We start from the raw sequence: 72,089 nt of genomic DNA, 5'->3' as shown, positions 1-72,089 counted from the left end.
TTGTTTGTTTGCATATTTGGCTTCCTCTTCTCCGGCGGCATCCGGCGGCTTCTCCATCCAGGGGGTCAGATGAATTACTGCTTCCAGCGCTGCAGCAGCAGAAGCGTTAACTCAGTTAAAAATATTAATCGCTGATATTGTCTTATGGCGTTAACGCGTTAACTTGCCCAGCACTAATGTATATATATAGATATTATATATATATATATATATATATATATATAATAAGAATTTACTTACCGATAATTCTATTTCTCGTAGTCCGTAGTGGATGCTGGGGACTCCGTAAGGACCATGGGGATTAGCGGCTCCGCAGGAGACTGGGCACAAAAGTAAAGCTTTAGAACTACCTGGTGTGCACTGGCTCCTCCCCCTATGACCCTCCTCCAAGCCTCAGTTAGGATTAGAGATGAGCGGGTTCGGTTTCTCTGAATCCGAACCCGCCCGAACTTCATGGTTTTTTTCACGGGTCCGAGCAGACTCGGATCCTCCCGCCTTGCTCGGTTAACCCGAGCGCGCCCGAACGTCATCATGACGCTGTCGGATTCTCGCGAGACTCGGATTCTATATAAGGAGCCGCGCGTCGCCGCCATTTTCACACGTGCATTGAGATTGATAGGGAGAGGACGTGGCTGGCGTCCTCTCCATTTAGATTATAAGAGAGAGAGATTTACTGGAGCTTAGGACTAGGAGGAGTACTGTAGAAGTGTAGAGAGTGCAGAGAGTTTACTAGTGAGTGACCACCAGACAGTGCAGTTTATTTAATATATCCGTTCTCTGCCTGAAAAAAGCGATACACACAGTGACTCAGTCACATACCATATCTGTGTGCACTGCTCAGGCTCAGCCCAGTGTGCTGCATCATCTATATATATTATATATCTGTCTGACTGCTCAGCTCACACAGCTTATAATTGTGGGGGAGACTGGGGAGCACTGCAGTGCCAGTTATAGGTTATAGCAGGAGCCAGGAGTACATAATATTATATAGTGAGTGACCACCAGACAGTGCAGTTTATTTAATATATCCGTTCTCTGCCTGAAAAAAGCGATACACACAGTGACTCAGTCACATACCATATCTGTGTGCACTGCTCAGGCTCAGCCCAGTGTGCTGCATCATCTATATATATTATATATCTGTCTGACTGCTCAGCTCACACAGCTTATAATTGTGGGGGAGACTGGGGAGCACTGCAGTGCCAGTTATAGGTTATAGCAGGAGCCAGGAGTACATAATATTATATTAAAATTAAACAGTGCACACTTTTGCTGCAGGAGTGCCACTGCCAGTGTGACTGACCAGTGACCTGACCACACTGACCACCAGTATAGTTAGTAGTATACTTATATTGTGATTGCCTGAAAAAGTTAAACACTCGTCGTGTGACTTCACTTGTGTGTTGTTGTTTTTTTTATTCTATAAAAATAAAACTCATTCTGCTGACAGACAGTGTCCAGCAGGTCCGTCATTATATAATATATAATATATACCTGTCCGGCTGCAGTAGTGATAAATATATATTTTTTATATCATTTATCATCCAGTCGCAGCAGACACAGTACGGTAGTTCACGGCTGTGGCTACCTCTGTGTCTGCACTCGGCAGGCAGTCCGTCCATAATTGTATACCACCTAACCGTGGTTTTTTTTTCTTCTTTATACATACATACTACTACGACATCTCTTTATCAACCAGTCTATATTAGCAGCAGACACAGTACAGTACGGTAGTTCACGGCTGTGGCTACCTCTGTGTCTGCACTCGGCAGGCAGTCCGTCCATAATTGTATACCACCTAACCGTGGTTTTTTTTTCTTTCTTCTTTATACATACATAGTTACATAGACATCTCTTTATCAACCAGTCTATATTAGCAGCAGACACAGTACAGTACGGTAGTTCACGGCTGTGGCTACCTCTGTGTCTGCACTCGGCAGGCAGTCCGTCCATAATTGTATACCACCTAACCGTGGTTTTTTTTTCTTTCTTCTTTATACATACATAGTTACATAGACATCTCTTTATCAACCAGTCTATATTAGCAGCAGACACAGTACAGTACGGTAGTTCACGGCTGTGGCTACCTCTGTGTCTGCACTCGGCAGGCAGTCCGTCCATAATTGTATACCACCTAACCGTGGTTTTTTTTTCTTTCTTCTTTATACATACATAGTTACATAGACATCTCTTTATCAACCAGTCTATATTAGCAGCAGACACAGTACAGTACGGTAGTTCACGGCTGTGGCTACCTCTGTGTCTGCACTCGGCAGGCAGTCCGTCCATAATTGTATACCACCTAACCGTGGTTTTTTTTTCTTTCTTCTTTATACATACATAGTTACATAGACATCTCTTTATCAACCAGTCTATATTAGCAGCAGACACAGTACAGTACGGTAGTTCACGGCTGTGGCTACCTCTGTGTCTGCACTCGGCAGGCAGTCCGTCCATAATTGTATACCACCTAACCGTGGTTTTTTTTTTCTTTCTTCTTTATACATACATACTACTACGACATCTCTTTATCAACCAGTCTATATTATTAGCAGCAGACACAGTACAGTACGGTAGTTCACGGCTGTGGCTACCTCTGTGTCTGCACTCGGCAGGCAGTCCGTCCATAATTGTATACCACCTAACCGTGGTTTTTTTTTCTTCTTTATACATACATAGTTACATAGACATCTCTTTATCAACCAGTCTATATTAGCAGCAGACACAGTACAGTACGGTAGTTCACGGCTGTGGCTACCTCTGTGTCTGCACTCGGCAGGCAGTCCATAATTGTATACTAGTATCCATCTCCATTGTTTACCTGAGGTGCCTTTTAGTTGTGCCTATTAAAATATGGAGAACAAAAATGTTGAGGTTCCAAAATTAGGGAAAGATCAAGATCCACTTCCACCTCGTGCTGAAGCTGCTGCCACTAGTCATGGCCGAGACGATGAAATGCCAGCAACGTCGTCTGCCAAGGCCGATGCCCAATGTCATAGTACAGAGCATGTCAAATCCAAAACACCAAATATCAGAAAAAAAAGGACTCCAAAACCTAAAATAAAATTGTCGGAGGAGAAGCGTAAACTTGCCAATATGCCATTTACGACACGGAGTGGCAAGGAACGGCTGAGGCCCTGGCCTATGTTCATGGCTAGTGGTTCAGCTTCACATGAGGATGGAAGCACTCAGCCTCTCGCTAGAAAAATGAAAAGACTCAAGCTGGCAAAAGCAGCACAGCAAAGAACTGTGCATTCTTCGAAATCCCAAATCCACAAGGAGAGTCCAATTGTGTCGGTTGCGATGCCTGACCTTCCCAACACTGGACGTGAAGAGCATGCGCCTTCCACCATTTGCACGCCCCCTGCAAGTGCTGGAAGGAGCACCCGCAGTCCAGTTCCTGATAGTCAGATTGAAGATGTCAGTGTTGAAGTACACCAGGATGAGGAGGATATGGGTGTTGCTGGCGCTGGGGAGGAAATTGACCAGGAGGATTCTGATGGTGAGGTGGTTTGTTTAAGTCAGGCACCCGGGGAGACACCTGTTGTCCATGGGAGGAATATGGCCGTTGACATGCCAGGTGAAAATACCAAAAAAATCAGCTCTTCGGTGTGGAGGTATTTCAACAGAAATGCGGACAACAGGTGTCAAGCCGTGTGTTCCCTTTGTCAAGCTGTAATAAGTAGGGGTAAGGACGTTAACCACCTCGGAACATCCTCCCTTATACGTCACCTGCAGCGCATTCATAATAAGTCAGTGACAAGTTCAAAAACTTTGGGTGACAGCGGAAGCAGTCCACTGACCAGTAAATCCCTTCCTCTTGTAACCAAGCTCACGCAAACCACCCCACCAACTCCCTCAGTGTCAATTTCCTCCTTCCCCAGGAATGCCAATAGTCCTGCAGGCCATGTCACTGGCAATTCTGACGATTCCTCTCCTGCCTGGGATTCCTCCGATGCATCCTTGCGTGTAACGCCTACTGCTGCTGGCGCTGCTGTTGTTGCTGCTGGGAGTCGATGGTCATCCCAGAGGGGAAGTCGTAAGCCCACTTGTACTACTTCCAGTAAGCAATTGACTGTTCAACAGTCCTTTGCGAGGAAGATGAAATATCACAGCAGTCATCCTGCTGCAAAGCGGATAACTGAGGCCTTGACAACTATGTTGGTGTTAGACGTGCGTCCGGTATCCGCCGTTAGTTCACAGGGAACTAGACAATTTATTGAGGCAGTGTGCCCCCGTTACCAAATACCATCTAGGTTCCACTTCTCTAGGCAGGCGATACCGAGAATGTACACGGACGTCAGAAAAAGACTCACCAGTGTCCTAAAAAATGCAGTTGTACCCAATGTCCACTTAACCACGGACATGTGGACAAGTGGAGCAGGGCAGGGTCAGGACTATATGACTGTGACAGCCCACTGGGTAGATGTATGGACTCCCGCCGCAAGAACAGCAGCGGCGGCACCAGTAGCAGCATCTCGCAAACGCCAACTCTTTCCTAGGCAGGCTACGCTTTGTATCACCGCTTTCCAGAATACGCACACAGCTGAAAACCTCTTACGGCAACTGAGGAAGATCATCGCGGAATGGCTTACCCCAATTGGACTCTCCTGTGGATTTGTGGCATCGGACAACGCCAGCAATATTGTGTGTGCATTAAATATGGGCAAATTCCAGCACGTCCCATGTTTTGCACATACCTTGAATTTGGTGGTGCAGAATTTTTTAAAAAACGACAGGGGCGTGCAAGAGATGCTGTCGGTGGCCAGAAGAATTGCGGGACACTTTCGGCGTACAGGCACCACGTACAGAAGACTGGAGCACCACCAAAAACTACTGAACCTGCCCTGCCATCATCTGAAGCAAGAAGTGGTAACGAGGTGGAATTCAACCCTCTATATGCTTCAGAGGTTGGAGGAGCAGCAAAAGGCCATTCAAGCCTATACAATTGAGCACGATATAGTAGGTGGAATGCACCTGTCTCAAGCGCAGTGGAGAATGATTTCAACGTTGTGCAAGGTTCTGATGCCCTTTGAACTTGCCACACGTGAAGTCAGTTCAGACACTGCCAGCCTGAGTCAGGTCATTCCCCTCATCAGGCTTTTGCAGAAGAAGCTGGAGACATTGAAGGAGGAGCTAACACGGAGCGATTCCGCTAGGCATGTGGGACTTGTGGATGGAGCCCTTAATTCGCTTAACAAGGATTCACGGGTGGTCAATCTGTTGAAATCAGAGCACTACATTTTGGCCACCGTGCTCGATCCTAGATTTAAAGCCTACCTTGGATCTCTCTTTCCGGCAGACACAAGTCTGCTGGGGTTGAAAGACCTGCTGGTGACAAAATTGTCAAGTCAAGCGGAACGCGACCTGTCAACATCTCCTCCTTCACATTCTCCCGCAACTGGGGGTGCGAGGAAAAGGCTCAGAATTCCGAGCCCACCCGCTGGCGGTGATGCAGGGCAGTCTGGAGCGACTGCTGATGCTGACATCTGGTCCGGACTGAAGGACCTGACAACGATTACGGACATGTCGTCTACTGTCACTGCATATGATTCTCTCAACATTGATAGAATGGTGGAGGATTATATGAGTGACCGCATCCAAGTAGGCACGTCACACAGTCCGTACTTATACTGGCAGGAAAAAGAGGCAATTTGGAGGCCCTTGCACAAACTGGCTTTATTCTACCTAAGTTGCCCTCCCACAAGTGTGTACTCCGAAAGAGTGTTTAGTGCCGCCGCTCACCTTGTCAGCAATCGGCGTACGAGGTTACATCCAGAAAATGTGGAGAAGATGATGTTCATTAAAATGAATTATAATCAATTCCTCCGCGGAGACATTGACCAGCAGCAATTGCCTCCACAAAGTACACAGGGAGCTGAGATGGTGGATTCCAGTGGGGACGAATTGATAATCTGTGAGGAGGGGGATGTACACGGTGATATATCGGAGGGTGATGATGAGGTGGACATCTTGCCTCTGTAGAGCCAGTTTGTGCAAGGAGAGATTAATTGCTTCTTTTTTGGGGGGGGTCCAAACCAACCCGTCATATCAGTCACAGTCGTGTGGCAGACCCTGTCACTGAAATGATGGGTTGGTTAAAGTGTGCATGTCCTGTTTTGTTTATACAACATAAGGGTGGGTGGGAGGGCCCAAGGACAATTCCATCTTGCACCTCTTTTTTCTTTTCTTTTTCTTTGCATCATGTGCTGATTGGGGAGGGTTTTTTGGAAGGGACATCCTGCGTGACACTGCAGTGCCACTCCTAAATGGGCCCGGTGTTTGTGTCGGCCACTAGGGTCGCTAATCTTACTCACACAGTCAGCTACCTCATTGCGCGTCTTTTTTTCTTTGCGTCATGTGCTGTTTGGGGAGGGTTTTTTGGAAGGGACATCCTGCGTGACACTGCAGGGCCACTCCTAGATGGGCCCGGTGTTTGTGTCGGCCACTAGGGTCGCTAATCTTACTCACACAGCTACCTCATTGCGCCTCTTTTTTTCTTTGCGTCATGTGCTGTTTGGGGAGGGTTTTTTGGAAGGGACATCCTGCGTGACACTGCAGTGCCACTCCTAGATGGGCCCGGTGTTTGTGTCGGCCACTAGGGTCGCTAATCTTACTCACACAGCTACCTCATTGCGCCTCTTTTTTTCTTTGCGTCATGTGCTGTTTGGGGAGGGTTTTTTGGAAGGGCCATCCTGCGTGACACTGCAGTGCCACTCCTAGATGGGCCCGGTGTTTGTGTCGGCCACTAGGGTCGCTAATCTTACTCACACAGCTACCTCATTGCGCCTCTTTTTTTCTTTGCGTCATGTGCTGTTTGGGGAGGGTTTTTTGGAAGGGACATCCTGCGTGACACTGCAGTGCCACTCCTAGATGGGCCCGGTGTTTGTGTCGGCCACTAGGGTCGCTTATCTTACTCACACAGCGACCTCGGTGCAAATTTTAGGACTAAAAATAATATTGTGAGGTGTGAGGTATTCAGAATAGACTGAAAATGAGTGTAAATTATGGTTTTTGAGGTTAATAATACTTTGGGATCAAAATGACCCCCAAATTCTATGATTTAAGCTGTTTTTTAGTGTTTTTTGAAAAAAACACCCGAATCCAAAACACACCCGAATCCGACAAAAAAAATTCGGTGAGGTTTTGCCAAAACGCGTTCGAACCCAAAACACGGCCGCGGAACCGAACCCAAAACCAAAACACAAAACCCGAAAAATTTCAGGCGCTCATCTCTAGTTAGGATACTGTGCCCGGACGAGCGTACACAATAAGGAAGGATTTTTGAATCCCGGGTAAGACTCATACCAGCCACACCAATCACACCGTATAACTTGTGATCTAAACCCAGTTAACAGCATGATAACAGAGGAGCCTCTAGAAAAGATGGCTCACAACAATAATAACCCGATTATTGTAACAATAACTATGTACAAGTATTGCAGACAATCCGCACTTGGGATGGGCGCCCAGCATCCACTACGGACTACGAGAAATAGAATTATCGGTAAGTAAATTCTTATTTTCTCTAACGTCCTAAGTGGATGCTGGGGACTCCGTAAGGACCATGGGGATTATACCAAAGCTCCCAAACGGGCGGGAGAGTGCGGATGACTCTGCAGCACCAAATGAGAGAACTCCAGGTCCTCCTCAGCCAGGGTATCAAATTTGTAGAATTTTACAAACGTATTTGCTCCTGACCAAGTAGCTGCTCGGCAAAGTTGTAAAGCCGAGACCCCTCGGGCAGCCGCCCAAGATGAGCCCACCTTCCTTGTGGAATGGGCTTTTACAGATTTTGGCTGTGGCAGGCCTGTCACAGAATGTGCAAGCTGAATTGTACTACAAATCCAACGAGCAATAGTCTGCTTAGAAGCAGGAGCACCCAGCTTGTTGGGTGCATACAGAATAAACAACGAGTCAGATTTTCTGACTCCAGCCGTCCTGGAAACCTATATTTCCAGGGCTCTGACAACGTCTAGCAACTTGGAGTCCTCCAAGTCCCTAGTAGCCGCAGGCACCACAATAGGTTGATTCAGGTGAAACGCTGAAAACCACCTTAGGGAGAAACTGAGGACAAGTCCTCAATTCCGCCCTGTCCGAATGGAAAATCAGATGAGGGCTTTTACAGGATTAAGCCGCCAATTCTGACACGCACCTGGCCCAGGCCAGGGCCAACAGCATGACCACTTTCCATGTGAGATATTTTAACTCCACATATTTAAGTGGTTCAAACCAATGTGACTTTTGGAACCCAAAAACTACATTTAGATCCCAAGGTGCCACTGGAGGCACAAAAGGAGGCTGTATATACAGTACCCCTTTCACAAACGTCTGAACTTCAGGGACTGAAGCTAGTTCTTTTTGGAAGAAAATTGACAGGGCCGAAATTTGAACCTTAATGGACCCCCATTTCAGGCCCATAGACACTCCTGTTTGCAGGAAATGTAGGAATCGACCTAGTTGAAAATTCCTCCGTCGGGGCCTTACTGGCCTCGCACCACGCAACATATTTTCGCCAAATGCGGTGATAATGTTTTGCGGTTATATCTTTCCTGGCTTTGATCAGGATAGGGATGACTTCATCCGGAATGCCTTTTTCCTTCAGGATCCGGCGTTCAACCGCCCTGCCGTTAAACGCAGCCGCGGTAAGTCTTGGAACAGACAGGGTCCTTGCTGGAGCAGGTCCCTTCTTAGAGGTAGAGGCCACTGATCCTCCGTGAGCATCTCTTGAAGTTCCGGTTACCAAGTCCTTCTTGGCCAATCCGGAGCCACGAATATAGTGCTTACTCCTCTCCATCTTATAATTCTCAGTACCTTGGTTATGAGAGGCAGAGGAGGGAACACATACACTGACTGGTACACCCACTGTGTTACCAGAGCGTCTACAGCTATTGCCTGAGGGTCCCTTGACCTGGCGCAATACTTGTCGAGTTTTATAAACATGTGGAAGACTTCTCGGTGAAGTCCCCACTCTCCCGGGTGGAGGTCGTGTCTGCTGAGGAAGTCTGCTTCCCAGTTGTCCACTCCCGGAATGAATACTGCTGACAGTGCTATCACATGATTTTCCGCCCAGCGAAGAATCCTTGCAGCTTCTGCCATTGCCCTTCTGCTTCTTGTGTCACCCTGTCTGTTTACGTGGGTGACTGCCGTGATGTTGTCCGAATGGATCAACTCCGGGTGACCTTGAAGCAGAGGTCTTGCTGAGCTTAGAGCATTGTAAATGGCCCTTAGCTTCAGGATATTTATGTGAAGTGATGTCTCCAGGCTTGACCATAAGCTCTGGAAATTCCTTCCCTGTGTGACTGCTCCCCAGCCTCGCAGGCTGGCATCCGTGGTCACCAGGACCCAGTCCTGAATGTGCGGCCCTCTAGAAGATGAGCACTCTGCAACCACCACAGGAGAGACACCCTTGTGCTTGGTGACAGGGTTATCCGCTGATGCATCTGAAGATGCGACCCAGACCATTTGTCCAGCAGGTCCCACTGGAAAGTTCTTGCGTGGAATCTGCCGCATGGGATTGCTTCATAGGAAGCCACCATTTTTCCCAGAACCATCTCATTGATGTACTGAGACTTGGCTCGGTTATAGGAGGTTCCCGACTAGCTCGGATAACTCCCTGACTTTCTCCTCCGGAAGAAACACCTTTTTCTGAACTGTGTCCAGGATCATCCCTAAGAACAGAAGACGAGTCGTCGGAATCAGCTGCGATTTTGGAATATTGAGAATCCAATCGTGCTGCCGCAACACTACCTGAGATAGTGCTACACCGACCTCCAACTGATCCCTGGATCTTACCCTTATCAGGGAATCGTCCAAGTAAGGGATAACTAAAATTCCCTTCCTTCGATGGAGTATCATCATTTCGGCCATTACCTTGGTAAAGACCCGGGGTGCCGTGGACCAACCATACGGCAGCGTCTGAAACTGATAGTGACAGTTCTGTACCATAAACCTGAGGTACCCTTGGTGAGAAGGGTAAATTGGGACATGAAGGTAAGCATCCTTGATGTCCCGAGACATCATGTAGTCCTCTTCTTCCAGGTTCGCAATCACTGCTCTGAGTGACTCAATCTTGAATTTGAACCTCTGTATGTAAGTGTTCAAAGATTTTAGATTTAGAATCGGTCTCACCGAGCCGTCCGGCTTCGGTACCACAACAGTGTGGAATAATACCCCGTTCCCTGTTGCAGGAGGGGTACCTTGATTATCACCTGCTGGGAATACAGCTTGTGAATGGCTTCCAAAACTGTCTCCCTGTCAGAAGGAGACATCGGTAAAGCCGACTTTAGGAAACGGCGAGGGGGAGACGTCTCGAATTCCAATTTGTACCCCTGAGATATCACCTGAAGGATCCAGGGGTCTACTTGCGAGTGAGCCCACTGCGCGCTGAAATTCATTGAGACGGGCCCCCACCGTGCCTGATTCTGCTTGTAAAGCCCCAGCGTCATACTGAGGGCTTGGCAGAGGCGGGAGAGGGTTTCTGTTCCTGGGAACTGGCTGATTTCTGCAGCCTTTTTCCTCTCCCTCTGTCACGGGGCAGAAATGAGGAACCTTTTGCCCGCTTGCCCACGAAAAGACTGCGCCTGATAATACGGCGTCTTCTCATGTTGAGAGGCGACCTGGGGTACAAACGTGGATTTCCCAGCTGTTGCCGTGGCCACCAGGTCTGAAAGACCGACCCCAAATAACTCCTCCCCTTAATAAGGCAATACTTCCAAATGCCGTTTGGAATCCGCATCACCTGACCACTGTCGTGTCCATAACCCTCTACTGGTAGAAATGGACAACGCACTTAGACTTGATGCCAGTCGGCAAATATTCCGCTGTGCATCACGCATATATAGAAATGCATCTTTTAAATGCTCTATAGGCAATAATATACTGTCCCTATCTAGGGTATCAATATTTTCAGTCAGGGAATCCGACCACGCCAACCCAGCACTGCACATCCAGGCTGAGGTGATTGCTGGTCGCAGTATAACACCAGTATGTGTGTAAATACCTTTTAGGATGCCCTCCTGCTTTCTATCAGCAGGATCCTTAAGGGCGGCCATCTCAGGAGAGGGTAGAGCCCTTGTTCTTACAAGCGTGTGAGCGCTTTATCCACCCTAGGGGGTGTTTCCCAACGCACCCTAACCTCTGGCGGGAAAGGATATAATGCCAATAACATTTTTGAAATTATCAGTTGTTATCGGGGGAAAACCACGCATCATCACACACCTCATTTAATTTCTCAGATTCAGGAAAACTACAGGTAGTTTTTCCTCACCGAACATAATACCCCTTTTTGGTGGTACTCGTATTATCAGAAATGTGTAAAACATTTTTCATTGCCTCAATCATGTAACGTGTGGCCCTACTGGAAGTCACATTTGTCTCTTCACCGTCAACACTGGAGTCAGTATCCGTGTCGGCGTCTATATCTGCCATCTGAGGTAACGGGCGCTTTAGAGCCCCTGACGGCCTATGAGACGTCTGGACAGGCACAAGCTGAGTAGCCGGCTGTCTCATGTCAACCACTGTCTTTTATACAGAGCTGACACTGTTACATAATTCCTTCCAACAGTTCATCCACTCAGGTGTCGACCCCCTAGGGGGTGACATCACTATTACAGGCAATCTGCTCCGTCTCCACAACATTTTTCTCCTCATACATGTCGACACAAACGTACCGACATACAGCACACACACAGGGAATGCTCTGATAGAGGACAGGACCCCACTAGCCCTTTGGGGAGACAGAGGGAGAGTTTGCCAGCACACACCAGAGCGCTATATATATACAGGGATAACCTTATATAAGTGTTTTTCCCCTTATAGCTGCTGTATCTTTAATACTGCGCGTAATTAGTGCCCCCCCTCTCTTTTTTAACCCTTTCTGTAGTGTAGTGACTGCAGGGGAGAGCCAGGGAGCTTCCCTCCAACGGAGCTGTGAGGGAAAATGGCGCCAGTGTGCTGAGGAGATAGGCTCCGCCCCCTTATCGGCGGCCTTATCTCCCATTTTTCTATGTATTCTGGCAGGGGTTAAATTCATCCATATAGCCCAGGAGCTATATGTGATGCATTTTTTGCCATCCAAGGTGTTTTTATTGCGTCTCAGGGCGCCCCCCCCCCAGCGCCCTGCACCCTCAGTGACCGGAGTGTGAAGTGTGCTGAGAGCAATGGCGCACAGCTGCAGTGCTGTGCGCTACCTTGTTGAAGACAGGACGTCTTCTGCCGCCGATTTTCCGGACCTCTTCTGTCTTCTGGCTCTGTAAGGGGGCCGGCGGCGCGGCTCTGGGACCCATCCATGGCTGGGCCTGTGATCGTCCCACTGGAGCTAATGTCCAGTAGCCTAAGAAGCCCAATCCACTCTGCACGCAGGTGAGTTCGCTTCTTCTCCCCTTAGTCCCTCGATGCAGTGAGCCTGTTGCCAGCAGGTCTCACTGAAAATAAAAAACCTAAAACTAAACTTTTCACTAAGCAGCTCAGGAGAGCCACCTAGTGTGCACCCTTCTCGTTCGGGCACAAAAATCTAACTGAGGCTTGGAGGAGGGTCATAGGGGGAGGAGCCAGTGCACACCAGGTAGTTCTAAAGCTTTACTTTTGTGCCCAGTCTCCTGCGGAGCCGCTAATCCCCATGGTCCTTACTGAGTCCCCAGCATCCACTTAGGACGTTAGAGAAATATATATATATATATATATATACATATATATATATATATATATATATATATATATAAAAGAAGTAATGTCCGCACTCCATATAACTTCAACCAACAGCAGGGTGCTCCAATAGAGATCAAAGATCCATCCATATAAATATGGCTGAGCTGCTTCAAGGATGCACAGTTGCCTGTCCTGATGATGGTCCCTAGTGGACCGAAACGTCGACACTGCACATATGCACTTTTTGCTATGTAATTCTTTGTGAGTATATTGCCTATCAATAAATAACTTTTTTTACTCTTCAAATGGTGAGTGCGCAATTTAAATACATTTATATATATATATATATATATATATATATATAGTTAGTGTATAATATATATAGGCATTGATCCATTACACTTTCCATGTCAATAGCCCTCCAAGCTATACTGAATATTCAAAACGGGTTGGATATGAAATCTCGGCAGTCGAGATCCCGATGGTCGGAATCCTGACAACGGAATCCTGACGCTCAGAATTCCGATGGCTCCTGGTGAGTATTTCAACCCCACCACTAACCCACCACTCCTATAGCCTAACCCCAACCTCCACTCCTGCAGCCTAACTCTAACTGTCTCCTCCCGCAACCTAACCCTAACCATCCCTTCCTAACTCTAACTATAACCCCTCCCACCCATAATCTAACCCTCCCCCACCCCTGCAGCGTAACCCTCCCCCTTTCTGCAGCCTAACCCTAACCACCTCCTCTCACAGCCTAACCCTCCCCTCCCGCAGCCTAACCATCCCCTCACACAGCCTAACCCTAACCATCCCCTCACACAGCCTATTCCTAACCACCTCCTCTCACACCCTAACCATCCCCTCACACAGCCTATCCCTAACCATCCCCTCCCACAGCATAAACCTAACCCACCCCTCACACAGCCTATCCCTAACCATCCCCTCCCACAGCATAAACCTAACCCACCCCTCACACAGCCTATCCCTAACCACCTCCTCTCACACCCTAACCATCCCCTCACACAGCCTATCCCTAACCACCTCCTCTCACACCCTAACCATCCCCTCACACAGCCTATCCCTAACCACCTCCTCTCACACCCTAACCATCCCCTCATACAGCCTATCCCTAACCACCTCCTCCCACAGCATAAACCTAACCCACCCCTCACACAGCCTATCCCTAACCACCTCCTCTCACACCCTAACCATCCCCTCATACAGCCTATCCCTAACCATCCCCTCCCACAGCATAAACCTAACCCACCCCTCACACAGCCTATCCCTAACCACCTCCTCCCACAGCTTAACCCTAACCATCTCCTCCCACACCTTAACCCTAACCACCTCTTCCATTAGCTTAACCCTAACCATCCCCTCCCACATCCTAACCCTAACCACCTCTTCCCACAGCTTAACCCTAACCATCTTTTCTCACACCATAACCATCCCCTCACACAGCCTAACCCTAACCATCCCCTCACACAGCCTAACCCTAACCATCCCCTCACACAGCCTAACCCTAACCATCCCCTCCCGCAGCCTAACCCTAACCATCTGCTCCAACAGCCTAACCTTAACCATCCCCTCCCACAGCCTAACCCTAACCCTCCCCTCCCACAGCCTAACCCTCCTCCTCCAGCAGCCTAACCCTCCCCCCCATTGCCGAATACTAACACTAAAACTAACCATAACCCTAACAGTCAGCTTGGGGATATGTCGGCACAGTATCGGACTGGGGCATGAAGGGCCCACCGGGGGATGCAGTTGTAGGGGCCCATGCTAAAGGGTGTGGCCAGGCTCCACTGGGGCGTGGCCAGCCATCACAGAGGCTTGGCTAACCATTACAGAGTATATGTTCTGTTCCCCTTGGTAAATATATAATAAACCATATTCTTGTGAAGTATAATGTAACATATGTATAATGCATAATTCAAGTGCACTAGGATAGAGAGTCTGGAACCTGATCCCTAGAGGAGGAGGAGGGCCCACCGGTGGTTTCCCCTGTTTCCCTGTGGGCCAGTCCGATCCTGTGTCGGCATTGTGGGCGTTGGGATTCCAACCCCCTAGATTGTGAGCTCCTTAGAGCAGGGCCCTCTTCCCTCCTGTTCCCACAACCCTCTTCTCTCACACTTCAGTTACAGCCTATGTAGCGAATGTCTATACCTTATTATCCTTTCCTCATTACTGTTAATCTCTTCCATATTGTGGTGTTGTTACCTGCGCTCTATGTTAGTTTTCCAGATACTGTAATGTTAGTTCTGTGTACCCTGTATTGTTGTATTATCTGCCATGTGTACGGCGCTGCGAAACACTTGTGGCGCCCTATAAATAAAATATAATAATAATAATAATTTGGTGTTGGAATTCTAACCGCAGGGGATACTGACTATATCCCATTCAAAACAGGGAATGTTAGTCCCACATTCTGAAATCTATGTTACGCTTATCCGCTCACACCAGCGCTCACTAGAAATCACCCGTCATTTGGCGCTTTCTTCCGGGATTCATTGTGTTACTGCTGTTTACAGAGGAGGATTTACCACAAGGCAACCAAAGCAACTGCTTAGGGCCCCGTTGGTCTCAGGGGGCCCGCCGACAAGGATGTATAAAGGACATTTTTGGCAGACCACGAGCTTCACTGAAATTGTCCGAGAGCTGGGCTGGCTGAATACTCCCGGCAGGCTGTCAGTGATCAGACAGCTGTTGGGTGCCGGCTCCGGCGTACACCTGTGTCACCAGTCCTGCAGTACTGTGCGCGTGACCAGCCATGACACACGTGTGTATGACGACAGATGCTTAGAGAGAAGAGCCTCGGAAAAGTTAGAGGGCACACTGCTGCCTGCCCTCCTCTCTCGGCCCACTATACCGTGGCAAGCTGTACAGGCAGCCGCAGAGCGGGAGGAGGAGGAGCAAAGGGCGCGCACACTGACTCGGACTCAGAGACTAGGTAGGGAACAGGACAGGCCTGAGGCCACAGAAGGTGACACTGACAGCCAGCACATGCCGGAGCTCTGCCGCCCTCTTTATATATCTCACTGTCTGCTTGTAGCTGTGCGGCAGGGTAACTTCTATCCTGATACACCACTCTCTGCCCCCGCTGCTGCAGCACCACTTTCTGCCCCAGCTGCTGCAGCACCTCCTTCTCCCCCAGCTGCTGCAGCACCTCACTCTGTCTCAGATGCTGCAGCACCTCTTTCTGCTCCCGGCTGCTTCAGCACCTCTTTCTGCCTTGTCTGCTACAGCACCCAGCTGTTGCAGCACCCCTCTATGCCCCGGCTGCTAGAGCACCTCTATCTACATTGATGCGGCAGCACCTCTCTCTGCCCCAGCTGCTGCTGCAGCACCCTTTATCTGCATTAGAAGCTCCAGAGTAACATGTGTAAGCGGCTCTACTGTGGCATAATGTGTATAAGCGGCTCTACTGTGGCATAATGTGTATAAGCGGCTCTACTGTGGCATAATGTGTATAAGCGGCTCTACTGCTGTGTAACATATATAATCGGCTCTACTGCTGTGTAACATATATAAGCGGCTCTACTGTGTTGAGTAATGTGTATAAGAGGCTCTACTGTGTGGCGTTACATATAAAAGGGGCTCTACTGTGTAGCGTAAAGTGTATAAGGGGTACTACCATGTGGTTTAATGTGAATAATATATAATCGGCTCTACTGCTGTGTAACATATATAAGCGGCTCTACTGTGTTGAGTAATGTGTATAAGAGGCTCTACTGTGTGGCGTTACATATAAAAGGGGCTCTACTGTGTAGCGTAAAGTGTATAAGGGGTACTACCATGTGGTTTAATGTGAATAATGTACACTACTGTGTGGTGTAAGGTGAATAATGGATTCTACTGTGTGTGGTAAATTGGGAATAACGGACATTACTGTGCGGTGTAATCTGTATAGGTACTATTCTGTGGCCATGCCTTTTCCCCATGAAGCCATAATCCTATATTTTTGGTGCGCTTCTTTGTTGCGCACTGTTCCTATTTTATACATGGGGCGCCCAAAGGAAACTTTCACCCTGAGCTCCACAAGGTCTAGCACCGGCCCTGCCACAAATTTAGGATTTTGTAATATTTTTTCTTTTCAAATGTAACATGTCCCCAACACATTACAGTAGAGGTAGTGCCGAAACATACCCTTGCTCCGGGCACCTTGGCTCCTAGCTACACCTCTGGGGGGGGGGGGGGGGGGGGGGCACTATAATGCAGTCAACACTAATGTAATTGGGTGTAATAATAAGTATTAAAAGGCATGGGTGTCTTCATTATATAACGGTGACTCCACCCCCCATCCCTTGTAATATCCATTATTGCACCCTCCAGTGACTGCATTGATTATATATCAGTGACTCCGCCCCCCCCCATCCCTTGTAATATCCATTATTGCACCCTCCAGTGACTGCATTGATTATATATCAGTGACTCCGCCCCCCCCCCCCCCATCCCTTGTAATATCCATTATTGCACCCTCAGTGACTGCATTGACTATATACCAGTGACCTTAGTGTGACTCCATTATACAAGGTCTGACAATTAAGTTATTGAACTGGTTACCGTGCAGTAGCGGATTTACCAGTAGACATCCAAAGCTGCCGCGAGGGCCCGGCAGGTCCCAGGGGGCTCGCCGACAGAGCATGGATTCGGGAGGGCATTTCTGATTTCTGCCGAAAATGTGCGAGTGCTGGTCTGGCTGTATACTCCCGGCAGGCTGTCAGTGACTCGTTACCTGCCAGGTGTGATTTTAAGGGCAACATGGACGGTGTAATGATTAACATTAATGCCTCACAGGGCTCAGGTCATGGGCTCAATTGCCACCATGGCCCTAACTGTGTGGAGTTTGTATATTCTCCCCGTACTTGCATGGTTTTCCTCCGTGTACTCCGGTTTCCTCCCACAATCCAAAAATATACTGATAGGTTAATTGGCTCCCAGCAAAATTAACCCTAGTGTGAATGTGTGTGTGTGTGTGTGTGTGTGTGTGTGTGTGTGTGTGTGTGTGTGTGTGTGTGTGTGTGAATGTGTGTGTGTGTGTGTGTGTGTGTGTGTGTGTGTGTGTGTGTGTGTGTGTACATGTGATAGGGAATATAGAGTGTTGCTCCACTGAGCCAGGGACTGATGTGAATGGCCAAATGTTCTCTGTAACGCGCTGTGGAATATGTGTGCGCTACATAAATAACTGGTAATAAATAATAATCAATACACCAGTAAAACTACCATCCGCCTGCTATAATCGGCCATGGGCAGATTGGGGAGCATACACTGACTGGGGGGCAGCAGGACCTGTCTGCTAGAATTGTTGGGGGGGGGGGGGGGGGGGGCACACTGAGGATTTTTTTTTTGGGAAGGGAGGCCCGAAATCGGTGTCTCGCTTAAGGCCCCATGAGGTCTAACGCCGCCTCAGGCTGTTTGCAGTGCATGCTACAAACTCTCAATTAACGGGACAGCAGAACTCTGCTCAGCCAGCACAGCTCAAACTGGTATCAGGATAACCAGACTGGAAGATATTGCTGGTAGCTGGCTGGGACCAGTAGTACTCCAGACAGGCTGGAACTGGTATCAGGATAACCAGACTGGAAGATATTGCTGGTAGCTGGCTGGGACCAGTAGTACTCCAGACAGGCTGGAACTGGTATCAGGATAACCAGACTGGAAGATATTGCTGGTAGCTGGCTGGGACCAGTAGTACTCCAGACAGGCTGGAACTGGTATCAGGATAACCAGACTGGAAGATATTGCTGGTAGCTGGCTGGGACCAGTAGTACTCCAGACAGGCTGGAACTGGTATCAGGATATCCAGACTGGAAGATATTGCTGGTTGCTGGCTGGGACCAGTAGTACTCCAGACAGGCTGGAACTGGTATCAGGATAACCAGACTGGAAGATATTGCTGGTAGCTGGCTGGGACCAGTAGTACTCCAGACAGGCTGGAACTGGTATGGAAGATATTGCTGGTAGCTGGCTGGGACCAGTAGTACTCCAGACAGGCTGGAACTGGTATCAGGATATCCAGACTGGAAGATATTGCTGGTAGCTGGCTGGGACCAGTAGTACTCCGGACAGGCTGGAACTGGTATCAGGATAACCAGACTGGAAGATATTGCTGGTAGCTGGCTGGGACCAGTAGTTCTCTGGACAGGCTGGAACTGGTATCAGGATAACCAGACTGGAAGATATTGCTGGTAGATGGCTGGGACCAGTAGTACTCCAGACAGGCAGGAACTGGTATCAGGATCAGGATTGCTGGTAGGTGGCTGGGACCCTTAGTGCTCTGGACAGCCAGGAACAGGTATCAGGATAACCAGACTGGAAGATATTGCTGGTAGCTGGCTGGGACCAGTAGTCCTCCAGACAGGCAGGAACTGGTATCAGGATAACAGCTCAGGATCAGGAGCCAAGGGACAAGGCAGATTAGTCATGTTTCTCTGGCAAATTGCTGGAGCACCTGAAAGCCTCTTATACCCCTGGCTCTGCTAGGATTGGAGAACACAGTCATGTGTTATGAATCTGGGCTCCCATTGGTGGTGACTCAGTGGTCAGCTGACCAATTCCAATATGGAGGCACCCAGTACTCGGAGCCAGCAGGGATGCCACTTGAAGGACTTCAGATCCCTGAGCGGCGAGATTGCCGGAGGAGCAGCCCGGACCCAGCAATGGATACCGAAAGAGTTGGGACCTGTGCCGAGTAACACCGTGGAAGGGTAAGAGCCGGGGTGCCGCAGTCTGGGACCTGACATCCCCATTCTAAAGGACTGATGCGGCTCTGGACTTTGAACATTTATAATGTTCATTGGGGCCAATTCAATTGTGGCGCGCACCACCTGTTGGCTGTCTATAGGAATGGGTGTCTATCGGAGCAATTCAATTGTTTCTGCGATAGACGCCCATAAGCTGTGTGAGGATACGGGGTTCTTGTAATCACTCAGACACAGAGCCGATGAAACCAAAGTGATGGTTTATTCAAACCTCCCAACATTCTTACCTATTGAAGCAGGACACATGTGTGGCGAAGCCGCGTGCTCTCCCGAAAAAGGCGTGGCCTTGGAAATGGGGGGTGGCTTCACGATGATGCCGCAATTGTAAGCCACGCCTTGCTTCTCCGTCACTGAGGGGGCATGCCCAGCGCTCTGTGAGCTGCTGGCATGCCCCCTCTCCATCTGTCAGTCGTGAATAAACGTTGTGCGCATGCGCACAGCGTCTATTCACCGCTGCCCTGCTAAGCTGCTCTGCTAATCACCCCTTAGCCAGAGTCCTGCAACTAACATGTGGAGCTGACCTGCGCAACCTCTTTTAAAACCTTCCAAATGCCCATCATGCCGTGCTTACCTGGGGAGGACACACAGGTTCCTGATTGGTGGGATCCCATTTCAGGAATATCCCTCCTCCCTCCCACAGCTGGCCTTCTCCTGCTGACCACATGCTGGGTCAGGCTCCCAGCTGTCTGTCAGAGCCCAGAGATTAACGGTATCCGGACTCTGGGTCAACACCCATTAAGTCGACACCCATTGGTCGAAAGTGTCTAGGTCAACACTAGAAATAGATTGACATGGCCATTAGGTCGACATGCAAAAAGGGCAACATGAGTTTTTCACATTTATTTTTTTGCGGCGGACTTTTTCATACTTTACGATTGGGAACGGTAACCTGTGCCAAGTGCAGCGGTAGCGGAGCGAGGCACCTTGCCCGCAGTATGGCGAGCGAAGTGAGCCATGCAAGGGAACGCGGTGCATTAACTGGGGTTCCTGGTCACTTGACGGAGAAAACAACACAAAAAACCCCATTAAAACCCCATGTCGACCGTCTTTCATGTCGACCGTGTTGACCTATTTCTAGTGTCGACCTAGTCACTGTTGACCAATGGGTGTCGACCTAATTGGTGTCGACCCTGAGTCCCATACCCGAGATTAACAGAGGAAAGTAAACAGAAGGAACAATGACAGGGAAATTGGAAGTCTTGGTTGCCATCTTCAGTGAGAGATTACCTGTCCCTCATGTTTACTTCCTGTGCGGCCATATAGGCAGGGTTGGACTGGCCCACAGAGGAACAGGGGAAACCACCGGTGGGCCCCACTGCCTGTGGGCCCTCCTCCTCCTCTAGGGATCAGCTTCCAGACTCTATCCTAGTGCACTTTAATTATGCATTATATATATGTTACATTATACTTCACAAGAATATGGTTTATTATATATTTACCAAGAGGTACAGAACATATACTCTGTAATGGTTAGCCAAGCCTCTGTGGTGGCTGGCCACGCCCCAGTGGAGCTTGGCCACACCTCTTAGCATGGGCCCCTACAATAGCATTCCCCGGTGGGCCCTTCATGCCCTAGTCCGACACTGCATATAGGGATAACAGATGGTTAAGCAGGATTATCAATGATAACTTGTAACCTCATACACAGAATGGCATCCTCCTAATGTAACACTGCAGCAGGACAGTACTATGGGCATACCTCCCAACTTTCTTGTGTTCTAAGGAGGGACACACGCGCGGATTCGCTGCGCGCGCTCCAGAAAAGAGGGCGTGGCCTATGAAGAGGAGGCGTGGCTTCGCGGGAGGACCCGCGATCGCTAGCCACGCCCCCGTTTTCGTCACTGATGGGGCATGCCCAGCGCTCTGTGAGCTGCTGGCATGCCCCATCTCCTCCGGTCTCCCCTGAATAGATGCGGTGCGCATGCGCACAGCGTCTATTCACCGCTGCTCTGCTAAGCAGGGCAGCGAGAGACAGAGTCTCCCAACTGTCCCCCCCACCGCGGGACACTGCGGCCCGCGGGTGGGACAGTGGGACAGTCCCCAAAAACCGGGACTAAACCGCGAAAATCGGGACAGTTGGGAGGTATGCTATGGGGGTAATTCAGACCTGATCACTAGGGTGCGTTTTTTGCATCCCTACGATCAGGTAGTCACCGCCTACAGGGGGAGGGGGCTATCGATGTGCAGGTGTGCGATCACATGTGCAGGAGAACAGCAGTTTGTGTAGTCTCTGCACAGCTCAGGACTTACTCTTCCAGTGCGATGATCGGGGCCGGAGCTGACGTCACAAATCCTCCCACAAAACGCCTGGTCCCTCCTGCGTTTTTTTCCAGACACTCCTTGAAAACGGTCAGTTGCCACCCACAAACGGCCTTTTCCTGTCAATTATCTTGCGATCGCCGCTGCGATCGGATTTTTTGCACCTTCCCGTCGCTTCCCATCGCTGCGGACCGTCGCGTCTGCACATTGCGGTGCATACGCATGCGCAGTTCAGACCTGATCGCCCGCTGAGCGAAAACACACCGCAGCAATTAGGTCTGAGTTAGCCCCAATGTGCCCGGTCACAGCACACCTATATTTACCTAAGTTTACAGTACAGAATATACAGGCTAACGTAATAGTTTTAGTCCTGTGAATAAACACGCACATGGGGGAATAGTGACACAAGCCAGAGAGACAAGGGAACAGAAGGAATACAAAGTACATTAATCGCTACAAAGATTGAAACACCGCACATACAGTTTTATCCCCTGCCTCATATATTCACAAGCTGCGACAGTCAAATGTTTTCTTGCAGCCTCTGGAGGTGCAAGAAAAAATGTGTTAAAAAGTCCAAAATTGAACAAATGCGCCCAACCCCGGACTGTGGTCGCCCATTTAAGGTCTTTAGACGAGTTTAGCCACTTTGCTAAACCCGGCGCTGTCAGGCGCCTTAACTGATAATGGCCCTCATTCCGAGTTGTTCGCTCGCTAGCTGCTTTTAGCAGCTTTGCAAACGCTAGGCCGCCGCACTCTGGGAGTGTATCTTAGCTTATCAGAATAGCGAACGAGAGGTTAGCAGAACTGCTACTAAATAATTCCTTGCAGTTTCTGAGTAGCTCCAAACCTACTCCTATCTTGCGATCACCTCAGTCCGTTTAGTTCCTGGTTTGACGTCACAAACACGCCCTGCGTTCGGCCAGCCACTCCCCCGTTTCTCCAGCCACTCCTGCGTTTTTACCTGGCACACCTGCGTTTTTTAGCACACTCCCTGAAAACGGCCAGTTTCTGCCCAGAAACACCCACTTCCTGTCAATCACACTACGATCACTCGAGCGATGAAAAAACGTCGCTCGAGCTTGTGTAAATCTACAAAATTTTGTGTGAAAGTACTTAGCGCATGCGCGCTGCGTACCATGCGCATTTTTGCCGTTTTTTCACTTGATCGCTGCACTGCGAAAATCGGCAGCGAGCGAACAACTCAGAATGACCACCAATGGGCATCTGTTCGGAGCAACAATTGAATGGCTCCATTCATGACACCATTGCTCTAGATGCCCAGCAGGGGGCACAGTGAACGATTGAATAGGCCCCATTGTGTCTATCTGCAGCACCTTTTTTAGACTTTTTTACGTTTTGCGCTATATGTTTTAGTACTATTCTATTTAACAGTCAGTACTTACCCCACCGCACATATATTTTCCTATTACACATATAATCGTATTCATTAGTGCTGTCACCTTATTTTGAATACCAGCAGAATTTATTTTGATACTGAGAGCTGCTTAGTCCATTTACCAGAAGTGCTTGCCTTTGCCGCATCGATCCGGCTCCCGTTCACACTGCACAGCGATCCGGGTTGAACACGAGCTCAACCCTGCTCACTACCCGAGTTGGAATACCAAGTCGCTCGACCTGGTATTTCTACCCTGGCACCTTTCAGACCGCACCTGATCACGGGTTATGCGCGCTCATGTGCCCATAACCCGTGTTCATAGGTGGCGGTCTGAAAGGGGTATTATTTAGAAACATGTAGAATGATTTTCAGTCCAAAATGAGCGGCCATTTCTAGAATTCCTGCACTGTCTCTCACTATCTCTAATATCTAGTGGTATATTTACTAAAGTGCGGGTTTACCTCAATTTACGATTGCCATCACCTGTGTTGAACCTGTGTTGAACTAGTCACCGATGGTGACGGCAATCATAAACTGAGAGGAAAGTCTATGTGCAGAGCATTTTGTACCTGATGGAAGGGGCCATGTTGCCAGAGTCTGGTATAGTATATGGTCGCCGCCCTCGGCCATCTTACTCAGACTGGCTGTCAGATCCGCTCAGCCGGGTCTAGAAAGTCTGTCCAACGACGCAGATCACACACCTACAAAATGGGTGCAGCATCCCCCATTTGGTCCGAGACTGGTCACCGCCCCCCCAATGCCACAGCGCAGGTTCCCCGCCATAGATCATAAATCAGACCCGGCGTCCATTGTTGAATTCAGAACTGTGCACCATTGTAACCATAGTGTTATGAGAAGTCCTATGTGTGCTGACATACTGAAATATGCAAAGTGCATTCCGTTATATGTATGTCCAATTTTATTTGCGCCTTTATTAAAATGTTTTTTTTTACGATTTATTTCAGTGTTTACTGACCATGATATTTAAAGATCAGTAAAAAGCAACAACTAACAGTGAATATGACAATTCAACTGGGCATTTATAATGTAAAAGAAGGGAGAAGAAGATGGGGGAGCGAGGGTAAGATGTGTGTGCCCAACAACTAAGGGTGGGCTTTCCTTAGGCGACATCCTTATCATTTTCCTCAGAGAATGGGATGAATGAAATGCAGCACAATCACTGTTCTGCTTCAAAGTGCAAAACGTGCATCGCCCAGACGCCAATGAGCGTTGTATTTGATATATTAACGCTTTCTAGCAATTGGCGCATGTATGATCAGCAGCAGAACGGTTTGTGAAACCCTAATGCACTGTTTCTGTGGGATTGGCACTAGGGAGGTCATTGGGGGTCACCTTGGCTATACCAATGGGCCATACGGCGAGAGGAAAACAAAATGCCACAACGCTTGCCATCTTGTGTGGGTATGTGATCAGTGGGAGACTTGGCCTCCATTTTTATACGCACAAGACTAGCGCTGGTTGGTATGGTGCCTAAATTAGCGCTACCGTACAGTTTGTTTATGAAGCGGTATCCGGATGATAGATAGTGTCTAGGTAGACAGTAGGTTGTCACCATATGGCCAACTGGTATAAAAGGTCGACAGATGAAAGGTCGACGAGTGCTTACAATTGAGGTACAAAAGGTCAAGTCAAAAACAAATGGTCAACACTTTTTTTAATGTTTTCCCAACGTTTGCTTGATTCACTATCCATGTGGACTACGAGTGGAAATAGTAACCTTGCCCAAAGCGTGGCCAGCTAAGTGAGCCCGCGAGGGTATATTTTTGTCTAATGGTGGTTACATATTACCAGACATACAAGATTTAGCCCAAAAAATAAAAAATAAATGGAAAAAAACTTGTCGACCATTTTCATGTCAACCTTTTGTACCTGTTGACCGTAACGCATGTCAACCATATTTTGTTGACCTATAAACTGTCTACCTAGAGTAGACGCTATAGCTCTTCTATAACACACCCGCATGTCATGAAGCTTGTCTCAGCACAGCCATGCACTGTGTTTCACCATTAGGCCATGTTAACTGGTTAATGTATTTCCTTATAATGTTACTCTATCACTTTGATAGTGATTATCACAGAAGAAGCAGCTACATGGAACTACACACTGGGGGTCATTCCGAGTTGTTCGCTCGCAAGCGGATTTTAGCAGATTTGCTCATGCTAAGCCGCCGCCTACTGGGAGTGAATCTTAGCATCTTAAAATTGCTAACGATGTATTCGCAATATTGCGATTACACACCTCGTAGCAGTTTCAGAGTAGCTTCAGACTTACTCGGCAACTGCGATCAGTTCAGTGCTTGTCGTTCCTGGTTTGACGTCACAAACACACCCAGCGTTCGCCCAGACACTCCCCCGTTTCTCCGGCCACTCCTGCGTTTTTTCCGGAAACGGTAGCGTTTTTTCCCACACGCCCATAAAACGGCCTGTTTCCGCCCAGTAACACCCATTTCCTGTCAATCACATTACGATCGCCTGAGCGATGAAAAAGCCGTGAGTAAAAATCCTAACTGCATAGCAAATTTACTTGGCGCAGTCGCAGTGCGGACATTGCGCATGCGCATTAAGTGGAAAATCGCTGCGATGCGAAGATTGTTACCGAGCGAACAACTCGGAATGACCCCCACTGTTTACAAACATAGGTTACATTCAGAGCGGCCATCTTATGTCCTGGCAGATTACACACACTGCTGGCAGGTACGGCACGCAGAGTCTCACTATGGACGGAAGTGACGTCAGTACGAGCGTGCGTGTGCAACTGTTGACAGAAATAATACGGTCGAGCCTTATTGTGGGCGGATTTGACGTCTAGACGACCGTGCGTGAGGCTCACCTGGCTGGTATCCTACAGCCAGGCCTTATTTTGGGCGGAAGTGACGCCAAGATGGTGACGTGAGAGCAGCTGCTGGCAGGTATAGAGCAGCCAGGCAGCCTTACTGCGGGCGGAAGTGATGTCAGGGCAGTGCATGACGTGACGGTGAGATCTCTGGTAGTTTCTGGCGGAGAAGTGCGTCACTCCTCGGAGTGTACTCTCCCTCCCGGCCGCTGGGAGCCCGGTGACAGGCTGGGGTTGGTAGCCCGGCGCCAGGAGGAGGTCTCGGCATGGATTTCTTCAACGTCCTGCAAGTGGCCGCTGCCAAAAAGAGCAACGACGGTGCCACGGTGAGGGGCAGGGGACATGGGGAGAGCCCTGGGGGAGGGGGAACACGATGAGGGGCTAGGGAGCATGGTGAGAGCCCTGAGGGGGGAGAAGGAGGGGGGGACACCGTGGGGGGCAGGGGCCATGGGGAGAGCCCTGGGGGAGGAGGGGCATGTGGAGAGCTGAGGGGTGACACTGTGAGGGGCAGGGGGCTTGGGGAAAGACCTGGGGGGGCTTGGGGAAAGACCTGGGGGAGGGGGGAAAGACCTGGAGGAGGGGGGGCACTGTGGGGGGCATGGGGAGAGCCCTAGGGGGGAGGTAAGGGGTGTGTGCCCATGGTGGGCACGGTGAAAGCTCTTGCGCATCACCCATATTACTTTGTATTGTCATTATAAAATATTTGCATTATTTGGGGGAAATAAACTGCCCTATGCATGGGGAGGGGTAGTATGCGGGGTGGACTGTAGAGGGGGGTGGGAGGTAAGTATCTGGGTGACTCTGGTGGGGGGTGGAAGGATTACAGTGCAGGGCTGCATTGGGATGGGACATATGGCTTTGGGAATAGGGCCCTAGTTGCCTGGTGTCTGTTGGGTCCCCTCCTGCGTCCTTCTTCCCTATCTCTGAACTTTGTGAGGTTTGTGGCAGGGGGGGACTGGCGCTGCCAGCTGTACCCTGACAATGGGGGCTGTATTCATAGATGCTTCCTATCTGCTGTGGAAGCTGACCTGCAGGTTACATGGGGGTAATGGCTGGAGGACGCTGCGCTCTGGGGCCTCATGGCGGTGTCTGTACTTCTATAGGTATAAGCTCTGTAGGCACATTATGTATGTCTGAGAGGTGTTGGTGACTAGCAGCTGTGAGCGCAGGGACGCCAGGGTACGGTGCTGGGGGTTACTCTGGTACGTTGGTATATGGCAGTAGCTGGCATATAAGGACGGTTCATACTAGGACCTGTAGATGTACAATGTGAGAGCTGCTGGATGTGTAATGTAAGCTGGTAAATGGAACTGCAGGGTGCACATGCACTAATTACATGAGTAATGTTTGCAGAGAGCGGTGTGTGGTGGGGGAGGGGACGGTGCTTCGTCAGCAGCTGTCTGTGCTCATCTCTGGGCTGACCTGTTGCTGAGTGCATTGGACAGGGAGCTATTTCTAGCCCCACATTCACAGGCCGTCCTCTTTGTAATGCTGGAAACGGAGTTTGCTAGTTTTATCTGACAGCTAACATATGTTCGTGCACACAGCTGTACAGTGTCTCGTCACTCATTCATCCAGGGATATTGCAGCTGCTGGAGGAGCAGCCTTTATTGCAGTGCTGGGAATGAATGTGCAAATGAATGGTTATACCCCAATTAGTGCTTCGCACCTGTCTTATGTGGTGGCTGCAGAGACGTTTCTGGGGCTGTTTGCAGCACGTAGGATTTGTAATACTGGCTTGTGTGTCCATACCCCACCTGGCACCATAAAACCTAGGGTGGTCATTCCAACCTGGTCGCGTGATAGGATTTTTTGCAGCGCTGCGATCAGGTCACTACTGTGCATGCGTCGTACGGGTGGGTACAAAGCGGATTGTTGCTGAGCGATGGATTTAATAAAGAATCTATCTAAAATGCAAGTGTGTCCAAGCATTTGCAGGGCGGATGTCTGACGTTAATTCCGGACAAGAACAGGCTGAAGTGATCACAGCGGCTGAGTAAGTTTTGGGCAACTCAGAAACTGCACAAAACTTTTGTGTACCGCTCGGCTGCACAAGCGTTCGCACACTTGCAAAGCAAACATACACTGCCCTATAGGCGGCGACTATCTGTTCGCAGCGCTGCAAAAAATAGCTAGTGAACGATCAAACCGGAATGATCCCCCTTGTCACTTGTAAAACACTTTGCCCATTTTTTTTTTTTTTTAAACCTTTTTAGAGACCCACAAATCCCCAGATTAGGATTTGAGAGCTGAACCATGAAGGTTTGCAGCTCACGGTTCTGGGTCACCCTGATATCCTGCTGCCGCTCTGTAAAAAAGTAAATTACTGCCTGACACAATGCGCTACTCGCAGCTGAATCTTCTGCGGAATCTTTACAACTGTAAGGGGGTGATATAATTCAAAGCAGTGGACGCAGTGTGCACTTTGCATTGAATTCTACCCTAGGTGATCTCTGTGTGCCACCTGTTTATTTTATGGTCTGGGGACTCTATTAGCACCCCTGTAAAATCCGTTTCTGCCCGGCCTCCTTTCCCCATAGGATTGCATCCTTTAATATTATCCCTTTCTGCTAAATATCAGTTTGGTTTACCGTTGCGTCTGCCTAGCTCTGTTGCGTGTCTAGAAAACCTTTCTTGCAAAAATGTAACTAGAAGGGTGAGAATGGATCCCATTATAAATACAGGGTGAGATTGAATTCCTAGGACCTCAGAAGCATTGGTCTTCAAGGGGGGGGGGGGATTCAGTTGTGTTCTCACATCCGCAGCTCAAGTCTCCCGAGCTATTCAGTTTGTGTTGATGGGCGCAAGTGTCCTGGTCCCCCATAAATTCTAATTGCACCAGCTGGGCAGAATTCTGCTCCAAGTCAGTCTTTTGGGTGACCAATAGCAACGTGCCAAGTAGTTTGCATGGGGTTTAGCTGCTTCACGCATTGAAACCTGGTGCATTTAGACTCAATAAGTAATCACCTGACCAGCTGCGAGAATTCCCTCCTAAATCTCTTCCCAGTCAGGTAACTGCACGGACATTGCCCCGTGGTATCATCCAACGAGCCACAGACCCACTCTGCCAGCTACCACTTCTCCAGTTGATACCAGCTGCTGACCTATGTAATTAGTTAGTATTAAACTCTATGGGTTCAGTATGTTTTCCCGGCAGACGGGATGCCGACGGTCACAATACCAGTGCTGCCATCCTGATCACCAAAATCACAACAGGGGTTAGGTTACTATCTTAAACCCCCTCCCCTATTCCCTAACCCTTCCCTCCCGCAGCCTAACCCTAACCTTCCCCGAGTGGTGCCTAAACTTAACCTCCCTCCCCCCTTAGTGCCTAAACATAACCTCCCCCTGGTGGTGCCTAACACCACCCCTCCTCCGCAGCCTAACCCTAGTCTCTCACCCCCGCAGCCTAACGGTACCCCTCCCCCCCCCCCCCCCCCCCGTTCCTCCTGGTGGCAGCTAAACCCAACCTCTGGCCCTAGCCTGGCCGCTGTACTTATGATTAGGTTGTTGGTTGTTGGTATTCTGGTGTCGGTCTTCAGACTCTGTCAAGATTCTATAATGTAACACAGTCGGCCCTCTATAAACGCTGTCCAGTACATTGGCTGCTTGCATCCTGGCATTTATTTAGTTCTGCTTTAGTAAGGGGCCTGGAAACGATCACTGGCATCTATGCTGTGGGAGTACTTCCTTTACCATCAGCAGATTCAATCTTCTGTCTCCTATGCTGTCCACTTACTGAGGTCTACACTGTTTTCTCCATTCCTGGATGAAGTGCCCCTGTCTTCTACACACAGTGATTACATACAGCCGCTGCGGTGCTTGTGGGTGACCCCGAACGTTTCTGGTTTTGCTATTGGTAATTGGGATTTCTCTATCGTCCTAGTGGATGCTGGGGTTCCTGAAAGGACCATGGGGAATAGCGGCTCCGCAGGAGACAGGGCACAAAAGTAAAGCTTTCCGATCAGGTGGTGTGCACTGGCTCCTCCCCCTATGACCCTCCTCCAAGCCAGTTAGATTTTTGTGCCCGGCCGAGAAGGGTGCAATCTAGGTGGCTCTCCTAAAGAGCTGCTTAGAAAAGTTTAGCTTAGGTTTTTTATTTTACAGTGAGTCCTGCTGGCAACAGGATCACTGCAACGAGGGACTTAGGGGAGAAGAAGTGAACTCACCTGCGTGCAGGATGGATTGGCTTCTTGGCTACTGGACATCAGCTCCAGAGGGACGATCACAGGTACAGCCTGGATGGTCACCGGAGCCTTGCCGCCGGCCCCCTTGCAGATGCTGAAATAAGAAGAGGTCCAGAATCGGCGGCAGAAGACTCCTCAGTCTTCTAAAGGTAGCGCACAGCACTGCAGCTGTGCGCCATTTTCCTCTCAGCACACTTCACACGGCAGTCACTGAGGGTGCAGGGCGCTGGGAGGGGGGCGCCCTGGGAGGCAAATGAAAACCTATTTTGGCTAAAAATACCTCACATATAGCCTCCGGAGGCTATATGGAGATATTTAACCCCTGCCAGAATCCGTTAAGAGCGGGAGACGAGGCCGCCGAAAAAGGGGCGGGGCCTATCTCCTCAGCACACAGCGCCATTTTCCCTCACAGAAAGGCTGGAGGGAAGGCTCCCAGGCTCTCCCCTGCACTGCACTACAGAAACAGGGTTAAAACAGAGAGGGGGGGCACTAATTTGGCGTTAGAAATATATAAAAAAGATGCTATAAGGGAAAACACTTATATAAGGTTGTCCCTATATAATTATAGCGTTTTTGGTGTGTGCTGGCAAACTCTCCCTCTGTCTCTCCAAAGGGCTAGTGGGTCCTGTCCTCTATCAGAGCATTCCCTGTGTGTGTGCTGTGTGTCGGTACGTGTGTGTCGACATGTAGGAGGACGATGTTGGTGAGGAGGCGGAGCAATTGCCTGTAATGGTGATGTCACTCTCTAGGGAGTCGACACCGGAATGGATGGCTTATTTAGGGAATTACGTGATAATGTCAACACGCTGCAAGGTCGGTTGACGACATGAGACGGCCGACAAACAATTAGTACCGGTCCAGACGTCTCAAAAACACCGTCAGGGGTTTTAAAACGCCCGTTTACTTTAGTCGGTCGACACAGACACAGACAGGGACACTGAATCCAGTGTCGACGGTGAATAAACAAACGTATTCCTTATTAGGGCCACACGTTAAAGGCAATGAAGGAGGTGTTACATATTTCTGATACTACAAGTACCACAAAAGAGGGTATTATGTGGGATGTGAAAAAACTACCATAGTTTTTCCTGAATCAGATAAATTAAATAAAGTGTGTGATGATGCGTGGGTTCCCCCCGATAGAAAATTATGGGCGGTATACCCTTTCCCGCCAGAAGTTAGGGCGCGTTGGGAAACACCCCTTAGGGTGGATAAGGCGCTCACACGCTTATCAAAACAAGTGGCGGTACCGTCTATAGATAGGGCCGTCCTCAAGGACCAGCTGACAGGAGGCTGGAAAATATCATAAAAAGTATATACACACATACTGGTGTTATACTGCGACCAGCGATCGCCTCAGCCTGGATGTGCAGAGCTGGGGTGGCTTGGTCGGATTCCCTGACTAAAAATATTGATACCCTTGACAGGGACAGTATTTTATTGACTATAGAGCATTTAAAGGATGCATTTCTATATATGCGAGATGCACAGAGGGATATTTGCACTCTGGCATCAAGAGTAAATGCGATGTCCATAACTGCCAGAAGATGTTATGGACACGACAGTGGTCAGGTGATGCAGATTCCAAACGGCACAAAGGTGTATTGCCGTATAAAGGAAGAGGAGTTATTTGGGGTCGGTCCATCGGACCTGGTGGCCACGGCAACTGCTGGAAAATCCACCGTTTTTACCCTAAGTCACATCTCTGCAGAAAAAGACACCGTCTTTTCAGCCTCAGTCCTTTCGTCCCTATAAGATCATATCTGCCCAGGGATAGAGGAAAGGGAAGAAGACTGCAGCAGGCAGCCCATTCCCAGGAACAGAAGCGTTCCACCGCTTCTGACAAGTTCTCAGCATGGCGCTGAGACCGTACAGGACCCCTGGATCCTACAAGTAGTATCCCAGGGGTACAGATTGGAATGTCGAGACGTTTCCCCTTCGCTGGCTCCTGAAGTCTGCTTTACCAAGGTCTCCCTCCGACAAGGAGGCAGTATGGGAAAAAAATTCACAAGCTGTATTCCCAGCAGGTGATAATTAAATTACCCCTCCTACTACAAGAAAAGGGGTATTATTCCACACTATATTGTGGTACTGAAGCCAGAAGGCTAGGTGAGACTTATTCTAAATCTAAAAAATTTTTGAACACTTACAAAGGTTCAAATCAAGATGGAGTCACTCAGAGCGGTGATAACGAACAGGAAGAAGGGGACTATATAGTGTCCCGGGACATCAGGGATGCTTACCTCTATGTCCCAAATTTGCCCTTCTCACTAAGGGTACCTCAGGTTCGTGGTGCAGAACTGTCACTATCAGTTTCAGACGCTGCCGTTTGGATTGTCCACGGCACCCCGGGTCTTTACTAAGGTAATGGCCGAAATGATGATTCTTCTTCGAAGAAAAGGCGTCTTAATTATCCCTTACTTGGACGATCTCCTGATAAGGGCATAGTCCAGGGAACAGTTGGAGGTAGGAGTAGCACTATCTCGGATACTGCTACAACAGCACGGGTGGATTCTAAATATTCCAAAATCGCAGCTGATCCCGACGACACGTCTGCTGTGCCTAGGGATGATTCTGGACACAGTCCAGAAAAAGGTGTTTCTCCCGAAAGAGAAAGCCAGGGAGTTATCCGAGCTAGTCAGGAACCTCCTAAAAACAGTGCATCATTGCACAAGGGTCCTGGTAGAAAATGGTGGCTTCCTACGAAGCAATTCCATTCGGCAGATTTCACGCAAGAACTTTTCAGTGGGATCTGCTGGACAAATGGTCCGGATCGCATCTTCAGATGCATCAGCGGATAACCCTATATCCAAGGACAAGGGTGTCTCTCCTGTGGTGGTTATAGAGTGCTCATCTTCTAGAGGGCCGCAGATTCGGCATTCAGGATTGGATGCTGGTGACCACGGAGCCCAGCCCGAGAGGCTGGGGAGCAGTCACACAAGGAAAAAATTTCCAGGGAGTGTGATCAAGTCTGGAGATTTTTCTCCACATAAATATACTGGAGCTAAGGGTAAATTTATAATGCTCTAAGCTTAGCAAGACCTCTGCTTCAAGGTCAGCCGGTATTGATCCAGTGGGAAAAACATCACGGCAGTCGCCCACGTAAACAGACAGGGCGACACAAGAAGCAGGAGGGCAATGGCAAAAACTGCAAGGACTTTTCGCTGGGCGGAAAATCATGTGATAGCACTGTCAGCAGTGTTTCATCCCGGGAATGGAAACTGGGAAGCAGACTTCCTCAGCAGGCACGACCTCCACCCGGGAGAGTGGAAACTTCATCGGGAAGTTTTTTTTTCCACATGATTGTAAACCGTTGGGAAATACCAAAGGTGGACATGATGGCGTCCCGTCTGAACAAAAAACGGGACAGGTATTGCGCCAGGTCAAGAGACCCTCAGGCAATAGCTGTGGACGTTCTGGTAACACCGTGGGTGTACCAGTCGGTGTATGTGTTCCCTCCTCTGCTTCTCATACCTAAGGTGCTGAGAATTATAAGACGTAGAGGAGTAAGAACTATACTCATGGCTCCGGATTGGCCAAGAAGGACTTGGTACCCGGAACTTCAAGAGATGTTTACAGAGGTCTTATGGCCTCTGCCGCTAAGAAGGGACTTGCTTCAGCAAGTACCATGTCTGTTCCAAGACTTACCGCAGCTGCGTTTGTTGGCATGGCGGTGGAACGCCGGATCCTAAGGGAAAAAGGCATTCCGGAAGAGGTCATTCCTACCCTGGTCAAAGCCAGAAAGGAGGTGACCGCACAACATTATCACCACATGTGGCGAAAATATGTTGCGTGGTGTGAGGCCAGGAAGGCCCCACAAAGAAATTTCAACTCGGTCGATTCCTGCATTTCCTGCAAACAGGAGTGTCTATGGGCCTCAAATTGGGGTCCATTAAGGTTCAAATTTCGGCCCTGTCAATTTTCTTCCAGAAAGAATTGGCTTCAGTTCCTGAAGTCCAGAACTTTGTCAAGGGAGTATTGCATATACAACCCTCTTTTGTGCCTCCAGTGGCACTGTGGGATCTCAACGTAGTTCTGGGATTCTTCAAATCACATTGGTTTAAAACCAGTCAAATCTGTGGATTTGAAGCATCTCACATGAAAAGTGACCATGTTCTTGGCCCTGGCCTGGACCAGGCGAGTGTCAAATTGGTGGTTTTTTTCTCAAAAAAGCCCATATTTGTTTGTCCATTCGGACAGGGCAGAGCTGCGGACTCGTCCCCAGTTCTCTCCCTAAGGTGGTGTCAGTGTTTCACCTGAACCAGCTTATTGTGGTGCCTTGCACCTACTAGGGACTTGGAGGACTCCAAGTTGCTAGATGTTGTCAGGGCCCTGAAAATATAGGTTCCAGGACGGCTGGAGTCAGGAAAACTGACTTGCTGTTATCCTGTATGCACCCAACAAACTGGGTGCTCTTGCTTTTAAGCAGACTATTGCTAGTTGGATGTGTAATACAATTCAGCTTGCACATTCTGTGGCAGGCCTGCCACAGCCAAAATATGTAAATGCCCATTCCACAAGGAAGGTGGGCTCATCTTGGGCGGCTGCCCGAGGGGTCTCGGCTTTACAACTTTGCCGAGCGGTTATTTAGTCAGGGGCAAACACGTTTGTAAAATCCTACAAATTTGATACCCTGGCTAAGGAGGACCTGGAGTTCTCTCATTCGGTGCTGCAGAGTCATCCGCACTCTCCCGCCCGTTTGGGAGCTTTGGTATAATCCCCATGGTCCTTTCAGGAACCCCAGCATCCACTAGGACGATAGAGAAAATAAGAATTTACTTACCGATAATTCTATTTCTCGGAGTCCGTAGTGGATGCTGGGCGCCCATCCCAAGTGCGGATTATCTGCAATACTTGTACATAGTTACAAAAATCGGGTTATTATTGTTGTGAGCCATCTTTTCAGAGGCTCCGCTGTTATCATACTGTTAACTGGGTTTAGATCACAAGTTGTACGGTGTGATTGGTGTGGCTGGTATGAGTCTTACCCGGGATTCAAAATTCCTCCCTTATTGTGTACGCTCGTCCGGGCACAGTACCTAACTGGCTTGGAGGAGGGTCATAGGGGGAGGAGCCAGTGCACACCACCTGATCGGAAAGCTTTACTTTTGTGCCCTGTCTCCTGCGGAGCCGCTATTCCCCATGGTCCTTTCAGGAACCCCAGCATCCACTACGGACTCCGAGAAATAGAATTATCGGTAAGTAAATTCTTATTTTCACCGTATAGTAAAAGGTGTCATATTAGAAGTGAAACTGGCTGGGTGTAAGTACAGCTGTACTCTCGGGTCACAGTCATCTCACAAGTCCTCTCGAGGAAATGATCGGCGTGTCAGGGACCTTTAGGCACTTGCAGTTATTTTTTATTACAATATAATTTGTTTTGCCGATGGGTGCAAGTGTCATGGGCGCCAATAATTTATTGCGCTTGTAAGGGCCGAATGCATCGGTTTTATCCACATATATCTGTGTAAACAGTGCACTGCCGAAACTGCAGTTTGAGCGCCCCAAAACTACTATTTGCACATTTCTGCTTGCCGCCTCAGGGAGCGGAAATAACGGCCGCAGCATTCACGCCCAATTTTGTCCAAAAAGTAATTGAATTCCCCCCACAGATGGTACTGCACAGCAGTCAGAAGAGAATGTGTAATTTTCTGGGTGTAAATACAGCTGTAATTCCGGGGCGCATGAAAGAGACATTCATCCAAGTCACATGGACCTGGTGCACGGAGGGGGATATTCGGCACATCTGAAGCCACAGTAAAGAGGTCACCTCTGTATGATCTCAGTAGCGCTTCATACACATATATTGGGGTGTAAATTCTGCTAGTAGCCTGTAAATCCGGTGTTTCTGGTACTATGCCGAGATGTGGGATTCGGAAAGTCAATCGGTCCTATGTACAGGAAGCTGCTACTGTGTTTTATTTTACCTTGACGAAGATAACAATGTCAGGGCTTAATCTTGTCACTAAATGTCAATGTGCTTCACACACCTCTACCCTGATGTTTAGCGCTGGCAGAAATATACACCCAACCTGTAATTACAGTGATCACAGCATATAATTGTATACCAGTGATCCACACATTATTGCATATTCCCAGTGAATTTAATTGGCCAGCGATACAGGGTGCAGTCTGTGTGGAGTTTATATGGTCTCCCCATCTTTATATACGGTTTCCCCGTACAGTTCCTGACCAGACGCAGAAGCAGTTTGTCCCGCGGGTGCAGCAGGTATAAAATGTACAGAGAGAGCGTTCTAGTTGGGATGGGGAGTGTTCCAGCTTATCCTAGACACACAACTGCCTGGTGTCTGTTCTCTGCGTGCACCCCTCGCATTGCAGAATGGTTTGTTCCAGATGCAGATTGCTCCTTCATTTTTTTCTTACTAAGTTGCACCTAACTCTGAATAAAGACCACAGGACCTAAACTTGCTGGGTGATCGGCTTCTGCCCAGATTGGCCTGTGTGTAATGGGTGGCAGTCTGTACGGGCACGGACTGATGGTGATGCTGACACAGTTCTCTTGTACAGCGCTGCACTATGTGTTGGCTTGGTAAGCAGCTAATATCTAAAACTCTGGCGGGAATGTAAGAGGGTGTGAGAATCGGAAAGTGAGAGGTTTTGGGAGATTTCTCCTAGTTTTTTTTTTTTTTTTAAAGTGGCTGATTGACAACCAGGAGAACTCTCCCAAAATCTCTCACTTTCTGGTTCTCTCACCCTCTCACATTCCACCCCCACCACCCTTTGACAGCAAACTATGGGGGTAATTCAGACATGATCGTTAGGCTGCGTTTTCATACAGCCTGCGTTCAGGTCTGAACTGTGTGTGCGTATGCACCACAGTGCGCAGTCGCGTCGGTCCGCAGCGACGGGATGGTGTTAAAAAACCGTCGAGCGGGCGATCGCAAGGAGATTGACAGGAAGAGGGCGTTTGTGGATGGCAACTGACCGGTTTCAGGAAGTGGTTAGAAAAAACGCAGGCGTGTCCATGCGTTTGCAGGGCGGGTGTCTGACGTCCATTCCGGTCCCGGACAGGCTGAAGTGATCGCAGCGGCTGAGTAAGTCCTGGGCTACTCAGAGACTGCACAAGATCTGTTTGTACTGCTCGGCTACACATGCGATCGCACACTTGCAAAGCTAAAATACACTCCCCCTGTTGGCGGCGACTATCTGATCGCAGCAGTGCAGCGATCAGGTCTGAATTACCCCCTATGATCGTATGTAGCTGCCGTCTCTGTTGTACATAGATGTATTTATGCAGGGGGGGGTAAAAAAAAAAAAAATTTTTTTTTACACACGCACAGTCTGAGGAGTGTCTGCTAACACTGTGGGGTGCATGGTGTCTTATGGACCTGTTGCACCTTTGCACACTGCCTGTGTCTCACGCTTACGAGTGGCCAGTATGATGCATCTTATTGGTAGAACAACACGTGACCTCACAGCGTGTGTGTGAATGAGCACCAGTACTAGTGATATTGTAGTACTCTAGCTTGGGGAGCCGGCTGCGAGCACCATTCCTGATGACAGTGTTACATCATTGCAGCAGCTGTGCCCCTGTGGGACTGTGACAAGCCTCTGTGGCAGGAAACATCTGTTACATTGTAACATCCAAAAACCATTCATACATGACCTCCTGATATAAAGTGATTGTGGTTCCATGTATATATCATCCGTTTATAGCAAACATTGTGCTAAACCTGGACCTGGCAGACTGGTTACCTAGTGCCCACCCTATTCTCTATCTCTCCGCATGAATCCCCTTTCTTCTAGTGACACGTCACTGGGAGCTAGTTCACTTATCAGTGGTAATACAAAGCTGTGTCTGTAACGATGACTCCTGTACTGCCGGGGACGTGTTATACTCAGCCGGGACATTGGGCATTTATTGGCTCTATAGATGATTACAGGGCAGCGGAGGGTTGACTTTTATTATTGTCACAAAAAATTATATTAACGTGGACCTATCACATACTGTATAGGGGGGTATTCAATTGTTTGAAAAGTCAGTTGGGAGTTTGTTTTTTCCTATCTAACAGACTGAAAAGTTGGTTGGGTGTCTGTTTTTTTTTTCTGTCTATTAGATAGGAAAAACCAGACACCCAACCAACTTTTCAAACAATTGAATTCCCCCCATTGGGTGAAATATGTTCCCTATCCCCTCACTGACTGTGTCGTACACAAGACTCTGCCCACCCCTGCTAACACCCGGTCTCCCTCCAGTGTCTCCCGTGCTCTGTCAGATGGGAATGTGTATCTGTATTGTGTTCTGTGACAAGTGCTAGTTATGTCCTTCTATTTGTCTGCTTTAATATTAAGCGGGTGTGATTACAAACGTCCACCCTATTTAATGACCTGTAATAGCTCATTCTAAGTCAGGTTTGGGGTTTTAACATTTAATTTATTCAGTAAAGCAAACAACGTTCCCTAAGGAAACAGCAGCAGCCTGATAGCCAGGTGGGTAGAGCAGAAGTCTCTAGGGGTAACCGCCTAGGAAGACTCCAACAATCAGGCTAGGCGGGGCACAGTGCCAGTGTCCCCCCCGCAGTCACTGGTTAAGGTCGATGTGCTGGCCAATTGTAATATCACCTGAAGGCTACAAGCAGCTGTCCTTTCCTGTGCTGGCCCGGGAGTAATATGGAAAGTCTGAGTTATTACTGATGATTTCTCTATCGTCCTAGTGGATGCTGGGGTTCCTGAAAGGACCATGGGGAATAGCGGCTCCGCAGGAGACAGGGCACAAAAAGTAAAGCTTTACGATCAGGTGGTGTGTACTGGCTCCTCCCCCTATGACCCTCCTCCAAGCCTCAGTTAGATTTTTGTGCCCGGCCGAGAAGGGTGCAATCTAGGTGGCTCTCCTAAAGAGCTGCTTAGAAAAGTTTAGCTTAGGTTTTTTATTTTACAGTGAGTCCTGCTGGCAACAGGATCACTGCAACGAGGGACTTAGGGGAGAAGAAGTGAACTCACCTGCGTGCAGGATGGATTGGCTTCTTGGCTACTGGACATTAGCTCCAGAGGGACGATCACAGGTACAGCCTGGATGGTCACCGGAGCCTCGCCGCCGGCCCCCTTGCAGATGCTGAAACGAGAAGAGGTCCAGAATCGGCGGCAGAAGACTCCTCAGTCTTCTTAAGGTAGCGCACAGCACTGCAGCTGTGCGCCATTTTCCTCTCAGCACACTTCACACGGCAGTCACTGAGGGTGCAGGGCGCTGGGAGGGGGGCGCCCTGGGAGGCAAATGAAAACCTATTTTGGCTAAAAATACCTCACATATAGCCTCCGGGGGCTATATGGAGATATTTAACCCCTGCCAGAATCCACTAAAGAGCGGGAGACGAGCCCGCCGAAAAAGGGGCGGGGCCTATCTCCTCAGCACACAGCGCCATTTTCCTCACACAGCTCCGCTGGTCAGGAAGGCTCCCAGGCTCTCCCCTGCACTGCACTACAGAAACAGGGTAAAACAAGAGAGGGGGGGCAAAATTGTGGCAAAATTATATTATTAAAGCAGCTATACAGGGAGCACTTATTATAAGGCTATCCCTGTCATATATAGCGCTTTTTGGTGTGTGCTGGCAAACTCTCCCTCTGTCTCCCCAAAGGGCTAGTGGGGTCCTGTCTTCTTTAAGAGCATTCCCTGTGTGTCTGCTGTGGGTCGGTACGGGTGTGTCGACATGTATGAGGACGATATTGGTGTGGAGGCGGAGCAATTGCCAAATATGGGGATGTCACCACCTAGGGGGTCGACACCAGAATGGATGCCTTTATTTATGGAATTACGGGATAGTGTCAACACGCTAAAGCAGTCGTTTGACGACATGAGACGGCCGGACAATCAATTAGCACCTGTCCAGGCGCCTCAAACACAGTCAGGGGCTGTAAAACGCCCTTTGCCTCAGTCGGTCGACACAGACACAGGCACTGATTCCAGTGGCGACGGTGATGAATCAACCGTATTTTCCAGTAGGGCCACACGTTATATGATTTTGGCAATGAAGGAGGCGTTACATATTGCTGATACTACAGGTACCACAAAACAGGGTATTATGTGGGGTGTGAAAAAACTACCTATAGTTTTTCCTGAATCAGATGAATTAAATGAGGTGTGTGATGAAGCGTGGGTTGCCCCCGATAAAAAAATACTAATTTCAAAGAAGTTATTGGCTTTATACCCTTTCCCGCCAGAGGTTAGGGCGCGCTGGGAAACACCTCCTAGGGTGGACAAGGCGCTCACACGCTTATCAAAACAAGTGGCGTTACCCTCTCCTGAGACGGCCGCACTTAAAGATCCAGCAGATAGGAGGATGGAAAATATCCAAAAAAGTATATACACACATACAGGTGTTGTACTACGACCAGCTATAGCGACAGCCTGGATATGCAGTGCTGGGGTAGCTTGGTCAGAGTCCCTGATTGAAAATATTGATACCCTGGATAGGGACAATGTTTTACTGTCTTTAGAGCAAATAAAGGATGCATTTCTTTATATGCGTGATGCACAGAGGGATATTTGCACACTGGCATCACGGGTAAGTGCTATGTCCATTTCGGCCAGAAGAAGTTTATGGACGCGACAGTGGTCAGGTGATGCGGACTCAAAACGGCATATGGAAGTTTTGCCGTATAAAGGGGAGGAGTTATTTGGTGTCGGTCTATCGGATTTGGTGGCCACGGCTACAGCCGGGAAATCCACCTTTTTACCTCAAGTCACTCCCCAACAGAAAAAGACACCGACTTTTCAACCGCAGCCCTTTCGTTCCTTTAAAAACAAGAGAGCAAAGGGATATTCATATCTGCCACGAGGCAGAGGAAGGGGGAAGAGACTGCAACAGGCAGCTCCTTCCCAGGAACAGAAGCCCTCCCCCGCTTCTACAAAAGCCTCAGCATGACGCTGGGGCTTCTCAAGCGGACTCGGGGGCGGTGGGGGGTCGTCTCAAGAATTTCAGCGCGCAGTGGGCTCACTCGCAGGTAGATCCCTGGATCCTGCAGATAATATCTCAGGGGTACAGGTTGGAACTAGAGACGGATCCACCTCGCCGTTTCCTAAAGTCTGCTTTACCAACGTCCCCCTCCGACAGGGTGACGGTCTTGGAAGCCATTCACAAGCTGTACTCTCAGCAGGTGATAGTCAAGGTACCTCTTTTACAACAAGGAAAGGGGTATTATTCCACTCTATTTGTGGTACCGAAGCCGGATGGCTCGGTAAGACCTATTCTAAATCTGAAATCCTTGAACCTGTACATAAAGAAGTTCAAGATGGAGTCACTCAGAGCAGTGATAGCGAACCTGGAAGAAGGGGACTTTATGGTATCCTTGGACATCAAGGATGCGTATCTCCACGTTCCAATTTACCCCTCACACCAGGGGTACCTCAGGTTCGTCGTACAGAACTGTCACTATCAGTTTCAGACGCTGCCGTTTGGATTGTCCACGGCACCTCGGGTCTTTACCAAGGTAATGGCCGAGATGATGATTCTTCTTCGAAGAAAAGGCGTATTAATTATCCCATACTTGGACGATCTCCTAATAAGGGCAAGGTCCAGAGAACAGCTAGAGATGGGATTAGCACTGTCTCAAGAAGTGCTAAAACAGCACGGGTGGATTCTGAATATTCCAAAATCCCAGTTAATTCCGACAACACGTCTGCTGTTCCTAGGGATGATTCTGGACACGGTTCAGAAAAAGGTTTTTCTCCCGGAGGAAAAAGCCAAGGAGTTATCCGAACTTGTCAGGAACCTCCTAAAACCAGGAAAGGTGTCTGTACATCAATGCACAAGAGTCCTGGGAAAAATGGTGGCTTCTTACGAAGCAATTCCATTCGGCAGATTCCACGCAAGAATTTTCCAGAGGGATCTGTTGGACAAATGGTCAGGGTCGCATCTTCAGATGCACCAGCGGATAACCCTGTCTCCAAGGACAAGTGTATCTCTTCTGTGGTGGTTGCAGAGTGCTCATCTATTGGAGGGCCGCAGATTCGGCATACAGGATTGGATCCTGGTGACCACGGACGCCAGCCTGAGAGGCTGGGGAGCAGTCACACAAGGAAGAAACTTCCAGGGCGTGTGGTCGAGCCTGGAAACGTCTCTTCACATAAACATTCTGGAACTAAGAGCAATCTACAATGCTCTAAGCCAGGCAGAACCTCTGCTTCAAGGAAAACCGGTGTTGATCCAGTCGGACAACATCACGGCAGTCGCCCATGTGAACAGACAGGGCGGCACAAGAAGCAGGAGTGCAATGGCAGAAGCTGCAAGGATTCTTCGCTGGGCAGAGAATCATGTGATAGCACTGTCAGCAGTGTTCATCCCGGGAGTGGACAACTGGGAAGCAGACTTCCTCAGCAGACACGACCTTCACCCGGGAGAGTGGGGTCTTCATCCAGAAGTTTTCCACATGCTGGTAACCCGTTGGGAAAGACCAATGGTGGACATGATGGCGTCTCGCCTCAACAAAAAACTGGACAGGTATTGCGCCAGGTCAAGAGATCCGCAGGCAATAGCTGTGGACGCGCTGGTAACGCCTTGGGTGTACCAGTCGGTGTATGTGTTTCCTCCTCTGCCTCTCATACCAAAAGTATTGAGAATTATACGGCAAAGAGGCGTAAGAACGATACTAGTGGTTCCGGATTGGCCAAGAAGGACTTGGTACCCGGAACTTCAAGAGATGATCACGGAAGATCCGTGGCCTCTACCTCTGAGAAGGGACTTGCTTCAGCAGGGTCCCTGTCTGTTTCAAGACTTACCGCGGCTGCGTTTGACGGCATGGCGGTTGAACGCCGGATCCTAAAGGAAAAAGGCATGCCGGAAGAAGTCATTCCTACTTTGATTAAAGCAAGGAAGGAAGTAACCGCGCAACATTATCACCGCATTTGGCGAAAATATGTTGCGTGGTGCGAGGATCGGAGTGCTCCGACGGAGGAATTTCAACTGGGTCGATTCCTACATTTCCTGCAATCAGGATTGTCTATGGGTCTCAAATTGGGATCTATTAAGGTTCAAATTTCGGCCCTGTCTATTTTCTTCCAGAAAGAATTGGCTTCAGTTCCTGAAGTCCAGACTTTTGTTAAGGGAGTGCTGCATATACAGCCCCCTGTGGTGCCTCCAGTGGCACCGTGGGATCTCAATGTTGTTTTGGACTTTCTCAAATCTCATTGGTTTGAACCACTAAAAACTGTGGATTTGAAATATCTCACATGGAAAGTGACCATGCTACTAGCCCTGGCTTCGGCCAGGAGAGTGTCAGAACTGGCAGCTTTATCTTACAAAAGCCCATATCTGATTTTCCATTCGGACAGGGCAGAACTGCGGACTCGTCCGCATTTTCTCCCTAAGGTGGTGTCAGCATTTCATCTGAACCAGCCTATTGGAGTGCCTGCGGCTACAAGCGACTTGGAGGACTCCAAGTTGTTGGACGTTGTCAGAGCTTTAAAAATATACATTTCAAGGACAGCTGGAGTCAGGAAATCTGACTCACTGTTTATACTATATGCTCCCAACAAGTTGGGCGCTCCTGCGTCTAAGCAGACTATTGCTCGCTGGATTTGTAGTACGATTCAGCTTGCACATTCTGTGGCAGGCCTGCCACAGCCAAAATCGGTAAAAGCCCACTCCACAAGGAAGGTGGGTTCTTCTTGGGCGGCTGCCCGAGGGGTCTCGGCATTACAACTCTGCCGAGCGGCTACGTGGTCGGGGGAGAACACGTTTGTAAAATTCTACAAATTTGATACCCTGGCTAAGGAGGACCTGGAGTTCTCTCATTCGGTGCTGCAGAGTCATCCGCACTCTCCCGCCCGTTTGGGAGCTTTGGTATAATCCCCATGGTCCTTTCAGGAACCCCAGCATCCACTAGGACGATAGAGAAAATAAGAATTTACTTACCGATAATTCTATTTCTCGGAGTCCGTAGTGGATGCTGGGCGCCCATCCCAAGTGCGGATTATCTGCAATAATTGTACATAGTTATTGTTACCTAATTCGGGTTATTGTTGTAGGGAGCCATCTTTCAGAGGCTCCTCTGTTATCATACTGTTAACTGGGTTTAGATCACAGGTTGTACGGTGTGATTGGTGTGGCTGGTATGAGTCTTACCCGGGATTCATAAATCCTTCCTTATTGTGTACGCTCGTCCGGGCACAGTATCCTAACTGAGGCTTGGAGGAGGGTCATAGGGGGAGGAGCCAGTACACACCACCTGATCGTAAAGCTTTACTTTTTGTGCCCTGTCTCCTGCGGAGCCGCTATTCCCCATGGTCCTTTCAGGAACCCCAGCATCCACTACGGACTCCGAGAAATAGAATTATCGGTAAGTAAATTCTTATTTTAATTTCCATGAATGACTTACAGCGGCACTAAAATACGTACAGATATAATGACCAACGTTTTGTCATCCAGCAACAAAATGAGTGTGTATTAGACGTGTCCCCAGCCTATCTCCTTGTGAGCTGAAGACTTGAGCCATCCTGTATCCAATGACTGAAGGTTCTGTTCTCACCTGCTCTCCCTTCATTGGTCGCTGGTCTAGCACTTGGTCGGCAGTTGCAATTGGCCCCAGTTCTTATGGTGCAGCTCTCTGTGGGGGTAATTCAATTGTTTTTATTGCTCCTCCATTTTTATTTTATTTATTTTTTTGTACGCCATCCAGAGCCATTTAATTGTTTGGTTGCGCTGACCAGGACTTTAGACAGATTTAGGGGTATATGCAATTAGCGGCAAATTGTCGGCCGTTTTTCAACTCAACACAATTCGACAGGCTAATTTCGGCAAGTGGGTGCCGAAATTGACCATATGCAATAAAAAACGGATTCGACAGTCCCGCGGCCGAAAAACGGCCGATTTGACGGATTTTGATCCGGTTTTTTAAAAACGGGAAAAACACGGAAAAAAATGGCGTGGGGTCCCCCCTCCAAAGCATAACCAGCCTCGGGCTCTTCGAGCTGGTCCTGGTTCTAAAAATCCGGGGGGGAAATTGACAGGGATCCCCCGTATTTTTAAAACCAGCACCGGGCTCTGCGCCTGGTGCTGGTGCAAAAAATACGGGGGACAAAAAAAGTAGGGGTCCCCCGTATTTTATACACCAGCATCGGGCTCCACTAGCTGGACAGATAATGCCACAGCCGGGGGTCACTTTTATACAGCGCCCTGCGGCCGTGGCATTAAATATCCAACCAGTCACCCCTGGCCGGGGTACCCTGGGGGAGTGGGGACCCCTTCAATCAAGGGGTCCCCCCCCAGCCACCCAAGGGCCAGGGGTGAAGCCCGAGGCTGTCTCCCCCCCCCCCCCCCCCCCCCCCCCCTCCCCCCCATCCAAGGGCTGCGGATGGGAGGCTGATAGCCTTGGGAAATGTGAAAGAATATTGTTTTTTCCTGTAGTACTACAAGTCCCAGCAAGCCTCCCCGCAAGCTGGTACTTGGAGAGCCACAAGTACCAGCATGCAGGAGAAAAACGGGCCCGCTGGTACCTGTAGTACTACTGGAAAAAAAATATCCAAATAAAAACAGGAGACACACACCTTGATAGTAAAACTTTATTACACAACTGCCGACACACACATACTTACCTATGTTGACCCGCTGACTGCCACAGTCTCCGACGATCCGGGGTACCTGTGAAAAAAATTAGACTCGCCTCAATCCAGTGTCCGGGAGATAATCCACGTACTTGTTAAAAAAATAAAACGCATACCCGACCATGCCGGACTCAAAGGGGTCCCATGTTGACACATGGGACCCCTTTCCCCGAATGTGCCGGGACCCCACGTGACTCCTGTCACTGAGGTCCCTTCAGCCAATCAGGAAGCGCTACTTCCGTGGCGCTCACCTGATTGGCTGTGCGCGTGTGACCTCAGACAGCGCATCGCACAGCTCCCTCCATTACTTTCAATGGTGGGAACTTTGCCGTCAGCGGTGGGGTTACCCGCGGTCAGCGGCTGACCGCGGGTGACCTCACCGCTGACGCAAAGTTTCCACCATTGAGTATAATGGAGAGGCTTTGCGAGGCGCTGTCTGACAGCTCAGACGTCCAGCCAATCAGCAGAGTGCCAGGACGTTGCGCTCGCTGATTGGCTGAAGGGACCTCGGTGACAGCAATCACGTGGTGTCCCGGCATTCGGGGAAAGGGGTCTGATGTGTAAACATGGGACCCCTTTCAGTCCGCTGGTTCGGGTAAATGCGTTTTTTTTTTTTTTTTGCCAAGTACGTGGATTTATATCTGGACACTGGATTGAGGTGAGTATAATTTTATTCACAGGTACCCCGGATCGTCGGATCAGGAGACGTGGCAGTCGGCGTGTCAACATAGGTAAGTATGTGTGTCGGCAGTTGTGTAATAAAGTTTTACTATCAAGGTGTGTGTCTCCTGTTTTTATTTGGGTATTTTTTTTTCCAGTAGTACTACAGGTACCAGCGGGCCCGTTTTTTCCCCACATGCTGGTACTTGTGGTTCTCCAAGTACCAGCTTGCGGGGGAGGCTTGCTGGGACTTGTAGTACTACAGGAAAAAACAATATTCTTTACATTTTCTCAAGGCTATCGGCCTCCCATCCGCAGCCCTTGGATGGGGGGGACAGCCTCGGGCTTCACCCCTGGCCCTTGGGTGGCTGGGGGGGGGGACCCCTTGATTGAAGGGGTCCCCACTCCCCCAGGGTACCCCGGCCAGGGGGGACTAGTTGGATATTTAATGCCACGGCCGCAGGGCGCTGTATAAAAGTGACCCCCGGCTGTGGCATTATCTGTCCAGCTAGTGGAGCCCGATGCTGGTGTATAAAATACGGGGGACCCCTACTCTTTTTGTCCCCCGTATTTTTTGCACCAGGCGCAGAGCCCGGTGCTGGTTTTAAAAATACGGGGGATCCCCTGTCATTTTTCCCCCCGGATTTTTAGAACCAGGACCGGCTCGAAGAGCCCGAGGCTGGTTATGCTTTGGAGGGGGACCCCACGCCATTTTTTTCCTGGATTTTACCATTCCATCTAAAAAAAAATATTATTTTAAAAAATATATAAAAAATACTTGTGCCTCCAAAAAAGACAAACCAAGTACCTAATCCCTTCTAATATAAATAGATATGCTATTACCAATAAAAAAAAAACACCAAAAAAAAACATGTTTTAAATTTTTTTTATTAGTTTCACCCACCAAAGTGTGGCGGATTGAAAATGACGAATTTACTGTCTAAAAGCACTGTTGTCGAATTTCCAAACTTCAATTGAATATACTTTGGTCGAATTGCAGCACTTGTATCATTGCAGAAAAGTCGAATTTGACAAAAGTCGAATTTCAAAAAGTCGAATTTTGAAAGTCCGTTTTTTTGACGGAAAGTACTGAATTGCATTGACGATTTTTTTGGGGGGCAAAAAAGTCCCGTTTTTCGCCAATTTCGGGAATTCGACCGCAATTGCAGATACCCCTTAGTCTCTCTACGCTGTTAAGCCCAGTCTATTTGACATGCGAGAAAATATAAAACAATTGAATATCACATCATCAGTTTAGACGGGGAATCGGGTGCAATCAGGGAGACAAAAACGTGTACATGCTGTATCACAGGAGGCGATGGCTGTCCATTGCGTAGATGTTGTCTTTGTTCTTTTGTGGATGAATCCGCTCTGATATCTAACACGAGCAGGACGATGCATAGATACAGACCAGTACAGGGAGGTGCAAGCTCAGCGCCAGTGCTATCACTCGGGGAAACAGGTGGTGACCTGGGAGAGCCAAAACCTCACACCGAGCTATCCAGCACTGCGGCCTCTTATCTACTTGTCTGCCAGATGCCAACTGATTGGGATAATGGAGGTTCTGTTCCCAATCACACTCAAGAGAGAAGCCTGTCACTGTTTCTACGACTATAGCAAACAACCATAAAACCCCATGTCTGTCTGTCTGTCTGTCTCCTTGACCAGAGTGTCCCATACACCTGCTCTTAGAGCGGCTGCAGCACGCAGAGTCTTAGCTGTGAGATTTTCTTATAAGGGGCTTGTTAGGCAGCGTGTATAAAATGAGCTTTATTTTCCCCGACAGAAGCGCTACAGCCTGGCAGTGGGACCTCCCAAGAAGGACCCAAAGGTAAAAGGGGTGCAGTCGGCCGCGGTTCAGGCTTTTCTCCGGCGGAAGGATGACGAGATCCGTCAGAAAGGTAACAGCCACTCCTTTTGTGGGCATATGCCATCTAACGGCTAGCCTAGATCTAGATTTTCCGCAGCTAATGGTTGGTTACTGTGCAATACGGTCTGTCAGGGTCCAGGGCAGGAATTTCCAATGTCTCTCACTAATACTCCGTGTAATGTTACAGAGCAGCGGCTCCCGGGCTTAACGGAATATTCCTGCACGAGCTGTACCACCAAGGGTCACAGGCTGGGTTTGAAAAATGTCAGTTAGGAGCCGATTGGCTGGTGCTTTAATCTCCATCCACTTTATGTCTGTTCAAGGCTTAGTAAATAGACCCCTGAGATTTATTGTGATTATATAGCACAGTTCCAATCCATTTAGTAAAAATGGAATTTATAACCATAATGTTTACATTACAGGTGTCATTGCTTTAATGTATGGTTTCATGCACATTTTTTTATATTGCACAAACGTGTGAGGCCAACCTCCTTTTCTTTCCTTTCCTCCTCCTTTTTCTTTGTCTCCCAATTCTCCACTCCGGTCATTCATACAGGAGGGGTGTGCCTGGTTGAGGTACCAGCTGTACCTGCCGTTGGCTGTAGCCTGCACCCTCCTATGGCTCCTGCACTGTATGGGGAGAGACGCTAGGTCTTCTCCCCTAGTGCCGTGGGAGCTGTTCTGTGGCTTGGAACATCTGTAAGACACAGTGTCTTACAGATGTTCCAAGCCACAGAACAGCTCCCACGGAGCAACAGTAAGTGAGCTGATGCAATGGGATCGGCCTGCTTCCTGGGGAGATTAGTTATGACGGCTTGAGCGCCATTCAGGGGGTGGGTGAAGCACAGGGCGCACAGCGCCTTGTTAGGGGCTGCTCGCGTACATTAACCTGTATGTGAATGTGTTTTCTCTATCGTCCTAGTGGATGCTGGGGTTCCTGAAAGGACCATGGGGAATAGCGGCTCCGCAGGAGACAGGGCACAAAAAGTAAAGCTTTATGATCAGGTGGTGTGTACTGGCTCCTCCCCCTATGACCCTCCTCCAAGCCTCAGTTAGGTTTTTGTGCCCGTCCGAGAAGGGTGCAATCTAGGTGGCTCTCCTAAAGAGCTGCTTAGAAAAGTTTAGCTTAGGTTTTTTATTTTACAGTGAGTCCTGCTGGCAACAGGATCACTGCAACGAGGGACTTAGGGGAGAAGAAGTGAACTCACCTGCGTGCAGGATGGATTGGCTTCTTTGGCTACTGGACATTAGCTCCAGAGGGACGATCACAGGTACAGCCTGGATGGTCACCGGAGCCTCGCCGCCGGCCCCCTTGCAGATGCTGAAAAGAGAAGAAGGTCCAGAATCGGCGGCAGAAGACTCCTCAGTCTTCTTAAGGTAGCGCACAGCACTGCAGCTGTGCGCCATTGCTCTCAGCACACTTCACACGGCAGTCACTGAGGGTGCAGGGCGCTGGGGGGGGGCGCCCTGGGAAGCAATGTAAACCTATTTTTTGGCATAAAATACCTCACATATAGCCTCCGGGGGCTATATGGAGATATTTAACCCCTGCCAGAATCCGTTAAAGAGCGGGAGACGAGCCCGCCGAAAAAGGGGCGGGGCCTATCTCCTCAGCACACAGCGCCATTTTCCTCACACAGCTCCGCTGGTCAGGAAGGCTCCCAGGCTCTCCCCTGCACTGCACTACAGAAACAGGGTAAAACAAGAGAGGGGGGGCAAAATTGTGGCAAAATTATATATATTAAAGCAGCTATATAGGGAGCACTTATTATAAGGCTATCCCTGTCATATATAGCGCTTTTGGTGTGTGCTGGCAAACTCTCCCTCTGTCTCCCCAAAGGGCTAGTGGGGTCCTGTCTTCTTTAAGAGCATTCCCTGTGTGTCTGCTGTGTGTCGGTACGTGTGTGTCGACATGTATGAGGACGATATTGGTGTGGAGGCGGAGCAATTGCCAAATATGGGGATGTCACCCCCTAGGGAGTCGACACCAGAATGGATGGCTTTATTTATGGAATTACGGGATAGTGTCAACACGCTAAAGCAGTCGTTTGACGACATGAGACGGCCGGACAATCAATCAGCACCTGTCCAGGCGCCTCAAACACCGTCAGGGGCTGTAAAACGCCCGTTACCTCAGTCGGTCGACACAGACCCAGACACAGGCACTGATTCCAGTGGCGACGGTGACGAATCAACCGTATTTTCCAGTAGGGCCACACGTTATATGATTTTGGCAATGAAGGAGGCGTTACATATTGCTGATACTACAGGTACCACAAAACAGGGTATCATGTGGGGTGTGAAAAAACTACCTATAGTTTTTCCTGAATCAGATGAATTAAATGAGGTGTGTGATGAAGCGTGGGTTGCCCCCGATAAAAAACTGCTAATTTCAAAGAAGTTATTGGCTTTATACCCTTTCCCGCCAGAGGTTAGGGCGCGCTGGGAAACACCTCCTAGGGTGGACAAGGCGCTCACACGCTTATCAAAACAAGTGGCGTTACCCTCTCCTGAGACGGCCGCACTTAAAGATCCAGCAGATAGGAGGATGGAAAATATCCAAAAAAGTATATACACACATACAGGTGTTGTACTACGACCAGCTATAGCGACAGCCTGGATGTGCAGTGCTGGGGTACCTTGGTCAGAGTCCCTGATTGAAAATATTGATACCCTGGATAGGGACAATGTTTTACTGTCTTTAGAGCAAATAAAGGATGCGTTTCTTTATATGCGTGATGCACAGAGGGATATTTGCACACTGGCATCACGGGTAAGTGCTATGTCCATTTCGGCCAGAAGAAATTTATGGACGCGACAGTGGTCAGGTGATGCGGACTCAAAACGGCATATGGAAGTTTTGCCGTATAAAGGGGAGGAGTTATTTGGTGTTGGTCTATCGGATTTGGTGGCCACGGCTACAGCCGGGAAATCCACCTTTTTACCTCAAGTCACTCCCCAACAGAAAAAGACACCGACTTTTCAGCCGCAGCCCTTTCGTTCCTTTAAAAACAAGAGAGCAAAGGGATATTCATATCTGCCACGAGGCAGAGGAAAGGGGAAGAGACTGCAACAGGCAGCTCCTTCCCAGGAACAGAAGCCCTCCCCCGCTTCTACAAAAGCCTCAGCATGACGCTGGGGCTTCTCAAGCGGACTCGGGGGCGGTGGGGGGTCGTCTCAAGAATTTCAGCGCGCAATGGGCTCACTCGCAGGTGGATCCCTGGATCCTGCAGATAATATCTCAGGGTTACAGGTTGGAACTAGAGACGTCTCCACCTCGCCGTTTCCTGAAGTCTGCTTTACCAACGTCCCCCTCTGACAGGGTGACGGTCTTGGAAGCCATTCACAAGCTGTACTCTCAGCAGGTGATAGTCAAGGTACCCCTTTTACAACAAGGAAAGGGGTATTATTCCACTCTATTTGTGGTACCGAAGCCGGATGGCTCGGTAAGACCTATTCTAAATCTGAAATCCTTGAACCTGTACATAAAAAAGTTCAAGTTCAAGATGGAGTCACTCGGTGATAGCGAACCTGGAAGAAGGGGACTTTATGGTATCCTTGGACATCAAGGATGCGTATCTCCAAGTTCCAATTTACCCCTCACACCAGGGGTACCTCAGGTTCGTCGTACAGAACTGTCACTATCAGTTTCAGACGCTGCCGTTTGGATTGTCCACGGCACCTCGGGTCTTTACCAAGGTAATGGCCGAGATGATGATTCTTCTTCGAAGAAAAGGCGTATTAATTATCCCATACTTGGACGATCTCCTAATAAGGGCAAGGTCCAGAGAACAGCTAGAGATGGGACTAGCACTGTCTCAAGAAGTGCTAAAGCAGCACGGGTGGATTCTGAATATTCCAAAATCCCAGTTAATTCCGACAACACGTCTGCTGTTCTTAGGGATGATTCTGGACACGGTTCAGAAAAAGGTTTTTCTCCCGGAGGAAAAAGCCAAGGAGTTATCCGAACTTGTCAGGAACCTCCTAAAACCAGGAAAGGTGTCTGTACATCAATGCACAAGAGTCCTGGGAAAAATGGTGGCTTCTTACGAAGCAATTCCATTCGGCAGATTCCACGCAAGAGTTTTCCAGAGGGATCTGCTGGACAAATGGTCAGGGTCGCATCTTCAGATGCACCAGCGGATAACCCTGTCTCCAAGGACAAGGGTATCTCTTCTGTGGTGGTTGCAGAGTGCTCATCTATTGGAGGGCCGCAGATTCGGCATACAGGATTGGATCCTGGTGACCACGGACGCCAGCCTGAGAGGCTGGGGAGCAGTCACACAAGGAAGAAACTTCCAGGGCGTGTGGTCGAGCCTGGAAACGTCTCTTCACATAAACATTCTGGAACTAAGAGCAATCTACAATGCTCTAAGCCAGGCAGAACCTCTGCTTCAAGGAAAACCGGTGTTGATCCAGTCGGACAACATCACGGCAGTCGCCCATGTAAACAGACAGGGCGGCACAAGAAGCAGGAGTGCAATGGCAGAAGCTGCAAGGATTCTTCGCTGGGCGGAGAATCATGTGATAGCACTGTCAGCAGTGTTCATCCCGGGAGTGGACAACTGGGAAGCAGACTTCCTCAGCAGACACGACCTTCACCCGGGAGAGTGGGGACTTCATCCAGAAGTTTTCCACATGCTTGTAACCCGTTGGGAAAGACCAATGGTGGACATGATGGCGTCTCGCCTCAACAAAAAACTGGACAGGTATTGCGCCAGGTCAAGAGATCCGCAGGCAATAGCTGTGGACGCGCTGGTAACGCCTTGGGTGTACCAGTCGGTGTATGTGTTTCCTCCTCTGCCTCTCATACCAAAAGTATTGAGAATTATACGGCAAAGAGGCGTAAGAACGATACTAGTGGCTCCGGATTGGCCAAGAAGGACTTGGTACCCGGAACTTCAAGAGATGATCACGGAGGATCCGTGGCCTCTACCTCTGAGAAGGGACCTGCTTCAGCAGGGTCCCTGTCTGTTTCAAGACTTACCGCGGCTGCGTTTGACGGCATGGCGGTTGAACGCCGGATCCTAAAGGGAAAAGGCATTCCGGAAGAAGTCATTCCTACCTTGATTAAAGCAAGGAAGGAAGTAACCGCGCAACATTATCACCGCATTTGGCGAAAATATGTTGCGTGGTGCGAGGATCGGAGTGCTCCGACGGAGGAATTTCAACTGGGTCGATTCCTACATTTCCTGCAATCAGGATTGTCTATGGGTCTCAAATTGGGATCTATTAAGGTTCAAATTTCGGCCCTGTCGATTTTCTTCCAGAAAGAATTGGCTTCAGTTCCTGAAGTCCAGACTTTTGTTAAGGGAGTGCTGCATATACAGCCCCCTGTGGTGCCTCCAGTGGCACCGTGGGATCTCAATGTTGTTTTGGACTTTCTCAAATCTCATTGGTTTGAACCACTAAAAACTGTGGATTTGAAATATCTCACATGGAAAGTGACCATGCTACTAGCCCTGGCTTCGGCCAGGAGAGTGTCAGAACTGGCAGCTTTATCTTACAAAAGCCCATATCTGATTTTCCATTCGGACAGGGCAGAACTGCGGACTCGTCCGCATTTTCTCCTTAAGGTGGTGTCAGCATTTCATCTGAACCAGCCTATTGTAGTGCCTGCGGCTACAAGCGACTTGGAGGACTCCAAGTTGTTGGACGTTGTCAGAGCTTTAAAAATATACATTTCAAGGACAGCTGGAGTCAGGAAATCTGACTCACTGTTTATACTATATGCTCCCAACAAGTTGGGCGCTCCTGCGTCTAAGCAGACTATTGCGCGCTGGATTTGTAGTACGATTCAGCTTGCACATTCTGTGGCAGGCCTGCCACAGCCAAAATCGGTAAATGCCCACTCCACAAGGAAGGTGGGTTCTTCTTGGGCGGCTGCCCGAGGGGTCTCGGCATTACAACTCTGCCGAGCGGCTACGTGGTCGGGGGAGAACACGTTTGTAAAATTCTACAAATTTGATACCCTGGCTGAGGAGGACCTGGAGTTCTCTCATTCGGTGCTGCAGAGTCATCCGCACTCTCCCGTCCGTTTGGGAGCTTTGGTATAATCCCCATGGTCCTTTCAGGAACCCCAGCATCCACTAGGACGATAGAGAAAATAAGAATTTACTTACCGATAATTCTATTTCTCGGAGTCCGTAGTGGATGCTGGGCGCCCATCCCAAGTGCGGATTATCTGCAATAATTGTACATAGTTATTGTTACCTAAATCGGGTTATTGTTGTAGGGAGCCATCTTTCAGAGGCTCCTCTGTTATCATGCTGTTAACTGGGTTCAGATCACAAGTTGTACGGTGTGATTGGTGTGGCTGGTATGAGTCTTACCCGGGATTCATAAATCCTTCCTTATTGTGTACGCTCGTCCGGGCACAGTATCCTAACTGAGGCTTGGAGGAGGGTCATAGGGGGAGGAGCCAGTACACACCACCTGATCATAAAGCTTTACTTTTTGTGCCCTGTCTCCTGCGGAGCCGCTATTCCCCATGGTCCTTTCAGGAACCCCAGCATCCACTACGGACTCCGAGAAATAGAATTATCGGTAAGTAAATTCTTATTTTCTACTCTATTGCTAGTTCTCAGCGTTGGTAAATATCGCACAAACGCCTAGTTACTTGGATTGCCATTTGCTTATTTCATATTAAATTGTATCCTTTCATCTAGAACTAGAAGAAAAAAGAAGGAAAGAGGAGCTGTTGGCGAAACGCAAAGAACTGAAACATGATAAGAAAGCCAGGGCAATGGCCTCCAGGACTAAGGACAATTTTAGGGGCTACAACGGCATTCCGCTGGAAGAGAAACCTAAGAAGCGCGGTTCAAGTCCACGCCAAGACCCGAATGGCAACAGTCACGCAGAAAACGATGAGTACCTGACAGAGGAGGAAATGTATGAGTTTTCCCAGACTGAGTCTGAACACGAGGAGGAGGTGGAGGAGGAGCCGCCGCCGCCACCACCACCAAAAAAACCAAAGCTTTCCAATTCAAAAAAGCCGCCTCCACCAGTCATGAACTTTGCTGAATTACTGCGACTTGCAGAGAAAAAACAATACGAGCCTGTGGAAATTGTGAAGCCTGTGAAGAAGAACATCGAAAGACCAAGGACTGCTGAGGAGATCCGAGAAATAGAATTTTTGGAGAGGAAAAACCATAGAGGGGATAAGGCATCTGAAAAACAGCCTAAAATGAATAGCCACGCAGTAAAAGTCAGTAAGAGCTCGGCAGATAAACATTCCTCTTCCAAACTGAGCCGTTCCGAGGACCAAACTTCAAAGGGCAGCTCGGTGTCCAAAAGCAATCCTCATCATCATCGTGACAAATTACAAAGGACTGAGAAAGTGACTATTGAGAAGAAACACTCTGTGAGCAACAGATCAGAGAAACCTGTTTCAGTCTCGCACAGTAAAGTCTCAAAGGTGTCATCTAATGGGAATTCCAGGCCCTCATCTGGGAAAGAACTTGGTGCTAAGCAGTCTTCCTCTTCTAGGATAGAACCCACAAATGGAAAGCTGAAGCAAGCATCTCATTCTAGGGGCTCGAGTTTAGGGTCAAGTTCTGGGAAGCCTCCATCAGGAGGCCCTGGGCATGGTCCTGTGCGGCCTTCTGGCGGATCCAGCACTTCGCGGCCCCCTGGTTCAGGAAATTCTAATTCTGTACGTCCTTCTGGGGGATCACTTTCTGCTCCAGCCCGGCCAACGACAAGCTCTGGTCCCAAAAAATCTCCCATCAGCTCTGGTTCTGTACGCCCTTCCGCTAGCTCTGGATCCAGCTCTGTACGGCCATCCACTGCCCCCAGCTCTGTACGGCCATCCACTGCCCCCAGCTCTGTACGGCCATCCACTGCCCCCAGCTCTGTACGGCCATCCACTGCCCCCAGCTCTGTACGGCCATCCACTGCCCCCAGCTCTGTACGGCCATCCACTGCCCCCAGCTCTGTACGGCCATCCACTGCCCCCAGCTCTGTACGGCCATCCACTGCCTCCGGGTCGGTCAAACATCCTGGCAGCTCTAGTTCAACAAAACCAACCAAAGTCGGGCACTCAACCAGTAGCTCTAGTTCTGCGCGTCAGTCCAGCGTATCTGGGTCTGTCCGACCAACCAGTGGAACTCCTTTTTTGTCTAGTAAACCTAAAAGCATTCCTTTGGCTAAAGAACTTGGCTCATCCATGCGCCCACCTGGTGGCCCACCTTTAGGTTCCTCAAGACTTCCTGCTGGTTCTGCTCCTGCTAGGCCAGTTAATCATTTGACTCCGGGGTCTGGATCAAAACCCAAATGTACAGTGGTGTCCGAAACCATTTCATCCAAAAACTTTGTTTCTAAAACTATGAATGGGCCAGTAATTGGAATGAGACCGGGGCATGTAAACGGAATGAGACCTGGACAAGCACCATCTGGGCATAGACTTATGCCACGACCTCCAGGTATTTACAATGTATAGCCAACAAGCTTGGTTTGCACAACTATAATATGATGAAGTTGTATCGGTAGTTTTTATACCTCCATGAGGTAAAACTCTATGGAACCTCAGATAGAACGTAGAATGAGCAATGATGTAAAATAACTCCTAAAACAGTATAATATTGTGAACTGTAACGTTTTCTGTGCATTATACGGTTCTTTTACTTATGGGAAGTATTGATATTTACAAAATGTGCTACAAGTAAGATCTAGTTATGGCCTTGGACGGTCTGATGCCTTGGTGATAATTCTGATGTCCGTAGATGGGTCGCGTGGTCCTGTGTCTACATACTATACTAACAATGCATAGAAACGCTGTACAGGTTGAGTATCCCATATCCAAATATTCCGAAATACGGAATATTCCGAAATACGGACTTTTTTGAGTGAGGGTGAGATAGTGAAACCTTTGTTTTTTGATGGCTCAATGTACATAAACTTTGTTTAATAGACAAAGTTATTAAAAATATTGTATTAAATGACCTTCAGGCTGTGTGTATAAGGTGTATATGAAACATAAATGAATTGTGTGAATGTAGACACACTTTGTTTAATAGACAAAGTTATAAAAAATATTGGCTAAAATGACCTTCAGGCTCTGTGTATAAGGTGTATATGTAACATAAATGCATTCTGTGCTTAAACTAGCGTCCCATCACCATGATATCTCATTATGGTATGCAATTATTCCAAAATACGGAAAAATCCGATATCCAAAATACCTCTGGTCCCAAGCATTTTGGATAAGGGATACTCAACCTGTAATTACCGGAGGAGGAGGACGCAAAAAACATGGCTGTACTGCTTTAAACCCTTACGTATACGCAACAAGTTATGTCAAATTGAGAACCACAATTGAATGCCCCCTCTCCAGTTGATGCCATCCGGTGCTTGCTGTGTTTATGGCCCTTCCCTTGAACATGCAATATTGGCTTATTATATACAGGAGAGACAGTAAGCACAGTCTGAAGGCCATAGTGTAAATAGTGGGAGTGGGGAGAGAATGGTTGGTGGATCGGGTGATGTATTGGGAAAAGGGGTGCGATTGAGCAGGAACCTGTGGGGTGCTGATCCTGTCAGTGGGAATTATTGTGTGTCCACAACTTCAGCCTTGACCACAAGTCCTGTGTTTTGTGCAGGTCCCCCTCTGCCACCGATAACGAGCTCGTATAAGCGAGTGCTCGATGACGAGGAGGATTATGACTCTGAGATGGAAGATTTCATTGATGATAGTGAAGAGCCCCAAGACGAGATCTCAAAGCATATTCGGGAGATATTTGGCTACGACAAAAACAAGTAAGTGGAAGAGTATTGCTGGGTGGGTTTTATACCGGCACGCCCACCACTGGTCCTGCAGATGTATATCCTGGAAATAGAGAGATTTGTATATTCACGCTGTCCTTTTTCTCTCCAGAGGGTCAGTTGTTTGTTAGAAACTCCCAGATGCTGTTTCTTCATCCCCTGCTCCAGTTACCTGTTGGAGGGGGGGGGGGGGGGGGGAGGGGATGAGTCTTGTCTGTAATTGCGTGATATTTAGGATAGCACACTACCTATGGGAAGGCCTGTATGTTACTGTCCCTCGTAGCTGCTTTCCACCTGTACAGCTGCATTGCTTTGGTGCAGGACTACATTGACTGTGATCCAAGTGCCAGGTGCACACTGACCTCCGTTTACAGTTTGGCTGCACAGAAGGCGTAAATTGGGAAAGCGCCTCCATGTGGCAATCGTGGTGGCCTATTACTGTGACCCGATAGGCTTTCTGGTGTGCCATACCTCGCCAGTTACAGTCAGGGTGTTTTCTTTATTGTGGCAATGAAAGGCCAAGTTTCCTGCCCATAATGCATGTATCTAAGATGATAGAACATGGGATTTTAATTGTCCGTACTTCTTGCTGTTTCCAGGTATAAGGATGAGAGTGACTACGCTTTGCGGTACATGGAGAGCAGTTTCCGCGAGCAGCAGAAAGAGGAGGCCAGAAGGTAGGATTATCACGGGCTCCGGGTTACACCCACCTTTGTCTGTGGGGAGCGGGATGCATTAGCGAGGTTCCCTGCGGCCTGCAAAGGAATTATGGGTCTCTTCGTGGTCTGCACAAAACTCTGTAATGGTAAACTAAGGTCCATAATCTAGAGAAAACTAGGGCAAAAGTCTGGCGTATGGGAAGCAAATGTCCAAATACTTAATGGCTGAAAATGTACTGCTACGCCACAGTGCTACGCCATAGAAAGCAGTCCAGGGGTTTAGCAGGAAGAGGGGGTGATACTAGCATGGCGTCTAGTCCAGCACCCCGCCCCCCCCCCCTTCTTTTCCGCTAGCGCACATGATCTCCTATCGTCACATAGTAAGCACTGCGGAACTGCTGCGGAGCAGGTAGGTGGCTGCCGGGTGCATCTGAAGGTACCTCTGCAAGGTAGGACAGTGTGGAAGGGCAGCAACTATGTGTGGCCCCCTTGGCTTCCCGTCCTGGGTGGCAGTGCCAGTCACACACCCCTCATCGTGGCACCGGCTATAACGGCACTCTATAGGTTGCCGTGACTATACAGTGACAAAGATAAACTACAACCGCTGTAGGTAAGCGTTGTTACATGGGCAACAAAATAAAACCGCGCCGCAAGTACTGCAATACATGAAGGGTTTTGGCTTCTGTAGGTATCAGGAAGAATTCCATAGTGCGACCTCAGCGAGGGAGACAGTATCAGGATATAAGGGAAAAATAAGACATTCCTATACCGTTAACCCTTTCCCCTTTGAGTGATGGTGAGACCATTGAATCCACCGCCACAAAGGACGACCCGATTGACAGAGAGTTGGTTTGTAATCTCTGTTTTTGTCTTCTGCAGCCTGCGATTGGGAATCCAGGAGGACCTGGAGGAGCAGAGACGAGAAGAGGAGGAGCTGAAAAGAAAAGCAAAGCTGGAAAAAGCCAAGAAGATTCAAAAGCGATAACATCTACTTAACCAGTCCCGAACATTGCTGAGCCACTGCTGGTGCATTTCCCTGCGCCGCCACCAGATGGAGACTGGAAACATAAAATAAATATAAGGGAGAAAACCAATTTATTTGAAAAAAAAAAAGTCCTTTTTTTAAATGTGAGGCGTGAGATGAATTTCTGGCTATTTTTTAGTTGTCAGAGTTTTTCAACTTTTTGCTATAGTATCACGGTTCAGCCTCCCATCAAAGAGTAAAGTCTGATTTCTATTTTATTTTATAGGTATATATTGTGGGCCTTGTTCTAAGAACAGATCGGTCAATAAATTATTCATATCCTAAAGAAAGATTTATGGATTTATCCCCGTCCCCAAAGGACTTGTTTATCAGACTTCCATTGTATATATCCATATAATATAAATATTTCTATCTGCCTACAGGAATTGCATATTTGCTGCGATTAGTTTATAGTGGGATTGTCTGCAATCCTTTAAGTGCACTTACTGCAACGGCTTAGATTGGTTTGATACCTCAACTGCTTAACGGACCTGTAACGGGCGGTATGGTCCAATGTACAATGCCAACTTGTACCCTACAGCAGAGGTTTCCAAACGTGCCCCTCGGGGGAACCCCAACGGTCCAGGTTTTAAGTTTATCCCTGCCTGGCCACAGGTGACTTAATTAACCTCTCAGTCACTTTGATTTAACCATCTGTGCTGCCCCATGGATATACATAAACCTGGACTGTTGGGGTGCCTTGTGGGTTTGCGTTTGAGACCCTCTTCCTACAGGAAAGTTTCTCTGACGGGAAATAAGATGTTCCACTGCAGTCTCCCTGACCCAATCCGTTTATTATTCCTACCTGTGCCCCTGTCGGAATGAGAACCTGTCTGTTCCCTAGGAGATAACGTCCCTATGCCATGGGCCTCATCTGCCTCCGTGGAGTATGGAGTATACATTTTCATACTTTGTATTCAGAGTATTCTATCAGAGTATTCTATCATTGTTTAATAAATACTCCTATCGTGAAATCCAACTGATTACAATATGGCACTACAAGTCACAGCAAACTTGACGTCTGACAAATGTTCTCGTAAAATCGTCACTTTATGAAATAATGTAAAATTGGGAATCCATGTGCGCTCTCGGATTGAAACAAAACTGTTGTCCTAGCGCAAACTTGTAGGTAATCAGCTGTTCCAACTCTGTTAAGGTAACGTCCGGATGCGAGCGTCTTTGCACCACTCACAGGAGACCACTATGTCCCCTCACCTGTGGGTGGCATCCTCCCCCCCCCCCCCCCCTATGCTGTGTATATAGAGATCTAATCACTGGTGCTCTCTACACACGGCCAGACCACTGTCTAGGCTAAAAGATATTCTTGCATATAGATCTGTAATCTATTACTGTCAGAGGAATTGGCTCAGGATTATGAAATGTAGATATTAACACACATTTGTAATTTTTTGTTTAATGGTCCTTAAAGCAGTTTAGTGATCATATCTGGCACACAGCAGAAGAGCCACAGTGTAATCTGTGTGTGGTCATGCCAAGTCTTTCAGATGCCAATGGGCCTAGCTTGGTGCTTCAGCCGCAAAGCGGTCATCTTTCCTCTGCAGGCGCGATCTCCGCTGTCCTCCGGTCTCGCTCATTGTACTGTCCCCTCTACTGTGCGTCTTGTGCTGCTTTATCTGTTATGCTTTCTGTATGTGGCGCTGCAAGTAATGGGTTAAATGATGTTCCGTCCCCCCATCCCCTCACAGCTGCATTATATTCTAGAGGTGTCTAACAGAAGTGTTTATGTAGCAGAACCTATATGTATTTAAACCGATGTATGATGCTAATTGCACTAACGGGTGTCTTCAATAAACAGACCGTTTACCTTGTGTCAGCTGGCTGGATGCATAGAGACTTTGTCCTTGTGTTACCTCCATTCAGTCCTGAGATCTAACTTGCAGCTCACAGAGGAGCAAATCCTTTTTCTCTTACGTCCTAGAGGATGCTGGGGACTCCGTAAGGACCATGGGGTATAGACGGCTCCGCAGGAGACATGGGCACTGTAAAGACTTTAGAATGGGTGTGCACTGGCCCCTCCCTCTATGCCCCTCCTCCAGACCTCAGTTAGTTCCTGTGCCCAGTGGAGACTGGATGCACTGCAGGGGAGCTCTCCTGAGTTTCTCTGAAAAAGCTTTTGTTAGGTTTTTTATTTTCAGGGAGCACTGCTGGCAACAGGACTGAGAGAGAAGCAGCCCTACTTAAATGATAGGCTCTGCTTCTTAGGCTACTGGACACCATTAGCTCCAGAGGGTTGGAACGCAGGTCTCATCCTCGCCGTTCATCCCGGAGCTTCGCCGCCGTCCTCAGAGCCGGAAGGTAGAAGCCGGGTGAGTATAAGAAGAAAGAAGACATCAAAGGCGGCAGGAGACTTCAGATCTTCACTGAGGTAGCGCTGCGCGCCATTGCTCCCACACACAAACACAGGCACAGCATGGGTGCAGGGGGGGGGGTGCCCTGGGCAGCAATAAACACCTCAATTTAATCTGGCAGCAAGTTTAGATACTGCAGGGGCAGTAAGTTCTAAATCCCCCGCCAGTATAAAGATATGAGCGGGACCGAAGCCCGCCGTCGAGGGGGCGGGGCTTGATCCTCCAGCACTAACCAGCGCCATTTTCTCCACAGCATGCTGCAGAGAACCTGCTCCCGGACTCTCCACTGCTGCACACAGTAACAGGAGGCAAAAACGAGGGGGGGGGGGGCACATTATTTGGTGCAAATATTATATGTTATAAGCGCTATTTAGACTGGGACTTTTGTTTTCAGTATATTGTGGCGCTGGGTGTGTGCTGGCATACTCTCTCTGTCTCTCCAAAGGGCCTTATTGTGGGTCAGTCCCCATATTTCAGTTATCCCAGTGTGTGTGGGGGTGTCAGTACGTGTGTGTCGACATGTATGAAGCGGAAGGCTTGTTTAGGGAGGATGCAGAGCAGATGGTGATTGTGTCTCCGTCGGCACAGCCGACACCGGATTGGGTGGACATGTGGAATGTTTTAAATGCTAATGTGACCTTATTACTTAAGAGATTGGACGAAGCAGAGTCCAGGGACAGAGCAGGGATTCAATCCATGGCTTTTACTGTGTCACAAGACCCTTCAGGGTCCCATAAACGTCCCTTTTCCCAGATAGCAGACACTGATACCGACACGGATTCCGACTCTAGTGTCGACTATGATGATGCACGGTTGCACCCAAGAGTATTCAATGTATGATTATTGCAATAAAAGATGTTTTGCATATCACAGATGACCCCTCTGTCCCTGACACGAGGGTCTGCATGTTTAAGGAAAAGAAACCTGAGGTAACGTTTCCCCCATCTCATGAGCTGAACGCTTTATTTGAAAAAGCTTGGGAGACTCCAGACAAGAAACTGCAGATTCCCAAGAGAATTATTATGGCGTACCCTTTCCCCGCGAAGGACAGGTTACGGTGGAAGGCCTTGACGCGCTTGTCCAATAAGGTTGCACTACCGTCCCTGGACACGGCAGCCCTCAAGGATCCTGCGGATCGTAGACAGGAAACTACCTTAAAATCAATTTATGCGACTACGGGTGCCCAGCTCAGACCGGCAGTGGCATCGGCATGGGTGGGTACCGCTATTGCAGCGTGGGCAGATAACTTGTCATCTGACATAGACACCCTAGATAAAGATAGTATTTTGTTGACATTAGGTCACATCAAGGACGCAGCATTATATATGAGAGAGGCTGCGAGAGATATTGGGCTGTTGGGTTCAAGAGCCAATGCCATGGCAGTTTGCTAGAAGGTCCCGGGAGGTGGCGGGTGCGTGACGTCACACGCAAGCTGCTGCGGGCCGGGGAGCGACAAGTAGCTCCCGGCCAGCATGCGAAAGCTGCGCAGGTTGGGAGCTACTCTTGCTGTGCGATGCCTTTGCACTTCTGGGGGGGGGGGGGGGGCACTGACATGCGTGTGTGTCCCCCCCCCCCCCCCCTTCCCCCCTGCAGGTCCGTGTGAATGATCGTAGGTGTGCTAAATTTAGCACAGCTACGATCAACTCGGAATATACTATGATCTATAAGGCGCCACAAGGGTTCTGCAGCTCCGTAATAATAAATGGGATGTACAACGATAGTACGTGGTTCCCAAATTGTGCCTAGTCACCCTGGGGTGACGTGAGACTCTTGCAGGGGTGGCTCGGGTTGGTGGTCAAGGACCAAATCAAATTACGTATGGTCAAAGTGTCAGACAGTAACCGTGCTGGCGGCTACCAATCATAAAACGTGGACAATCAGAAGCAAAACCGTACGCCATCGCATAACAGACCAGAAAGATGGCAGTTGGGCACAATTTACGTTAATATTTTTCCCCAAAATGTATCAAATACTCACCCTGCCATCGATACGGTGCAACTGAACACGTGATTGGTCAGACCACATGACCTGTATCCAATCATTTACTGTCCAATTCCTGAGCAAACGGAAGGCGTCTCATCCGGCTTGCGGCAGATACTGTAGCAATGGTATACGTTGGGCCTTCTGCTTCTGTAGCCAATGCAATGTGCAGCGTAGTGTTCTGTGAGAGGTGTCTGACCTGCTCCCTGACTCAGAATATCCGGAATGTGATGCACTGTGCCCATCTGTGGGACTGAACAGGTCTGCCCACTCTCCATCCCCCTCCAGTAGCCGTTTGTGACCACAGGCCTTGCGCGCATGCCCAGTTATTTTGTCTTCTGGTCCGCTCTGTGCACTTACACAGCTGCCGCCCTCCCCACAGCGGATCGTTGCTGTGCGATAGGTTTAACAAAGAATCCATTCGCAAAGCCGATCGCAAGGAGATTGACAGGGAGAGGGCGTTTGTGGGTGTCAACTGACTGTTTTCAGGGAGTGGTTGGAAAAACGCAGGCGTGTCCAAGCGCCTGCAGGGCGGGTGTCTGACATCAAATCCGGGACCGGACAGGCTAAAGTGATCGCAGCGGCTGAGAAAGTTCTGGGTAACTCAGAAACTTAACAAAACTTTTTGGTTCCGCTCGGCTGCACAAGCGTTTGCTCACTTGCAAAGCAAAAATACACTTCCCTATGGGCGGCGACTATCTGATCGCAGCTCTGCAAAAAGTAGCTAGCGAGCGATCAGGTTGGAATGAGGTCCTATGTTCAAAGTCCGTCAGCATGAGTCGTTACACATTATTTCACGAGTGATGCACTTCATTAGTCGGGCCGTAGGTAGTCATTCCGAGTTGATCGCTAGCTGCATTCGTTCGCTGTGCAGCGATGAGGAAAAAAAAGGCACTTCTGCGCATGCGGCACGTACCATTACAACGAACGGTGTAGTTTCACACAGGGTCTAGCGAAGCTTTTCAGTCGCACTGCTGGCCGCAGAGTGATTGCCATGAAGTGGGCGTTTCTGGGTGTCAACTGACCATTTTCAGGGAGTGTTCGGAAAAACGCAGGCGTGGCTGGGCGAACGCAGGGTGTGTTTGTGACGTCAAATCAGGAACTGAATGGTCTGCAGTGATTGCAAGCGCTGAGTAGGTCTGGAGCTACTCTGACACTGCACAAAATGATTTTGTAGCCGCTCAGCGATCCTTTCGTTCGCACTTCTGCTAAGCTAAAATACACTCCCAGTGGGAGGCGGCATAGCGTTTGCACAACTGCTAGCGAGCGAATAACTCTGAATGACCACCATTCTATGGAAGTCTGTCATTCCCCATTTTTGTAATCCCAGGACTGTTAAATTGTACAAAGAGTTGAGAGTATTCTACATTGCAAGAGTTGTCTTCTAGTTGCTACAAAGGATGTTACATAACTGCACTTTCCTTGACCCCTGTGGTCCGCTTGTGAAAAGCTATCGCCTGTTTCTCCCTCTGGAAACCGTTGTTCCAGATTCTGTGAACGGTCAGAAAGCGATTAAACCGTAGTCCTTCTGTTAAAAGGCAAGCTTCCTAATGGCTAAAACAGCCTACCGTTGTAGTCTTCCGCTCCAATGATGCAGCTTGCACTGTGCTGGTGTGTTCCTTGTGGATACAGGTGAGCAGGCGCCACTGCTGCTGCTGTTAAATGGCTCAGGCGGGTTTCCGGCCACGTGCCGTTTCAGGTGACTGCCGTCAGCGCCTCTCACTCTGTCCTCTGTTGTCAGGTTGATGCTTTTGGGTAAGTGAAATGAAATGAGCAATAATCCATTTCAGCCCGGCTTCAGGTCTTGAATACCCAGTCAGGGCCCCAGATCACCAGCCGCAGCACAGCTTTTGTACTGCGCCACCAGATATTGGGAGCGATTTATTTAATTTGCTACATCAATGGTTTAATTTCCAGGGATATTTTATTTTTATTTTTTTTTTCTACATTTTACGTGGTAATGGTCTACATTTTTGAAACCACACCGCGGGGGCCAGTGCCAAACGCAGGATTTTGAGAGGGAGTTTTCCAAATGCAATCCACAATCTCCCGCTCTGCGGAACATTGGAGCAAGTGCGGGAGTCTGGGGAAGCAGTAGAAGAACCTAGTACCGACATTAGTGTACACAATGGTCTTTTTATACACTAGATACATTGATACAGTATTAATATTCAACACTATAGATGGTCTATATTATAGGCTGTATCAAATATATTTAACTAATATTAATAAAATAAGTGGTCAGGGAAAGGTTAAACATCCCATAATGAATAAATACACAAACATTAGGGAACCAGTAGGAGACAGAACTGCACTTTCTAAGCACACATTCTCCCACCTCATGGTAAGGTGCCTGTTTCTTCTTCCTGGCAACTGCTCTCTGGTCTAGGGCACTGATTGTAGGTTCAGATCCACATACACGGCAAACTTGGTAGAAGAAGCTGCTAGATCTGGGCATGTGCAGCAGCTCCGCTCTGTCCCTTACACTGCATGTTGTGGCGGCAGCTGTAGTAATTGTGTTACATTTATTTTGCTATTGTCATAATCTGAGTTGCTCACTAAGAGGAGGGGGGTTTACGGGCAACCAGAACCCCCCCTTCCCTCCGTTTGCTTATGAGTGCAGACTAGATGGGCCAAGTGGTTCTGATCTGCTGTCAATATTCTATGTTTCTCTTACGTCCTAGAGGATGCTGGGGACTCCGTAAGTACCATGGGTTATAGACGGGCTCTGCAGGATACATGGGCACTATAAAGAAACTTTAGAATGGGTGTGCACTGGCTCCTCCCTCTATGCCCCTCCTCCAGACCTCAGTTAGTTCCTGTGCCCAGAGGAGACTGGATGCACTGCAGGGGAGCCCTCCTGAGTTTCTCTGAAAAAGCTTTTGTTAGGTTTTTTATTTTCAGGGAGCACTGCTGGCAACAGGCTCCCTGCATCGTGGGACAGAGGGTAGAGAAGCAGACCTATTTAAGTGATAGGCTCTGCTTCTTAGGCTACTGGACACCATTAGCTCCAGAGGGAGTCTGAACGCAGGTCTCACCCTCGCCGTTCATCCCGGAGCCGCGCCGCCGTCCTCCTCACAGAGCCGGAAGATAGAAGCCGGGTGAGTATAAGAAGAAAGAAGACTTCAAAGGCGGCAGAAGACTTCAGATCTTCATGAGGTAACGCGCAGTGGTAACGCTGCGCGCCATTGCTCCCAGCTCTTACACACAGGCGCCACAGTAAGGGTGCAGGGCGCAGGGGTGGCACCCTGGGCAGCATAAATATACCTCAGATAGGACTGGCAGAGTACTTATATATACTGTAGTAGGTTATATAAGTCCAAATCCCCCGCCAGTATAAAGATTTAGAGCGGGACCGAAGCCCGCCATCGGGGGCGGAGCTTGATCCCCCAGCACTAACCAGCGCCATTTTCTCTTCAGCATGCTGCAGAGAAGCGGCCCCGGACTCTCCCCTGCTATTAGCTAGTACAGAGGCCCAAAACGAGGGGGGGGGGGGCACATTATTTGGCGCAAAAATGTGGTGTTTTTACGCATATATATAAAAAGCGCTGTACAGACTGGGATTTTTGTCTCAGTGTACAGTGGCGCTGGGTGTGTGCTGGCATACTCTCTCTCTGTCTCCCCAAAGGGCCTTATTGGGGGACTGTCTCCATATAGATATATCCCAGTGTGTGTGGGGGTGTCAGTACGTGTGTGTCGACATGTCTGAGGTGGAAGGCTCGGCTCATCTAGGGAGGAGGCAGAGCAGATGATTGTGGTGTCTCCGTCGGCGCTGTCGACACCTGATTGGATGCATATGTGGAATGTTCTAAATGCTAATGTGACTTTATTACACAAAAGATTGGACAAAGCTGAGTCCAAGGAAAAAGCAGGGAGTCAATCCATAGCTTTGACTGTGTCACAGGGCCCTTTGGGGTCTCAGAAACGTCCCCTTTAACAGGTAGTAGACACTGATACCGACACGGATTCCGACTCCAGTGTCGACGACGATGATGATGATAAGTGGCACCCAAGGGTGGCCAAGAATATTCAATATATGATTGTTGCAATAAAAGATGTTTTGCATATCACAGAGGACCCCTCGGTGCCTGACACGAGGGTATGCATGTTTAAGGAAAAGAAACCTGAGGTAACTTTTTCCCCATCTCACGAGCTGAACGCCCTGTTTGAAAAAGCTTGGGAGACTCCAGATAAGAAACTGCAGATTCCCAAGAGAATTATTATGGCGTATCCTTTCCACTCCCAGGACAGGTTACGGTGGGAATCCTCACCCACGGTGGACAAGGCTTTAACGCGCTTGTCAAAAAAGGTGGCGCTACCATCCCCTGATACGGCAGCCCTCAAGGATCCTGCTGATCGCAGACAGGAAACTACCTTAAAATCAATTTCTACACATACGGGTGCCCTACTAAGGCCGGCAGTAGCGTCTGCATGGGTGGGTAGCGCAGTTGCAGCGTGGGCAGATACCTTGTCATCTGACATGGACACCCTAGATAAAGATACCATGTTGTTGACCTTGGGTCACATTAAAGACGCAGCATTATAAATGAGTGAAGCTGCAAATGATATTGGGCTGTTGGGTTCAAGAGCCAATGCCATGGTAATTTCTGCTAGACGGTCCCTGTGGACACGCCAATGGACGGGTGATGCTGATTCAAAAAGACATATTGAGACTTTGCCTTACAAAGGTGAAGTTTTATTTGGGGAGGGCCTCGCGGACCTGGTTTCCACAGCTACCGTGGGAAAATCTTCTTTTTTGCCTTATGTTCCCCCACAGCAAAAGAAAACACCTCAATATCAGATGTAGTCCTTTCGGTCGCATAAGTTCAGAAAGGGTCGGGGCTCTCCCTTCCTCGCCAGAGGTGGAGGTAGAGAGAAAAGAGCGCCTGCTACGGCTAGTTCCCAGGGACCAAAGTCCTCCCCGTCCTCTACAAAATCCACTGCATGACGCTGGGGCTCCGCTGAGGGAGTCCGCGCCGGTGGGGGCAAGTCTTCGACTCTTCAGCCAAGTCTGGGTTCAGTCGGACTTGGATCCTTGGGCGGTAGAAATTGTATCCCAGGGATGCAAACTAGAATTCGAAGATGTGCCTCCTCACCGATTTTTCAAATCGGTCTTGCCAGTTTCCACCCCAGAGAGGGAAACAGTGGCAGCTGCCATACAGAAACTGTATCATCAGTAAGCGATTATCAAGGTTCCCCTTCTACAACAGGGGAAGGGTTTTTATTCAAGCCTTTTTGTGGTCCCGAAACCGGATGGCTCGGTCAGGCCCATTATGAATCTAAAATCCCTGAACCTATATCTGAAAAGGTTAAAATTCAAGATGGAATCTCTCCGGGCAGTATTTATTGTGTCACTAGACATAAAGGATGCATACCTTCATGTCCCCATTTATCCTCCTCATCAGGCATACCTGAGATTCGCTGTACAGGATTGTTATTACCAAGTTCAGACGTTGCTGTTTGGGTTTTCCACGGCCCCGACAAGGTAATGGCGGAAATTATGGTGCTTCTGCGCAAGCAAGGCGTCACAATTATCCCGTACTTGGACGATCTCCTGATAAAGGCGAGTTCAAGGGAAAAAAATGTTACAAAGCGTATCTCTCTTCCTGAGAATACTACAACAACACGGCTGGATCCTAAATCTACCAAAGTCGCAGTTGGTTCCAACAACTCGACTGTCGTTTTTGGGCATACTGGACACAGAAAAACGAAAGGTCTTTCTCCCAGAGGAAAAAGCCCAAGTACTCCAGAACATGGTCAGAGACCTGTTAAAGCCAAAAAGAGTGTCAGTTCATCAATGCACTCATGTATTAGGAAAGATGGTGACGGCCTAAGAGGCCATTCCACACGGACTTTTCAGTGGGACCTTCTATACAAGTGGTCAGGGTCCCACCTGCACATGCATCGGAAGATTGCCCTGTCCCCCCGGGCCAGGGTCTCTATCCTGTGGTGGCTCCAGAGTGCTCACCTTCTAGAGGGTCGCAAGTTCGGATTTCAAGATTGGGTTCTTGTGACCACGGACGCGAGCCTCCGAGGATGGGGAGCAGTCACACAGGGAAACAATTTTCAGGGAATATGGTCAAGCCAAGAGGCTTGCCTACACACCATTGTGCTGAAATTGAGGGCCATTTACAACGGCCTCAAACAAGCTGAGAATTTTCTTCGCAACCTACCAGTTCTGATCCAGTCAGACAACGTCACGGCCGTGGCGCATGTGAACCGCCAGGGCGGGACAAAAAACAGAGCAGAAATGGCAGAAGCCACCAGGATTCTTCGCTGGGCGGAAAATCATGTAAGCGCTCTGTCAGCGGTCTTCATTCTAGAGTGGAAAACTGGGAAGCAGACTTCCTCAGCAGACACGATCTCCATCCAGGAGAGTGGGGACTTCATCAGGAAGTCTTTACAGAGGTGACAAGTCGTTGGGGACTTCCTCAAATAGACATGATGGCATCACGCCTCAACAGGAAGATTCGGACGTATTGTTCCAGGTCGAGGGACCCTCAGGCAGTGGCGGTGGACGCCCTGGTGACACCGTGGGTGTTTCAGTCTGTCTATGTGTTCCCTCCACTTCCTCTCATCTCAAAAATATTGAGAATCATAAGACAAACAAGAGTGCAGATGATACACATTGTTCCAGATTGGCCTCGAAGGGCCTGGTATGCAGATCTTCAGGGGCTGCTCTCAAAAGATCCGTGGCACCTTCCTCTCAGGGAGGACCTGCTACTACAGGGGCCGTGCGTGTTCCAAGACTTACCGCGGTTACGTTTGACGGCATGGCGGTTGAACACCAAATCCTAGCTAAAAAGGGTATTCCAGAGGAGATCATTCCTACTCATATTAAAGCTAGAAAAGATGTTACGGCAATACACTATCACCATATCTGGAGAAAATATGTGTCTTGGTGTGAAGCCAAGGATGCTCCTACTGAGGATTTACAACTAGGACGTTTTCTCCATTTTCTACAGACAGGAGTGGATATGGGCCTAAAGTTAGGCTCAATTAAGGTGCAGATTTCTGCCTTATCGATATTCTTTCAGAAGGAATTGGCTTCTCTCACAGAAGTCCAGACTTTGGTAAAAGGAGTGTTGCACATCCAACCGCTTTTTGTGCCCCCAGTGGCACCATGGGACCTTAACGTGGTGTTAAGTTTCCTTGAGTCACACTGGTTTGAACCGCTTCAAACAGTTGAATTGAAGTTTCTCACTTGGAAAGTGGTCATGTTATTGGCCATGTCATCTGCGAGGCGGGTGTCCGAGTTGGCGGCCTTGTCTTTCAAGAGCCCCTATCTGATTTTCCATGCGGATCGAGCAGAGTTGAGGACTCGTCCTCAATTTTTGCCTAAAGTGGTTTCGTAATTTCATATGAACCAACCTATTGTGGTGCCTGTGGCTACTGGATCCTTGGAGAATTCCAAGTCCCTTGATGTAGTCAGGGCCTTAAAGATTTATTTAGCCAGAACGGCTACATTTAGGAAAACAGATACACTGTTTGTCCTGTATGCAGCCAACAAGGTTGGCACTCATGCATCTAAGCAGACTATTGCTCGCTGGATCTGTAACTCGATTCAGCAGGCTCATTCTACGGCTGGACTGCCGGTACCAAATTCAGTAAAGGCCCATTCCACTAGGAAGGTGGGCTCTTGGGCGGATGCCCGAGGCGTCTCTGCATTACAGGTTTGCCGAGCAGCTACTTGGTCGGGGTCAAACACTTTTGCTAAGTGCTACAAGTTGGTACCCTGGCTGATGAGGACCTCGTGTTTGCTCAGTCGGTGCTGCAGAGTCATCCGCATTCTCCCGCCCGTTCTGGAGCTTTGGTATAAACCCCATGGTCCTTACGGAGTCCCCAGCATCCTCTAGGACGTAAGAGAAAATAAGATTTTAAACCTAACGGTAAATCTTTTTCTCCTAGTCCGTAGAGGATGCTGGGCGCCCGTCCCAGTGCGGAAACATTCTGCAAGACTTGTATATAGTTATTGCTTACATAAGGGTTAAGTTACAGTTGAGATTGGCCTTTGGCTGATGCTGTTTTGTTCATACTGTTAACTGGTTATTGTATACCATGTTGTACAGTGTGTATGGTGTGGGCTGGTGTGTATCTCACCC

The 72,089-nt window shown here is 48.9% G+C and overlaps 1 protein-coding gene across 3 annotated transcripts; it reads left to right on the top strand.

Annotated features, from left to right (window-relative positions):
* The first annotated feature begins 25,898 nt into the window (after positions 1–25,898).
* On the top strand, positions 25,899–61,467 carry SPTY2D1 (SPT2 chromatin protein domain containing 1). Of its 3 annotated transcripts, none has more exons than XM_063946355.1 (6): positions 25,899–25,996; positions 48,110–48,224; positions 54,862–56,616; positions 57,793–57,949; positions 58,555–58,632; positions 59,494–61,467. In XM_063946355.1, the coding sequence occupies exons 3-6, from the start codon at positions 54,939–54,941 to the stop codon at positions 59,597–59,599; spliced, it is 2,019 nt and encodes a 672-aa protein (XP_063802425.1). In that variant the 5' UTR covers positions 25,899–25,996; positions 48,110–48,224; positions 54,862–54,938; the 3' UTR covers positions 59,600–61,467. The 3 variants fall into 3 exon arrangements, with proteins under 3 accessions (XP_063802425.1, XP_063802424.1, XP_063802423.1); XM_063946354.1 differs by having other exon boundaries at positions 25,959–26,061; XM_063946353.1 differs by lacking the exon at positions 25,899–25,996 and adding an exon at positions 26,009–26,246.
* Positions 61,468–72,089: the final 10,622 nt, after the last annotated feature.

This window comes from Pseudophryne corroboree, chromosome 11 (genome assembly GCF_028390025.1).
Source record: "Pseudophryne corroboree isolate aPseCor3 chromosome 11, aPseCor3.hap2, whole genome shotgun sequence".
Lineage (NCBI taxonomy): Eukaryota > Metazoa > Chordata > Amphibia > Anura > Myobatrachidae > Pseudophryne > Pseudophryne corroboree.
This window is presented reverse-complemented; position numbering and strand designations above follow the sequence as displayed.

Excerpts from the sequence above, each read along its gene's own strand:
- SPTY2D1 (XM_063946353.1), top strand. The coding sequence starts at position 26,187 with ATGGATTTCTTCAACGTCCTGCAAGTGGCCGCTGCCAAAAAGAGCAAC. Across the intron at positions 48,225-54,861 it reads TGACGAGATCCGTCAGAAAG|AACTAGAAGAAAAAAGAAGG; the intron begins GTAACAGCCACT and ends CCTTTCATCTAG. Across the intron at positions 58,633-59,493 it reads CAGAAAGAGGAGGCCAGAAG|CCTGCGATTGGGAATCCAGG; the intron begins GTAGGATTATCA and ends TGTCTTCTGCAG.